Below are 72,089 nucleotides of genomic sequence, written 5' to 3'. Positions count from 1 at the left end.
CTGGGTGCTTTGAATGTGTGCATGGCATCACGAAATCAGGAGATTACCAAGGCATTTTGGAGCGCAATGTTCAACCCAGTGTCAGAAAGCTGGGTCTCCGTCGAAGGTCATGGGTCTTGAAGCAGGACAATGACCCTAAACACACTTCAAAAAGCATCCAGGAATGGTTCAAGACAAAATGCTGGACTGTTCTGAAGTGGCCAGCAATGAGTCCAGATCTAAATCCCATTGAACACCTGTGGGGAGATCTGAAAACAGCAGTTGGGAGAAGGCTCCCTTCAAATCTGGGAGAACTGGAGCAGTTTACTTTTTTTGTATACTGAATCGAGGCTCGTGAAAGAGCTAACATTTATTTCACAAACAAATCAACCAGACAAACAAAATATACAAAAAGAGGGAGCGGAAGACAAGATGGGGAGGGAAGGGGAAGCACACAACCACAACATTTGAGAGCAGGGAGAAGTGTGGGAGGGTGAGGGATTCCTTTGGAAGAATTCCCAGCAAGAGTTGATGTCAGAGGCAGTAGAGATGGGAGACCAGTCCAGATGATTGATGGCTGCTTGCAGACCATGCCAGTCAGCCTGAGTGAAATGCCAGACTCGTCGGCGCTGAGGAGGCTCTGAGAATGGCCAGAAAGATGTCCACTTTAACAAGGAAATGGTCAGAAGAACCGATTGGAGCAGAAGAAGAGCAGCAAACATTTGCAGGGAAGTTAGTCATAACCAAATCTAGAAGAGAAGATACTCCATTGGCTGAGATCCGGGTCGGGAAATTAACAGATTGTGTCAATCCCAGTGAGTCACAGAAGTCCTTTGCTGAGGTGCCATGGCTGGTGTGAGAGGTACCCACACCCAGCCAGCTGGCATGATGACAGTTGAAGTCGCCACATATGAGGAAGAGAGAGTTGGGATGATGGGTTGGAGTTGGTCCATGTTATCAGACAGGGAGATGTAAATGGAGTCATCACTGTTTGGAGGATGGTACAGAACACACATGACCAAAAGGTGGGAGGGGAGAGGAAGCCATAGCCAGAAGTACTTCTGGGGGTGGGGTGGAGAGAGGGCAGTGCAAGGAGAGTGCGGAAGAGAGTTTTTGATAAAGATAGCAACCCCACCACCAGGACGAGGAGCAGGTCTATCATACTGGAGGAGGAAGTAACCAGGAAGAGATATTAAGGAATCAGAAAGGAAAGTTTCTGTTAAGCAGATTACGTCTGGTTTGTCAGAAGCAACCTGTATGGAGAGATCAATCAGGTTTGAGCGAAGGTCCCGGATGTTTGAGGTCCATACCGGTAAGGAAGATTAGCAGAGGAGGTAGGGAAGGAGGAGAGGAGGAGGTAGGGTTGTATGGAGAAGCGGAGGAGGTAGGGAGAGCTGTTGATAGTGTGTCGGAGATTGCAGAAGAGTTAGGAGAAAGGGAAGGATGAGGAGGACAAAAGGTTTGATGGTGATGGGAAGAAGCACAGTGAGGTGTTGTTTGAGGAGGGGCAGAGCAAAGTCGAAGGTTGGAGGAGGTGGAGGTATGTGATGGAAGGGAGAGGAAGTGGGGAGGAGGCAGCTTTGAGTAGGAGGGGGGAGGGGTAGAATTGGAGAAAAATAGTAGGGGCGGGGGAGAGATTAGAAGGGGAGGGTTGAGGGGGAGTTTTGAAGGGGAGGGGTGAGGAGGGAATTTTGAAGGGGGAGGGTGAGGGGGAGTTTTGAAGGGGAGGAGCGAGGGGGAGATTTAGAGGGGAGGGGCAAGGGGGGAGTTTTGGAGGGGAGGGGTGAAGGGGAGTTTAGGAGGGGAGGGGTGAGGAGGGAGTTTAGAAAGTGGATGATTAAACGATAGAGGGGTGGAATGAAGGTAAGTTTAGAGAATGTAGAAAGGAATGATTGTAAGAGATTAAAAAAAAAAATTGAAATGGAATGAATTGATGAGGAAATTGAGAAAAGCCTTTTAAATAGGAAGAAAAACAGTGCGTTGTAAAGTTGTAATAAACCACTGAATAAAACACTGCAGGGAAAAGTTTAAACATATTTAAACAAAACCGTGAAAAATAATCTGGGAAAAATCGCTGAAGTGAGGGCGTGGATCAGAGAAAGGAGAAAGGGTTAAATGAGATGGAGGAAACGTGAATTGGAAAGGCGAGTATCGGCTGGAGATGGAAGGAAGAGGTGGAAGAAAAGGAGATAAAGGGGGCGGGGCGAGACAAGAAGCACGTGTCCGCGAGGAGAGAAGGAAATATTTTTTTGTGTGTGTGTGTTTAAAACGTTAGACAAAGGGTAGATGTTCGGGGACGTCAGGGGGAGAAGAGAAAATCTAAGAAATAAGCAATACAGCGAAGGAAAGAACTTAAATTCACAAATCACTGACGGGGGGAGGGAGGCCTCAAGTTACCAGGCCGCACACGCTGCGCGAACAGTAAACGATTAATTATACACAAGTTTGCACGTATTGCAAACCAACACTAACTAGAAACACTCTGCGACTTGTTAGCTCTCGCTCCGCGGCACCAGTCAGTTTGTTTCCACAGCAGCTTGCTCTCGCAATGACTTGCTTCTCTCTCGGATATTCCCTGGACACATACCAACCCCGGTCATGGAATTCTATGGCCTTATAAAGTTCCTTGTAGAGGCGTGGTCTGGGGAGTGGCAGCTCTTCATGCAGCTTCCTGATTGGTGTGCTCTCGTTGCTATATGGTTCTTATTGGTCGAGCCCATGGTTCTGCAGTGGGGTCGACGGCCAATTCCACCCATATCTGATGCTTTGTTCAGGTGCTTCTCCCATTGATGAGGTTCACACCACTTTATGCCAATGGCTATTGGATTTGTAATGATATGGCTTTTGCAAAATGTGATGTTGCACATTACAAAGTGTGTGGATGTGTTGCAAAGAAGAGCAGAGAGAGATTGAGAGATAAGAGCAGATTAAAAAACAAAAAAAGGTTACAAAGAGGGTAGGGGTGGAGGGGGTGGGGGAGTCGAATCTTGCTCCACAAACACAACACATTTCCCTGTCCATGGATAAGGAGAGAGGTAATCTAACGAAACAAAATACTACAGCTATATCTAAACTCCAGGGTTCCTTTATGTGTTGTACCAAATAATATGTACCAAATATCAGACAACTATATTTCAACTCCTCCAAATAAACTTTCCCCACATCATTTGCTCCAAGGTGCATCACAGAAAACATTTTCCTGCCATGATCAGACATGATGTCAATTAACACCTCCCTTCAACATCCCTGACTCCTCATCCTTTGAAACAACACACCTCTATGTCTCGGATCCTTCCTGCAGAATAAAGAATCCACATCTTCAATAGTTCCACCATCAACCAAAAACATCTCCATGTAATCATTCCAAAGTCTCGACCCGCGCCTGCACTCGCTCCAGCCTCTCCCCTGGTTGGACTCGCTCCAGCCTCACCCAAAGCCTGCATTTGCTCCAGCCTGCATTTGCTCCAGCCTGCACTAGCTCCAGCCTCACACACCGCCTGCACTACCTCCAGCCTCTCCCCCAGGTTGGACTCGCTCCAGCCTCATCCAAAGCCTGCACTTGCTTCAGCCTGCACTTGCTCCAGCCTGCACTTGCTCCAGCCTGCACTCACTCCAGCTTCACCCCCAGCCTGCACTAGCTCCAGCCTCACACACCACCTGCACTACCTCCAGCCTCACACACCGCCTGCACTACCTCCAGCCTCACACACCGCCTGCACTAACTCCAGCCTCACAAAGCTTTATCTACTCGTAGATTTCCGAGCTGTTCCTTTATTTCCTCCAATCCGACCTGGATCTCCTGTAAGATCCCTTCCTCACCTCCAACATAGATACTCAAGAGTGGTTGTGAGTGGGAGGATGTCCTGCTGGGAGGATGTAAGTAGTGGGGAACCTCAGGGGTCAGTACTAGGACGATTATTATCCATAATTTATATCAACGATTTGGATGGTGGGGTGAAGAGTAGACTTTCCAAATTTGCAAATGACACGAAGCTTGGAAGTAAGGTAGATAACAGAGGGGTTCGTGATCAGATTCGGGAAAGTATTGATGCTTGCAAAGATTGGGGAAAGTCTTGGCAGATGTTAACATAAACAAGTGTAAGGTGCTCTGGATGGGTAAGAATAATAAAAATAGAGATCACATGATGCAAGGTGTCACACAGGGGATCTGGGGGTGGTGATAGATGCAGCTATCGGTAAAGCAAACAGGGTTCTCGGCTGTATTCGCAGGAGATCACGAGGTGATACGATAGAGACGTTTTAGATAATGAAGGGTATAGATAAGGTAAGTGCAGAAGAGCTTTTCAGCAAAATGAAGAGTGATTGGACCAGGACCATAGCATAGAGAGGAAGCAAGAGGAGAGTTAAGACGGTAGTAATGCAGGGGTCTTTCACACCAAGTGTAGTTCTCGGATGTAATGGTCTCCTTGGAAAGGTAGGGGAAGCAGAAAGAGTAGATAAGTTGAAGTTGGAATTAGATATAGGTAGCTGGTGTAGTAAGGCCAGGACATAGCTTGAATCAAGTTGTTTATGAGAGACGATGCAGAGCTATCATAGGACAGCCATCATAGCATCAAGAAACTGACACTGCCAATCACAACACTGAGAAACATTGGAGATAGAGGGGTACAACCCCGCATGAGCGTCGACCGCTACTTAAAAGTAGGGGTTGGAGTCTAGCCCAGTAGCTCCTGCAAATTGTTCATTCAAGACACTGGCGGTGCATTCTGATCATTTAATCCAACCGCCCTGCCTACATTCCTTTGAAATAATTTTACTGTAGCGGCTACCGCTGGGTTTTCACAATCGCCTTGCACCTATCAAGGACGCGGAGCGATCACCATGCCGGGCTCGTCCAGGACGCCCGGGCAGGCTCGCCCTCAACTTGCCAGGCCGCAGCCAGGACGCTGGGCCACGCCCCCTCTCGTCTTTCCTGGGCAAACGCTCCGGGATAATATGTATATATATTGCTGCCCGATAAACGGGCTTTTCAGAGTGCCTGAGTGTTTGGTTTGATTAAAGCAACTCGGATGAATTCCAGCTTTTTGTCGCGTCCATTCTTCCGATCGACGTGGGAGCCCCAGCTCCTTCATTGGTGACCTACCGACATGGACACGGCAGTCGCCCTTAAACTGCTTACCTTCTGGGAGGCTCACACGGCGGTTTGGTTCGCACAGGCGGATTCCCTGTTCGCCCTGCGAGGCATCACGGCCGACGACACCCGCTTCCACCATGTGGTAGCAGCGCTCGGTTCGGCCACTGCGGCCCGCGCCCTGAGCCTCCTCGAGAGCCCGCCAGCCGCTGACAAATACGGCGCGATTAAGAAGCTTCTCCTCGACGCTTTCGCCCTCCCATCGGCGGAACGCGCACGGCGCCTGCTCGACCTGCCCGAGCTCGGCGACACGCGACCTTCCGAGCGAATGGACTACATGCTTTCACTGCTCGGCGAGCACTCTCCGGCATTCCTGTTCCGGGAGCTGTTCCTCCGTCAGCTGCCTAACCCGGTACGCCTCGCCCTGGCAAGCACGACGATCACAGATCCCCGGGCCCTTGCCAGAGAAGCCGACAAGATCTCCGCCGCAGGACAGCGCATCGCAGCGGCGACATGGGACCCACCGCCGTCCGACGCAACACCCATGGCGCCCGAGCACCCGGCACGGTCGACGACCGAACTGCCGACGCAATTGGCGGCCGCTACACCGAGCCGACCACCTCCAGCACGACGACCGGGGCCTCCACCTGACCAAGCGTGGTGTTACTATCATGCCAGGTTCGGACAGAAGGCCCGGACATGCCGACCCCCGTGCACCTTCGGCAGGCCGGGAAACGGCTGGGCCGGCGTTCATTACCAGCCATGAGCGCCGGCCACACGGGCAACTTACTGTTCATCACGGATAAAGCGTCCGGACGGCGCTTCCTGTGCAACACCGGTGCCCAACTGAGCGTCATACCCGCCTCTGACCAGGACAGGCAATCCGCGGTTTGCGGCCCCTCCTTGGTTGCGGCCAACGGATCGACCATCCGCACCTTCGGCCCGCGCAACGTCACCCTCTGCTTCGGCGGCCAACGCTTTGCTTGGACGTTTGTAACCGCAAACGTGCCCATGGCTCTGCTAGGCGCCGACTTCCTCTGCGCACACGGACTGCTGGTGGACGTCCAACGGCGTCGTTTAATCAACGCCGAAACCTTCAGCTCCCTGGTATGCACATTGAGCAGCTTCGCGCCGACCGAGCTGGCATGCGCCGTCCCGGCGGCGAACGAGTTTGCTCGCCTGCTCACGGAGTTCCCGGCCCTCACGCGGCCGACGTTTTCGGCCGTCGCAGTACGGCATGGGATCGAGCACCACATACCAACCACGGGCCCGCCGGTCTACGCCAGGGCCCGCCGCCTCGACCCAGCCAAGCTCGCCGTGGCGAAGGCCGAATTCGACGCGTTGGAGCACCTCGGCATCGTGCAGCGCTCCGATAGCGCGTGGGCCTCGCCACTGCACATCGTGCCAAAGCCGGGGGGTGGATGGCGCCCGTGTGGCGACTACCGCCGTCTCAATGACGCTACCACCCCCGACAGGTACCTGATCCCGCATATCCAAGACTTCTCCGCCCGTCTGGCGGGACGGGTCATTTTTTCGAAAATTGATCTCATACGGGGATATCACCAGGTACCTGTCAGGGCGGCCGACGTCCCTAAAACGGCAGTCATCATGCCGTTCGGCTTATTCGAATTCTTGCGGATGCCGTTTGGTCTCAAGAACGCGGCTCAGGCGTTCCAGCGCTTGATGGACGGCGTGCTGCGTGACCTGCCGTTCCTTTTCGTTTACCTGGACGACATCCTCGTCGCCAGCACGTCCCGGGCCGAGCACCTCCTCCACCTCCGAACACTGTTCGGGCGCCTCAGCGAGCATGGCCTCATCGTCAACCCGGACAATTGCCACTTCGGCACGACGGCCGTTGATTTTTTGGGCCACCACATCACCAAGAACGGGGCCGTGCCGCTGCCAACCAAGGTCGAGGCCATCACCACGTTCCCGCGTCCCCGCACCATAAAGGCCCGGCAGGAATTCCTGGGAATGGTGAATTTTTATCACCGCTTCGTGCCCCGCGCTGCTCAACTCATGCGGCCCCTCTACGAAGCCCTCCGGGGCAAGCCGGCCAAGCACGACATCGCCTGGTCCGCAGCAATGGATGCGGCCTTCCAAAGCTCAAAGCGGGCCCTCGCCGACGCAACACTGCTCGCTCACCCGGTGCTCAACGCTCCCATCGCCCTCACCACGGATGCCTCCGACTACGCGGTGGGCGCCGTACATGAGCAATGGGTGAACGGGGTTTGGCAGCCACTCGCTTTTTTCAGCCGGCAGCTCCGGCCGAACGAGCTCAAATACAGCACGTTTGACCGGGAGCTCCTCGGTCTACACCTGGCCGTCCGCCATTTCCGCCACCTCCTGGAGGGCCGACCTTTCACGGCGTTCGTCGACCACAAGCCGTTGGTTTACGCCATGGCCATGGTCACGGAGCCGTGGTCGGCCCGCCAACAGCGCCACCTCTCCGCCGTGTCGGAGTTTACCACGGACATCCGGCACGTCGCCGGCAAAAACAACGCCGTGGCCGACTGTCTTTCCCGGGCCAGCGCGAACGCGGTCCACCTGGGCGTGGACTTTGCGCTTACGGCGGCGGACCAAACCACCGACACCACGGTGCAAGCCCTCCGGGCGGCGGACACGGGCCTCCGCCTGGCCGACATCCCCTTCGCGGACACTGTCCTGCTCTGCGACGACTCCCAAGGCCAGCCTCGCCCCATCGTGCCCGTCACCTGGCAACGCCGCATCTTCGCCTCCCTCCACGGCCTTTCCCACCCGGGCCGGAAAGCTTCCCAGAAGCTGGTGTCGGCGCGATTCGTCTGGCACGGCCTTCGTCGGGACGTCCGCGATTGGACCAGCACCTGCACGGCCTGCCAACGGGCCAAGGTCCACCGACACATCCAGGCCCCGCTGGCACCTTTCACCGTGCCCGAACGACGTTTCGACCACGTCAACGTGGATCTGGTGGGCCCCCTCCCCCCATCACGGGGGTTCACACACCTGCTCACCATGGTGGACAGGACCACCAGGTGGCCGGAGGCCGTTCCCCTCGTCTCCACCACCACCGCCGACGTGGCGCAGGCTTTCATCGCCACCTGGGTCGCCCGCTTCGGCGCACCGGCGGACATCTTGTCAGACCGCGGACCACAGTTCACCTCCGAGCTGTGGGGCACGGTCGCCCGCAACCTGGGGGTCAAGCTCCACCGTACTACGGCCTACCACCCCCAAGCAAACGGGTTGTGCGAGCGATTCCACCGCTCCATGAAGGCCGCGCTCATGGCCGGCCTTCAAGACGGCGGTTGGGCCGACCGGCTGCCGTGGGTCCTTTTGGGCCTCCGCACGGCCCCCAAGGAGGACCTCCAGGCATCCACCGCCGAGCTTGTCTATGGCCAGGCGCTACGCGTCCCGGGCGAATTCGTGCCCGACGCTACCAGTCCCTGGTCCGCAGCTCACCAGCGCTCGGACCTCCAGGAGGCCGCCCGACGGTTTGCCCCCGTGCCAACATCCCACCATGGTGACCCCCAGTCCTACGTCCCCCCAGCACTTCGCACAGCGGAGTATGTTTTTGTGCGTCACGACGCACATCGGGGACCACTCCGGCCGCCGTACGACGGGCCCTTCCGGGTGCTGCGATGGGATGACAAGTCGTTCGTCATCGACATCGGCGGCAGGTCGGACCGGATTGCGGTGGACCGCCTCAAGCCGGCGCACGTGGACGTCGACCACCCACCACGGGTGGCCCTTCCGCCGCGGCGAGGCCGCCCCCCGTCCACGGTGCCCCCCACTCGACCGCCCACCACCACACCAGACCCCCTCCCACGACCCGCCAGGGGTCGCTTCGGCCGGGTCATCAGGACCCCCCTCAAATTGACCCTGCCGGTGCAAGTCGATTCTGGGGGGACGTGTGTAGCGGCTACCGCTGGGTTTTCACAATCGCCTTGCACCTATCAAGGACGCGGAGCGATCACCATGCCGGGCTCGTCCAGGACGCCCGGGCAGGCCCGCGCTCAACTTGCCAGGCCTCGGTCGGGACGCCCGGGCATGCCCCCTCTCGCCTTTCCTGGGCAAACGCTCCGGGATAATATGTATATATATTGCTGCCCGGTAAACGGGCTTTTCAGAGTGCCTGAGTGTTTGGTTTGATTAAAGCAACTCGGATGAATTCCAGCTTTTTGTCGCGTCCATTCTTCCGATCGACGTGGGAGCCCCAGCTCCTTCATTACGATAATTCACCAAATGTCTGTCTGTCTGTCTGTCTGTCTGTCCGTCCGTTCCCAGGTACCGCAAAAACGGCTGAACCGATCGCAACAAAATTTTGGGTGGGTAATCCTGGGACCCCTGGAGTAAAATAGGCTATATTGTTTTCCCCAATTTTCCAATTTCCAATTTTCCAGTTTTTCCAAACACGATGGAATAATATTTACCGATATGAACAGTGATGTGGCTTTTATTGAAATTCTACAAATACTGTTTAGATTTTGATGATTTGCGTGTGATATGATTTAACGGATGTTTATATAAATCGTTAAAAATAAAAAAAAGCCTTCAATTTCTGATATTTTGCCTTTTCATTTGGGCCTCCCAATTGAAGCCCCGCCCATAGGGTGGGTACGGTTCTTCGTTTAACTAATAAAAGGGAAAGCCTTCAATTTTGTGGTTGCTTTTTGGTGCCAGACAAGATGTAAGCTCGGATTTCATACTTTTATTGTTGATCCTACTTTTATTTCATCCTAACTCTTCAAAATCTATAAACATGCTACCCCTCCTCCCCCCTTCCAGATATACACAATGGTAGGGTCCATAAATAAGCTTGGCAGGGGCTCCTCATTCTTATTCCACAATTATTTATCTTTCTCTCCCTCTTCCTCATACTCTGTTAGTCTGTAGCAGCTGCTAACACAATTAATTCGTTTGGGGGAGTTGTCACAAGAAGATTGAGCAAAACTGAAAATGACATCCCGGAAGTACCAGGACATCGTTGTTCCCATGGAAACCGCCATGTTGTTAAGTGCTGCTGAGCCCTTCGTTCCGTTGGAATGATTGTTTGAGTGTTTTTAATCAAGCAGCCGCTTGGTGAGCGAAAGCAAGCCGCTTGGTGAGCGAAAGCAAGCCTCGCCACTTGGTGAGCGAAAGCAAGCCTCGTGGTGAGCGAAAGCAAGCCTCTTGGTGAGCGAAAGCATGCCGCTTGGTGAGCGATTACAAGCCGCCTGGTGAGCGAAAGCAAGCCGCTTGGTGAGCGATAGCAAGCCGCTTGGTGAGCGAAAGCAAGCCTCGCCGCTTGGTGAGCGAAAGCAAGCCTCTTGATGAGCGAAAGCATGCCGCTTGGTGAGCGATGGCAAGCCGCTTGGTGAGCGAAAGCATGCCGCTTGGTAAGCGAAAGCAAGCCTCTTGGTGAGTGAAAGCAAGCCTCTTGGTGAGCGATAGCAAGCTGCTTGGTGAGCGATAGCCAGCCACTTGGTGAGCGAAAGCTAGCCGCTTGGTGAGCGAAAGCAAGCCGCTTGGTGAGCGAAAGCAAGCCTCTTGGTGAGCGATAGCAAGCCGCTTGGTGAGCGATAGCAAGCCGCTTGGTGAGCGAAGGAAAGCCGCTTGGTGAGCGAAAGCAAGCCGCTTGGTGAGCAATGGCAAGCTGCTTGGTAATGAAACACATCCCTGGTGTCGGTATAGAGCAGACATGATGGGCCGAATGGCCTTCTGGGTCGGATTTCCTTACTCAATATATAGATAAAAATATAAACGTCAATCACCTGAATTCATCCCTTCCAGTGTTTATTATTTATCAAGTTGGTCTGAATGGATAAACACCAGAGGCCTTTTCACAGGGGATTAGGATTAGCTCGCGGCCCGCCATTTTGAGGACCCTTGGCACTCTAATTACACATTCATCTCCCATGAACAATGACTCAATAAACTTTTCTTACCTGACATTTCCGCTATAGGCGAGAAAAGATGATCCTTTGGTCGTTTGGAAGAGAAGTTGAAACAACACAGAACTGCAGAACAAACATCTATCCGTATCCGGAACTGACGCGCACATTGTCTGCGCATGCGCACCGTGCATGACGCGCTTGCGCCGGATAATGAAACCGGAAATGATGGACCGAATGGCCTCTTCCCGAGGTGGTTCACTCAGCATGTGTACATTTTTTGAGGATAAAAAAAAACTTTTTGAGATATCTTGTTCACAAACAGATAAATACATAGGGGTGAAAACAACCTCAATGCACCTTCGGTGGCGGAGGTAAAGATCATGTGGTTGGCTGATGGGCTTCGTGTGCCATTTTGGTTCCTGGGATTTCCCAAATCACCAAATCATGTGCCATATTCAATTATCACTTTTAAAGAGATCGAGCTTGATGGAAAAGCTCATCACAAACAGGTGACAGGTTAACATCACCAATTGAGCAGATAAAAACCAGACAGGAGATGCGAGAGACAAAAATGAAGACGAGCAACAAAATAAAGACACTTGGACCTGAAATGGGTACAGGAGAGATAAGTGTACAAAGGGGAGCAGACAACAGTTTAAATGTAGAAAGGTGAGGGTGAAATGGACAGGAAAGTGAGCTATTGAGAGAACAGATCAGGAATAGGAGGAATAGGTGAAGTCACGAGGTGCCGATTACTTGTTGAGGGAAGAACACGCCCGGACAGACTTTGGGAGCCGATTCCACAATTGGGAGAAGAGAGGAGGTGAGTGGTTAGCATAGATTTATGGAAGGCAACAAGTTGTGTATTGCTTAGGTTAGTGAGCTGATGCGGCTCAAGGAACAAATGGCTGAAAAGGTGGTGGTGAGAAGCAGACCCTGTGCAATCATCCTGAGGAGCCAATTGGATTCCACCGCTTCCAGTGGTACAAAGCGATATCCGTCAATATCAGTCCACATAGGGCAGCCATTCTCAATGTTGCTGTGGATGAAGGTTGTTGGGAGCTGAGATAGGTCAAGGATGCATGCGGAGGTAGCAAACTTACCTTTGAGTGGTCTAGTGTGGGTTTGAATGTCAGCGTGACATTCAAATGTTGGATTGGTGCTCGCAGGGAGCAATTTGGATGTTACGCCGGATGTCCCATCTGCTAGGATTAGGTGGTAGACATTACAAGATCCCACGTTATCTTTCGTGGAGAGTAGCTTTGTTATCACCAGCATCCTGGCCAAATTTCAAATTTCTGCCACATTCAGTCAAATGTCAGGCCTGGGCAGCCACATGATGAATGATTAGAGCCAACAGCTTTCCGTGGCCAACGTAAGGTAGTAGTAGTATCAACCAAGGAATGACTTATCCCTGCAGAGAATTCCAAGAAGTTTTCCTGCCCTGGATCCCAGCTTAGATGTACGACCAGCCCAGAGAAATTTCATGGCAGATTGTTAGTCGAAGGAGCTCCAAAGACTGCACCTTTGCCATAGGTTGATGGCAGATACAATGTACATTAGCCATGCAGTCTTTATGTCGAGACAAAGTGAGTGAGTGTGTGGGATTCAGAGGAATTGAACATTTGTATTTTCTCAAGATTGTCAAGGATCCAGCCGCAGCTTGCCGGTCATTTGCGTTGGGGAATGCACGGCACAGAGCGGAGACATCTGCAAAGTTATCGATGGTTTTGCAGAGCCTGAGAGGTCGTCGATATAAAATCGTAACATGGTAGGCCCCAGGACACCACCTTAAGGGACACCAGCCTCCGAGGTGACCAGATAAGAATCCCAATTCCCCTGACGTCATATCAAATGATCTCGGAAATGAGAGATGAAGATTCCTCCAAATAGGTAATTGTGAGCAGGTTAGCATTTCCTTTAATCTGCTTGAAATGTTTATGGACAATCAGGGGCCACCATTAAACTACATAAACAGGTGCAGGGAATTGGCAAATTTAAAGAGAAAAAGAAAAAAGGGAAGGGGTGTAAAGAAAAAGAAAAAAAAGAGGAAAAGTTGGCAGTGGGAGAGGAAGAGGTTGGTATATGATAGATAGATACAGGAGGACAGAGACCAAAATATGGGACATGCTTTGGGGTGGCCAAAGTTTCTATCCTGGATTCACGCCTCGTACTCACCCCTTAATTATTTGACTATTTGATTGGATAGTTAAAGGCCTACTTGTTTCTTCCTCCACTGACCGGTGTGGTTTCAAGACAGATGGCTGCTCACTTTAGCTAACGCATAGTTCGAGCCACTTTAAAGTCAGAGCCAGTTGTAATCCTGAATAAATTTAACAGCAAAGATTTAAAGGGCAAGATGGTTTAAAAGGCTGAGCCTAAAGGTTTAGTCAATTTAAAGGCCGATCCGGTACATGTGGCTGGTGGGTGTTGTGCAGGCGCAAGGGTTGGTTCGCATTAAGACGCGCGGAGTGGTGAGCTGGGGAGTGCTGAAGGAGATGGCACCAAGACTGGTACCTACGTTACGCCTCCCGGATATGGCCATACATGCCGAAGCCGGGAGAGCCGGGTCAGTGGGAGCAATGTGTGGTCCACAGAGAAAAGCAACCGGAAGCGTGTGGAAAAGTAACGAGAAGCATTTATATTCTCAAAACCTTTTCATGTGGATAAAAAGCAACACGAGCCAAAGTAAGAGAATGAAATGCATGAACAAAATGCCAAGTGGAAACAAGTTCAAAAGGACCAATGCCATGTTAAATCAACTAGGCAACAATCTGAAATCTCGGGAATGCACCGCATGGACGATACTTGAAAAAGAGAGTGACAAACAAGAATATTTCGGGACAACGAGTAAACAGGAAGCTTGGAAAACATCACAGAAAGCAATTACCGCTTGAAGTTCTCCTTGTGTATCAGACAAATGAAACATGTGACTTTGCTAAACATTCATAGTTCTCAATGTTGCAAAAAGTATGATCAAGAATGAGATCAAAATGTTAAAGTTAAGTCTCTGGTGTTGTGAGTTTTTACAATATGGAGACAGTGATGAAATGCACATGTTGGTGTCTGAACAAATGCGAACCATTAGGCCTTCAACAAAGTCAGCACTGGACAGCATCTGGTGAACAAACCGGTGGCAGCAAGAAACTCTAAACCACAGCATGAGATTTGAATCAGTTCTATTTCCATTTTTAAATAAAGAATCAATCACAGATGAAGACGGCTCAATGTGAAACGGACACGTGCATGGACCTAGGACCCCTTGGTTTTCCGGATGAGGTTGCTGATCGTTTCCCATTGCTCCTTCGTGACCTGCAAAGGAGATAAGAGACGGGTGGTTCGGTGTTACGCGGTCTCTCCGATGTCTTGATCTCAACCCGGACTTTAAACCTGAGAATTCACTATGATACGATGCGTTCCAGGGAGAGAAACCGAACAACCGGAGGAAGATATTGCATTGAAAATTTCCAGAAATTAAACGTGCCAGATGTATTTACACTTCAGAACGCCGAATCCTTTCGAAGGCATTTTGTAGCAACTTGAAATTTTTGGTCGTTTTTCTTTTCAATAGCATTGACAAGCATTTAGCAAGGAAAAATAAATATATTAATAGGCATGGCAAACAACAAATGGAAAACAACAGATACACACACACAGAGAGACACACAGAGACACACACAGAGACACACACAGAGACACACACAGAGACACACACAGAGACACACACACACACACACACACACACACAGACACACACAGAGACACACACACAGAGACACACACACAGACACACAGGGACACACACAGAGACGCAGACTCACACACGCAGAGACTCACACACACAGAGACTCACACACACACAGAGACTCACATACAGAGACTCACACACACAGAGACTCACACACACAGAGACTCACACACACAGAGACACACACACAAACCCGATTATACACCACCCTATTTAACTCGTCCACGTACGCTGCTAAACGGAAGGGTTTTGAAAGGGCAAAGGTGATTTGTGTTCTCCAGTGTTCAAGTATATAATAAAATTTAAATAAAATAAAGCTTTTAAAAGTCGTATGAGTAAATTCATTCTGGGGTTTATCTCTGTTTTACGCAGTGTCTATTACACACCGTTACTTAACATGTGACATTAGTTATTCATGCCTGTTTGTGTCTTTTACAATGTCCTTAAAAACACTAGGTTTCCTGTTTGGAATCAATTTCAGATTTGTTTGTCTGCCAGGCAGGTATGCGGAGAAAAAAAAGATTGCACCCTTGTCCGAAGGAAGCGGTTAAGTTTGGCATTTTAATATGAAATCAATTTAATTTCAACAGCTCAACATTCTTTTCTTCAAGACTTTGCTTTACTCTTCTCTCCTCTTCTTCTACATCTATCTATAATTCCAGCAATCTCTGTGTGTGTGTCTGTGTGTGTGTGTGTGTGTCTGTGTGTGTGTTTGTTTGTCTGTGACCGCTGTTTCTCGACAACCACGGGTCCGATATACTTTAAACTTGCCAGGTATATTGCTGGGGACCCGAGGATGTGCCTTTTCAAGGTTTTAAATTAATCGCAGAAGTAGTTACCGAGCTATGTCCAAAAAACGATTCAACCAATCAGAGAGCAGCGAGCTATCACGTGTGCCGAACGTGGCGAACAGACTCTGCCTCGGATGGCACATTTGAGAGCGTATTCATTTATTTCCCGTCGGCAAACTATGTTGGCGCTATGTTGGCGTTAAACGATGTTTTAAAACTAATTAAAACTAATTTGCGATTCTTTCGCTTTGCGATGCGATATGCGACCTTCCGGAGCTCCTGTGAGAGCATGCGCCATTACGGATAGTACGGGTACGGGCATGCCATATGTTGGCGTTAAACTATGTTTTAAAACTAATTAAAACCATTTCATGTAAATAGAGGGGGTGGGATTGTCACTGTACTCGCAAGCCGTTCGCCGTTCGCTTTGGCGTTGCGAATGGACCAAAACATTTCATGGACCAAACCATTTCATGTAAAGCGTTCGCCGTTCGCTTTGGCGTTGCGAATGAACCAAAACATTTCATGGACCAAACCATTTCATGTAAATAGAGGGGGGGGATATAATTTTAGATATATATATAGTACGGGCATGCCCTAGTAACCCTCAATAATGATAAAAAAAGGTAATTGTTCCCGCCGTACCTACCAAATGCTTATATACACCACATCTTACCCTGATGGTCTTATATGGTACCATTTAAAATGTTCCTTTTTCTCCCATGTTGAATTCTCTATTCTGTTATAATTCGCTCTTCTTTTTCCTCTTCAAAAGTCCAATAAATCCTCAACCATACCAACACCTACAGCTCTTCCTTTCTTCATTCTCTAAACTCACCTTTATATCAACCCTCTAACGTTTTCAAACGTTTATCTGACTTGAAAATTTCAAGAACCCCACCTTGCAATGGATGTTTGTATTTCATTAATCGTTCCTTTTGTACATAGTCATTGTCAAATCCTCCCCTGTCTGTTCGCTCCCCGCCTTCAACTTGCCCCTATCATACAAACCCTACCCCATACCTGCGTCCCACTCCATGTCCCCACCCCCTCTACTCCTTCTTACCCCCATTCCATCACTACCTTCCCTCTACCATCACCCTTCAAAACTTCCACATCTCCCCTCTGCTATTCTTCTTCTGCTCCAACTGGTTCTTCTGATCATTTCCTTGTTAAAGTGGACATCTCTCTGGCCGTTCTCAGAAAGCCTCCTCAGCGTTGACGAGTCTGGCATTTCACTCAGGCCGACTGACACAGTCTTCAAGCAGCCATCAATCATCTGGACTGGTCTCCCTTCTCTACTGTCTCTGACATCAACTCATCCTGGGAATTCTTACAAAGGAAATTATATACATATAAATGTGAGCTTACGCTGGATCAGCACGTCACTGCATCCTTGGACGACTCCTCAGAACCATCCCGACACACCACTGTGTGCGACGGAATGAGGTGTTTTTACAGTGGCCGGAGTGCAAATCCTGCCACCAACCTCCTTGAGAGAGGACCCAGTATCCTGGTACTCATTTCGCTGACCTCCGAAGGATGACAGGCTGAGTCAACCCTACCTGGTATTGATTCAACAGCTGAACGGGATTCAAACTCAGGACCTTAGGATTCCAAGCACACCGCCCTATCTATTAGGCCAAAAGAAAATTGCTCGCCGTCTCTCATGCACAGATTTATCCCATCTAGTCTTCAGTTGTCATAGCCTTCTTCGCGTCCATGATACACCGAATCTTGTGGTGAGGCAGTTGCCCAGAAACAACTTGCCTTTGCCTCATGGAAGGCTAATCCAACTGAAGGCAATCTCAGTTCCTTCCACAAAGCTCGGAACAAGTGTGTGTCCACCCTCATGAGAGCCAGGAAACAATATTTCTCTACTCTCAAGACTGAACTCTCAAACCTGTCTCCCCCTTCCAAATCCTGGTGGCATCTGGTCAAATCTCTTTCTGGTGTTTGTTCCCCCTTCATCCCCTCCCTCACCTCAAACGGCTACATGGCTGACTCCGCAAGTGAAAAAGCTGAATGCCTCAACTCTGTGTTTGCCTCAAAATCTTGTGTCCCAAACCTGTCCCTCTCTGTACCCACCTTACCCAGTCAAACCCAGCTGCTCCTGGACTCTGTGTCCTTCTCTCCTGACAAGGTGGAGAAGTTTCTGTCAAACCTCGACTCTGATTCTGCAACTGGACCAGACGGCATCAGCCCACGGGTCCTAAAATCGTGCTCTGCCACTCTATTTCTGTTGTTTTCACCCTCTCTTTTGCTCAAGGTCATCTGCCAGCATCTTGTAAATCAGCAAACATTACCACTTTACACAAAAAGGTGCAAAAACAGATCCTTACAACCACAGGCCAATCAGCCTGCTCCCAATAATTAATCAACAAGGTCATGGAATGCATCATTGCTTCGAATATCAAATCCTTCTTCTTCTCCAATGGCTTGATCTTTGATCTTCAATTTGGTTTCAGACCAGGTCATTCTACTCTGGACATGCTGCTTCTGCTGTCTCAACAATGGATGGAGGTCCTCAATGCCAACAGGAAATCAGAGCTGTCTTACTTGACATATCACATGCCTTCGATACGGTCTGGCACGCAGCTCTGCACACCAAACTCTCCTCTTATATCTATGGAAATCTCCACGCATGGCTCGCAGACTTCCTCTCCTGTCATAGTCAACGTGTGGCCCTGAATGGATTTCTCTCATCTCCCCTTCCTGTTCAGGCTGGAGTTCCTCAAGGCAGTGTTCTGGGCCCTGTGCTTTTTCTGGTCTTCATTAATGATCTCTCCGACTCTCTGGAAAATCCTCTCTATCTCTTTGCTGATGACTCCACTCTCTGCCGCTCCATATCTCAACCCTCAGATCGGCAGACTGCTTCACTCTCTGCAGACCCGGACAAAATCACAAACTGGTCGAACAAGTGGAACATGTCTTTCAATCCTGACAAATCTCACACTCTCACTATTTTCTCTCCGAAAAGACCGTCTGGAAAACCCTTCCATCTACTTTCTCAACAAACACGCAAGATGAACATTACCAGAGCCACATTGTATAATCCATAGTAGTACAAGCATCTCTGCATCTACATCCCACGTGCCCATCACAAACTGTTCAGAAAATACCTTGCGCAGGTCGTTGAACTCCCCGGCCAATGACACAAGTTCACCACCGTCAAATCGAAGAATCTGAGCAGCACAGAAATAAAAGGCGTCAAAAACAAACTAGAGTTGCCAACAACTATCAATTGCTTTGAAGAAGAAACACCAAAATTTTAAGTAAGGAACCATGAGATGCATCAAAATTTAGGATTAAAAAAAAAAACTAGCCAAATTGCAAACACGTACAAGTTATGGTGTCTCGGTTGCTATTGACGCCATTTTGGTTTAAAAGGAAGCATTCGAATGTGGTCAAGCTGTTCAATTCGTAATCATCATTTGCTACAAACTATATGAACAAGTATGCACCAGTTCTCTCTGTGAACGTCCATCAACTCCCAGATGTCAAAAAGGGTCAAATTTGATTGGCCTATGTCGGCCATTGTATATTACAGATACTTATCCTTCACATCTTGAAGCTTCCTGGGTTCCATGTTGATGTACAGTCGGTGAAGTTTCAGATAAATTGGTGCAATAGTTCTAGGGAAAATCTTTGGAAGAAAAATTCGTAAACCTAAGGTTGGCCATTGAGTCTTTGTACCTGCATTCAGCTTCATTGGAGGATATGTACAAGATCTCATTACTTGTAACAACCATGTAGAGTTAACCTTATTGGTGCAGCAGTCGACGAGAAAAGTGTCAAAATATGGCAGAACTAGAATGGCAATCGGTAGAGTGCATACCTCCGCCAGGTTGAAGAGTTTACGTTTTGTATCCGATTGACAGGCTGGATCTGCATCCAGACCTTTACCAAAATATAATCAGCTTGTTCTCGTCAGCTACCCAACTCACCCAGCATGGTTTGTCATAATCCATCCATAACTTTTGGGAAAATCGTGCGAGTGCTATATGTTGTTATTGGCCCTATCTCTCAATGGTGAAGAAGCACTTGTAAAATTCCAGTATATGGATCCAGATCTTTACCAAAATTGACTAAGTTATTTCGTGTGACACACTCAACTTGCCCACCAAGTTTCATTCGAATCCATCCACAACTTTGGGATATCCTGTTCACCGTCAGACAGACAGACAGACAGACAGACAAACAGACAGGGGTGAAAACATAACTCCACCCACCTTAGGAGGCGGAGGTAATTAAAATCACATAATCCGTTATGTTCAGGTTCTAAGCATGTACTATAAACATGCAAAGATTGGCATTATTTCTTTTTTTAAATTCCCTTTTTAAGGCCATTTTCCCTGCTAGAGCGGGGGTTAGCCTTGCGGGCTCCATGACAATCATCATGGTTCTCTTTTTGAGGCAATGTTTATATGACCGGACGCCCTTCCTGACGCCAACCCTTTAGTCGCCTCTTATGACACGTGTATCTATTACGGTGTACCTATTCCAAACCGGAAGCCTGGTGTTGGCATTGCGGTTAGAGTGCTGGCTCGGGATCCTAGGATCCTGGGTTCGGATCCCGGTTGATCGCTGAAATAACACCAGGGGGGTTGACTCAGCCTGTCATCCTTCCGAGGTCGGCAAATTGAGTACCAGTTCACTGGTAATTCCCTGCATGTCACAAGAGGCCCCTAACAGGGTTGGCGGCAGGAAGGGCACCCGACCATAAAACATTGCTTCAAAAAGGGGACCACGGTGCCCAAAAAAATCCGACCCCCCGCCCAGCGGGGAAAAATGGCCTCTAAAGGGGGTTCTATTCAAAGCCGGGGCACACACCGGCACATTCATCCCAGCAAGCTGGTACTCAATTTGCCGACCTCGGAAGGATGTCAGGCTGAGTCAACACCCCGGCGTTAATTCAACGATCGACCAGGATGCAAACTCAGGATCCTAGGGTCCCAAGCTGGCACCCTAACCGCTAAGCCAACACCAGGTTCTGGAGATTGGCATAGCCAACTGTAATAGTTTTTTTCAAAAGTCGTTTCACAAGAATCGGCAGAACTATAATAGTACTCCTAAAAAGAACAATAGGCTTCCTACCTGTGAGCTTGGAAGCTTCATAATAATAATAATAATAATCTATCTATAATTCCAGTAATCTCTGTATGTGTGTTTGTTTGTTTGTTTGTTTGTTTGTCTGTGACCGCTGTTTCTCGACAACCACGGGTCCGATATACTTTAAACTTGCCAGGTATATTGCTGGGGACCCGAGGATGTGCCTTTTCAAGGTTTCATATTAATCGGACAATTACTTACCGAGCTATGTCCAAAAAACGATTCAACCAATCAGAGAGCAGCGAGCTATCGCGTGTGCCGAACGTGGCGAACACACTCTGCCTCGGACGGCACATTTGAGAGCGTATTCATTTATTTCACGTTGGCAAACTATGTTGCCGCTATGTTGGCGTTAAACTATGTTTTAAAACTAATTAAAACCATTTCATGTAAATAGAGGGGGGGGGGGGATTGTCACTGTACTCGCAAGCCGTTCGCCGTTCGCTTTGGCGTTGCGAATGGACCAAAACATTTCATGAACCAAACCATTTCATGTAAAGCGTTCGCCGTTCGCTTTGGCGTTGCGAATGGACCAAAACATTTCATGAACCAAACCATTTCATGTAAATAGAGGGGGGGGATATAATTTTAGATATATATATAGTACGGGCATGCCCTAGTAATAATAATAGTAATAACTATCATAATCTTAGCAAGAGCAATAGGCTTCCCCCTTGTCAGATTGGAAGTCTAATAACGCTGGCAAAAACAATCGGCTTCCAGCCATATTAGCTTAGAAGCCTAAAAAATTATCAAAGCCCTTACGAGGATACCATGTTACCCTAGCTCATCGGCAATCCTTTCGTGCTTCATCCATAAACAGGCCTTGCACAACATCTCTTCATAAACCATGCGCACAGGCATACCGAGCCAGTCATCCAGTTGGCATAAGGGCTGCAGACGTATGCCGCAAGGTTGGCCAGCTCTTCCGGCTGTCCCAATCTTCCTGTAGGCATACGAGCCAGCATCGTTGCCTCAAACTGTCCAGTGGGATCCAAACGGCTGAATGCACCCTGTCAAGAATAATAAGTGAGTGATTATCATGTGTCAAAACCGACATGAAATAGAAAAATAGGACCACGGGTCCTGAAACTCATCTGGGTCAGGAGCAACCGTCACTCAAACCCCAGACAGACCCCCACAGACCCTAATATTTTTAATGCCATGAACAAACTTTGGTACATCATGGGCGATGAAATTTGTGATCAAGTTTCATTGAAATCATGTGTGTAGTGTCGGAGAAGAGAGCAAATACCTATTTTGGGGGGGTCAAAGCCCCCTCCCCGCCCCAATATACTCTTTTAATGAATGCAGATTCGGATGCGGTCAATACACCTTCATTAGGCATCAGATTGAAGCATGTGGCCACGTTTCATCAAAATCGGGTGTTTGATTCAAGCGATAAGGACTGAAGTGTTTACAGACTCACTGACTGACTGACTTACCTACGGACACTGCTCGATCGCATAAGCTCACCGGACTAAAGTCCAGTTGAGCTAAAAACGTGTGATTACATATAGCGCAGACATATGAACGAGCTTAAACTCCTTGAAAGGAATGGCATCTATTGGCTAATTTTGATTGTTAATTTGCATCGCAATACAAATTACAGTTCCGATGGAGCAATGACGGAAGGCATCATACCTTGGTCAATATTCATTTAAAATGACTTATGAGGAACGTTCATTATGGTGCCGCCTATTATGGAATAGGCTGAGCACAGACCAAACGATGCCTTTGGAAAATGACATAACACACTGAAAACAGAGCGCTTGAAAGGCCTGTGAAGGTGAAAATAAGCTACAAACATTCAATAAAGATGGATTGACGAAGGTGAAGGCCACCGAAAAGATCGGCGACTTATTGGATTGCTTTGTGAAAATTTAACCACAGCAATTCTAGAACCAGTGATTTTCCGTTTCAAAAAAACCGTTTCATGTTATCAATGGAAAAAGAAGCATTTATTTGTGCACTTGCTTTGGTAAAATACTGTTTTCCTCGGTCTCCACTGCACCTCCAGCCATTGAATTTCCCATCAGAGCAACATAAATGTCAGATGGGTAAAATCTGGAATGTGGATCCATGAGAAGTGGAACTTTAAATGGAATTGATCTTGATTAGGACATCCACGTATGCTCACCGACAAAGGAAGTATGCAGACGTGGCATTATGTACATCCACATGAAGTCATAAACACACCAGGGGCTTTTTACCCTCACCAGAGGAGAGAGTATTGCATTTGGGTCCGTTTGTCCATCTGTGCAGAATGTGCTAACCTCGGCCACAAACGCCACCTAGTGGTAGCCAGTAGTACACGTTTTTTTTATTTTTTTTTGTTGTATACAGGATCGAGGCTCGTGAAAGAGCTAACATTTATCACACAAAAAAAAAATCAAACAGACACACAAAACATATAATAAGGGTAGCGACAGACAAGATGGGGAGAGAGATCTTGCCGGGGAGGTCACGTTATCTTTTTCCAACCGAGTACCTCTATACAATATGTACAATTAGAATGTGAGTACATCTATAAAATAGGTACCATGAAACCACACAAACCAAGTCCTGGCATGGGTATGCAATCATTGATCAAATATTGAAAAAATTGCTGCCAAACATTTCCCTAATCGTATGTACAGAAATGGCCTTGTTTCAGACTGTCAACATGGTTTACTCCCAAAACGTTATTTCATCACCAAACTTACTACAATATATCACCACTGCGCCAAAACTTTTGGATTCCCTCAAACCCCCTTGTATTGATGCCATATTCGTCGATTGGTCCAAGACTTTTTATCGTGTGAGCGACAGTATTCTTCCTGACAAACTGCATAGATATGGAATCTGTGGTTCAGTCCTGAAGTGGTCTCAATCCCACTGAACGGGCCGTCAACAACGGGCACAATTCCTAGGGGACATTCAGCCTGGACCCCTGTTCCCTCAGGTGTTCCCCAGGGATCAGTTCTTGGGCCCCTGCTTTTTAATGTTTTTACCTTTGATTTGCCATTGTGTGTCGGTTTAACCTGTGACAGTATGCTGATGACACTGTGATTTACAGAGTTATCTCTGGTCAAGATGATGAGCTCACTCTGTGGAATGATTTACGTCAGATCGACATTTGGTGTTCTCTTAATTAGATGAAACTCAATGTTGATAAATGTAAATTCATGACCCTCACTCTTTCTAGAAACCCACCCAAACCAGCTTTACGATAGGTTCACAAACTCTTTAAATGACTGACCATTACCAATACCTGGGCTTGTCCATTTCCAGTGATCTTACCTGGAAGCTGCATGTTAACACAGTTGTCTCAAAAGCAACACAGTTGTCTTTATCAGAAGATTTGGTAATTATAAAGATGTTCACACACTCGTTAAACTTTACTCTTGTTAGACCCATCCTCGAGTACGCTGCCCCCGTTTGGTACCCGAGTACTCTTTCCCAGCAATCTTCTCTGAAGGGAGTCCAGAGGAGATGTACCTGATCCTGTCTCGGTCTCCCAAGGAGTATATTTTATGACTGTCTGTAATGAGAAGTTTTCTCCTTTTTCAATATACTTGTGCAATTTAACTTTTTTTTCCTTACATTCAATGTGTAATTTTTTTTTGGTGTTTCGCACCAGGAGAGCTACTCAACAGTGATTTGGTTCACTTTTTAGCAATCCTGCAGGGGTGCAATGTATGTTGTTATATACCTGCAAAATAATAAATAAATAAAAAACACGTTGAGTGTGTGACAAGAACGAATTGATTATATTTTGCTGAAGATCCGAATCTGATTAGAGAATTTTTAAAGTGATTCTTCACCATTGTTTGATGGGACAAAAATGATATGTAGCATGATAATTTAAAAAGTAGTGGATGAGTTATGACAAAACATGGTGGATGAGTTAGGTGAAAAGTGCAAGCGGATTCAACTTGGTTCAGGTCCAAATCCAAATCCGGATCCAAATGCGGCCCATCAGTGGGATACAAAACGTAAACTGTTCGGCCTGGCGGAGGTATGATCTCTACAGAATATCGTTCTAGTTTGGAATTTGTTCATGATACTGGCGATAGCTCACCTACTCTGTTTGAAGGACACCACAGGATTTTTAACGTCCACCACCAAATTCTGGCAGACGGGACGTTCACTTAACGTCCATCCTAAGGATGGTACACATCATGATGAATCACCCTGTCTGTGAAACACCAGGATGAGAGTTTATAGCTGGGTTGGGATTCGAACCCAGGCTGGACAGTTTAAAATCGAGCGTGCATACCTCGAGAGATTTAACATTGTATATTCATTTTTCCTGGTGATTCATTGTTCAGGCAAGTTGAAAAACCGCTCCATATTCACTGCTCTGTTATAATAGCAATGCATTGAGTTATGTCCAAGCCATTTTTCTCCAGTACTTTATTCAAAAGTTCAAGGAACCCTTTCTCTATGGAATCTGTGCAGTTGACTAAAGATAGCATCTTTTCCTGGACCCTCGCCAGACTAATTAGGGGTAATTATAAAACATCTAATCTTGAAAATGCACATGAGGATACATCTGGTTGTCCTAATTAATTCCCCATTATCTGCTCAGGAAATTTTCATAACAACACATTATTACAATAAACACCATAAGAAAATATTTAGATTTAATCTACATGTAGATAAACTATAAAAAAAGAAGGGACATTCTTGGGTAAAATTCCAGGTGCATAGAAAAGGTCCCTTTATATAAGGGTATGTGCCAATGTGCCATGTGGCAAAGTATAGAAAAGAAGGGACATTCCATAGCTTATAGAAAATGCCAAACAACACAAAATAAGGCGCATTCAAAAAATCTCGTGTGCATGCTGGACTACCCTTGTGTTCTTGTTCATATAATGTTCATATAAAGGGGCGCCAATTTGATTCATACCGCTGCATGAAGAAGTAAATCTATTTTAACCAATATATGTAGGACGCCCCTTTATTTGAACTTTTCTAGAGCATTACTTGGTTCCTCCTAAGAACACAAGGGCAGTTCAACATGCACACGAGATTTTTTGGAATGTCCCTTATTTTGTATTGTTTGGCATTTTCTACAAGCTATGGAATGTCCCTTCTTTTCTCTACTTTGCCACATGGCACATACCATATAAAGGGGCCTTTTCTATGCCCCTGGCATTTTCCCCAAGAATCCATTAGGCCATTGGGCCAGCACGTTAGATTTTTTTGTAATAAGAGGTATAAAGTGTGTATATATCTATAGTTATATATATAATATATATACAGTATATATGTATATATATATATATATATATATAATTATATATAATTTTATATATATATATATATATATATATATATATATATATATATATATATATATATATATATATATATTTAACTTTAAAGCAAAAACTAAAAGGTGGAATTTGTTTTGAAAGCCATTAATTAGACGAATTGGCCGATGTATATTCCATGTTTTCAATGTATAGCCTTTGAGATATGAGCGCCAACACATTTTGGGCGGACGGACAGACTGACACCAACGTGAATTTGAGGGTTTTCTAAATAAAACTCAAGAATGCGGAAACGGACGTTGCTGAAATTTGGAACACATTACCTCGATGTACAAAGTATTTACTTCTGAAATGTGCAGTCAATTTCGTCCAGTAGAAACCGAGAAACGCATTTTCAGTCTCTATGTTAAAGTTGCATACAGAGAAACTATCCCAAATAAAGGGAGGGGCGCTTTGCCCCTACCTTGATATAATGGAGGGAAAGTACTCCATGTAAGTATGTATGGATCATCTACTCCTCAGAAGATTTGACCGAGGAAGCTGAACCTTTCAGGAATTAATGAGGTCACCCTGAAAACTTTCAGGAATCAATTAGGTCACCCTGAAATAATGCATGTGCAAGATTCGTTTGATTCCATCAAGGTTTTGAAAAAAAAAAATTCACCCATCCCGGCATTTTTTCCCTTTTGGGGGAGGTGGGGAGGTTGCGAATTTTCAAAAATCTGATAAGGCCTAATTCGAGAAAATGTCACGCACTAAGAGTTGCAGGAAATGGAGGATTTTGTGGGGGCTTGATTCAGATCTTGAAAAATTAGAATACTTTTCCGGAATTCCTGGAAAAAAAATATGGAGAAATTTTATTTTGAGAAAATGCATTGTTTGCAGCAATATTTAAATTGTGATTCAAATAAGAGCATCACAATGACAAACACAATAAGAAAACCAAAAGGAACACAATAAGAAAAAAATCAGTCCAGCAACGTCTGGAACGATTGGATTCACTTTATCAGGATGCAAGACAGAGGCATTGGAACTAGGAAATATTCTGCCCGTAGGGCGGGTATTTGATAATCATACTAAAGTTTGGTGTGTGTATGTATGTTTGCATGTATGTATGAGTCTTGCATAATTGGAAACAGCTTGGCCGATCACCAAATTTTGCAGACATGCTGGGGTTACCCAGGGTCAGGTCACAGGCACAAAAATAATCCTTCTTTCTCCCCAACCGTTCCCCATGAAGATGGGGAGACGACTTGTGATTTTCGCCTGTATACATAGAATAGCACAACTAGTTTAACCACTGACCCCTGCCGGAGGGAGTATGAATGGAAACCATATTTCTTTCCTGGAGGGAGCAAGCATTACTACTAAAACTGGAATGGCACATGGTGGAGCTCATATCTCTGCCAGGCTGAACATTTTACATTTTCTATCCCACTGTTGGGCCGGATCTGCATTTGTACCTCAATCAAAATCAAATCATCTTGTTCTTGTCACCTACCCAACTCCTTCAAAAGGTTTAGTCCGAATCCTTCCATAATTTGTTGAGATAAAGTGCTACATAAAGTTTTTGGCCCCATCGATCAATGGTGAAGAATCACTTAAAATTCTTGTATCCAGATCGAAATCCTCACCAAAATCTTACTATAATTCACCAAATGTCCATCTGTCCGTTGCCAGGTACCGCAAAAACGGCTGAACCGATCGCAACGATATTTTGGGTGGGTAAATCTGGGACCCGCTGGAGTAAAATAGGCTATATTGTTTTTCCAATTTTCCAATTTTTCCAAACACGATGGAATAATATTTAATGATATGAATGGTGATGTGGCTTTTATTGAAATTCTACAAATACTGTTTATATTTGAATGAGAATTATGAACCTGCCGCAAATGCGGAAGTGGACAGATTACGGCAATGAGCTGGTTTGATAATATCCCAATACAACCGTCATTTAAAACAGTATTTTGATAAAGTATCAATTTATGATTGGAATTGAGTGAATACAACTACGATTTTGAATTCGTAATTGTGTTCACTCAACCGTACGGAAACTTCACATCAGGATTTAAATTTTGTTTATGTCACGAATGCTGTTAACAGTTTATTTTTTATATTAATGCTATTTAATTTGTGATTGGAGTTATGCTGTTTGGAATGAAAAAAAGAGATATTGAGTTCAAGTGAATGACGAAATGCCGTGACGGTTTCTACTTTCTAAATGTGAATTCGCGGATCGCCAAATGCAGATTCGCCATTGACTGGGTATGGAACAAACGTACCTGTTTGTTTGCAAACGGGTACGTATTTCATGGAAGTCCTTCACGAACTTGCTGTCCATGTTTGATGTACGACTGAAGGTGCTACAGGAATGTGGAATTTATTGGTTTCATGCTTTAGCATTCGCCGTTTCTGCATTGTCTGTTTGCTTCTGGCCTCCCACCTGTGCGCAGCACGGGTACCTCACTAGTATAATTAATTCATCCTTGACACACACCCAACATGTCCACTAAGTTTCGTCCGAATCCATCCATAACTTTTTGAGATATCCTGCTCATAAACAATCAAACAAACATGGGTGAATACATAACATCCGTCCACCTTTCATGGCACAGGTAACAAAAGTCAAACTTACTTGGATAATTTTCAACCACAACAACTGCATGTCAGGTCAAGTGGAGAGTTGGGCTAGCTACTTGTTTTTTTTTAAAACACGTAGCTCCTACCGGGCGATAATTTACCCAAAGTCCAGATGGCTGAATCTGCCCCTGCCTGCATGTAATCATGACCCGACAATAACTAAAACTAGTTGAGCTACATTCAAAGAACACTGCCCCCATCCTCCAGAACGCGACATTGCCAGGGCACCTTCATCGCCAGGCAATGTCGCCGTGCAGCATAAGGAGTTGGAATTGTGAGGGAGCAATAATTGATTTATTAATTGATTAATCGCGTAATTCAAATAAATAAATAATAATAGTAAAATAAGTCAATCGGATGAAACTTGAGGATTTTAGAAATCTGACCTATGTTGACCTCAAAAATACTGTGTGGTTGAATTCAGTGTCCAGATATGCAAATCCTCTTAAAATTCCAAGGCAATCGGATGAAAATTGAGGATTTTAGAAATTCGGCCTATGTTGACCTTTTGGCCTATGTTGACCTAAAATATAATTGGAGATTAAATTCAATGACCAGATATGCAAATTCCCTTAAAACAAGTCAATCGGATGAAAATTGAGGATTTTAGAAATTCGGCAAAGTTGGTGACCTATTGACCTTTTGACCCCAACAACAATAGGCTTCTTGCTTATAACCAACTCCGCCATTTGGTGAAGTTTTGTGAAGATCGGTTGAAAATGGTGACCTGTAGGCGACTGACATACAGACAGACAGACAGACAGACAAACAGACAGAATAACGCACAAGACAAACCAATATACCAGAAAAATCTTCGATTTTCGCAAATAACAAACAAGAAAGAAAGAAACCAGAGTGAAAACTGAGTACTGCCTTTCAGTGCGCGTCATCGCCGGGCCCCCTTCGGCGACCGGCAATGACGTCATGCAACACCTGGAGATGGAATAGGAAAGAAGCGGTATACAACAATCAGAGTGAAAATTGAGTACGCTCTTTCGGCGAGAGTCATCGCTGAAGACCTCAGGCGCCCGGCGATGACGTTTCGCAGCGCCTTGCGATGGAATAGGGAGGGGCATAGTACAAAAGATCAGAGTAACATCAATTACCTTTTTCGACATTTTGAAAAACATTTTGAGCTAAAATACCTAAAATTTTACTTATGTTTACTTGTGTTTGACCACACATTTCCAGTCTGGAGCGACCATCTCTGGCCGGACGGCTCGCCACATCATGGATAGGTTAATGGCCTGTTCATATTCAGCTTAAGCACAAATAATGAATAAAAGGTCCAGGACCAACTGGCACTTTCATTCAGGATGTGATGGGACATCCCTAAGAGTCAAAGGTGACATCAGGAAATGCCACTTGTGTCCAATTACAGAGGTACCAGGTGAGCAAAGGCCGCCTTAAAAGCTTCGGCAAGATAGGTGAGACTCTTGAGCCTCCGTTGGCAGTCCACTCGGATCTCAAATCCTCGAGCTATTGTTTAATAGTAATCAATGGAGACAGAGTGGGTTCCTTAATTTGTTTTAGCAACCTTTCTGGGGATGGGTAGGGGGAGGGGGCGGGGCGGGACTCAAATAAAAAACTGGTCCTCCAGTCTTGGGGTTTGGTAATGGGAAAGAAAACATTCTGCTAAAATATTTTAAGCTACAAAAACTAAAATCGCAACAGATGTCAAAAGGATGGAAATCTCAGATGACAAATTTGTCATTGCCGTCTTACCCGATGGGGCCGAGTAAGCGAATCAGATTTTTCTTTCTTTCTAGGAGAAACAACCATAACTAAAGGGTTAATTTCAATAATACACGGTTCACAAAGGATTGGAAGACCAAACTTCCAGTTTTCCAGGACAAAAAAGTGGTTTTCCAGGTCTTTTAATACACGTGCTTCATGTACAAGTGAAATTGGATTTTCCAATGTCATTTGTATGTAAATAAAAAAAAATCAATCGTTCAAGCTACTGCGTTTTTTGAGAGAACGAATCAATATTAGATGAATGTTTGCATTCGATTCGGGAAGACGGAAAAGAAATACAAGTGAATTATTTTCCCCATCGCAAACAAGACGTTGGTCTTCTACCACCTCCTTTCTGGTCCTGCACCCTCTGCTCTTTCCGTGCTCCCCCCAAAGTTTTTCCAGGGCACATGCGGTCCACCATTAACCCCTTCTGGTGAAACTCCCAAAATTCAGTCACTACTCACCTCCACTCATTCGTTCTTCTTTTTTCCCGCCTTTGGAATCAACTTCCGCATCCTTTTGAATCTCATTCTTCCCTTCAGGTCTTCAAAACAACTGTTCACCATCATCTCATATCATTTGCCATCCAAAACCTTGTTCTTTACTAACCCCATTAACCCCCTCCCCACTCTAAGTCTACCTCCTTCCAAATGTTCTGTTTTTGCTGCTTGAGAGTTTCCTTCTGTATCCATCTTGTCCTCCCTATGCATCCTCCTCTACCCCACATCCCTTATTACCCTGCGCCCGCGAAGTGAAAAGCGGGGTTAAGCATTCAGTTACGTACGTGTGCCGTACGTGCCTGTATTTTAAAAATTCATTTTCTCGGCAACCGTTGGTCCGATTGACACGAAATTTTACCATAGGTGCGCCTCCGCCTGCAGAATTTTTTTATTCATAATTATGATGTCATAGGTCATGTGGTATGGACGCCATCTTGGAAAAACGCTACACTATATCTCCCAAACCACTCAATGGAAAAAATTGAAACATTGAAACATGGCTCATGTCAAGCACTCACCATGGGGAATAAGATATGTTGATGGTGATGTCATCGGTGCCTTAATTATGACGTCATAATTCGACGAGTACAACGCTTGATCTGATCAGTATGAATAAAACCAAAATTTCCTCTGCAACTGTTAGTCCGATGAACACAAATTTTTCAGAATATGTGCGGCTCCTCCTGTAGAATTGTTTTATTGATAATTATAATGTCACAGGTCACATGGTACAGACGCCATCTTGGAAAAAATCGAAAAATGTTGCACCTCTATAATCTCCGAAACCACTCTATGGAAAACCTTCAAACATGGCTCATTGTCAAGTACTCCCCTTGGGGAATAAGACATCTATCTATAATTCCAGTAATCTCTGTGTGTATGTATGTATGTATGTATGTATGTATGTATGTCTGTTTGTCTGTGACCGCTGTTTCTCGACAACTACCGGTCCGATATACTTTAAACTTGCCAGGTATATTGCTGGGGACCCGAGGATGTGCCTTTTCAAGGTTTCATATTAATCGGAGAAGTAGTTACCGAGCTATGTCCAAAAAACGATTCAACCAATCAGAGAGCAGCGAGCTATCACGTGTGCCAAACGTGGCGAACAGACTCTGCCTCGGACGGCACATTTGAGAGCGTATTCATTTATTTCACGTCGGCAAACTATGTTGGCGTTCAACTATGTTTTAAAACTAATTAAAACTAATTTGCGATTCATCGTAACTGCGATATGCGACCTTCCGGACAGTGAAGACTGCACTTCCGGCAGCCAATCACAGAACGCGTTGTTGCGTAGGCGTGGCCGATGTGAGAGCGAGCCGAGCCGAGCGCGTGCGCCATTACGGTTCGTAATTCGATTTCTTCCGGAGAAAATAATAATTTCTCGATTTCTTATGCGCATTATTTCTCCCAATTCAGTCAGAGCGAAGGGCGGAAGCGAAGAGCGTTGTTTTTTTTGTTTACGGGCGTACGGGCGTACGGGCGGGGTAGAGCGTACGGGTAGCGTTTTTGTTTTTTTTTGGCAAGGAACGGGCACCCACGTACGGGCATGCCCTAGTGTTAATGATGATGTCATTTGTGCCTTCGTTATGTCGTCATAATTCGACAAGTACAACACTGATCTGATCATTGTGAATTTTTTTTTTCTCAGCAACTGTTGGTCTGATGAGCACAAAATTTTCACCATAGGAGCACCTCCTCCTGTAGAATATTTTAATGATAATCATGACGTCATAGGTCATGTGGTACAGGTGCCATCTTTGAAAAACCGAAAAATGGTGCACCTCTATATCTCCAAAACCGCTGCATGGAAACATGGCTCATTGTAAAGAACTCCATCTGGGGAACAGGTGTTGTTAAGGATGACGTCATTGGTGCCATAATTATGATGTCATAATTCGACAGGGACAACGCTTAGTCTGATCACTTTGAAATGTATTGAGCGTGATCTATGCAACAATTATATTGGAGAATATAAATTTATGATGTCTTCGCTCACGTGGTCTGGCAGCCATATTGGATCAAAGAAAAAAAATGTTAAAAAACAGAAGAGTTGGCTCAAACAAGTTGACTGCGCAGGGTAAGTATTCTATTAATACCATCTCGTTTGTACATGTCTTCCTTTATTTTTTCTTTCAACCCTGCCATTGGTGTTTCCTTCTTCTTTCCACTGTTCCTTTTGTTCTGTTGCGTCCTGATCTGTTCAGTGTTCTCGATCTTCCATGAGCCTGGACCTTGTAGACAACAAAAAATTACAAATAACTGTCCTGTAGCCAAAAAAATCCTTAACACAAGAGTTGGACCAGTCATTTGCAATCACATGTGACACCATGCTTTGGTGCTTGGTGCCTCTCACGTGACTCCTCATTGCGCTTTTCCACACATTCCCAATATTGAATGTCCTCTCACAGACCCTGCATCTGCCTTTGTGAACGGACTCCTTCATGAGCCAATCCCGGTAGTAGTGGACGTCGCTCAGCCACGAGGAAATAAAATGGCAAAGCTTCCAATTCGACATTCTTCCAACTCTCTTCCTTTCCCTTTAAAATCGACATTGCACATGCCAAGTAGCTACTTCCTGCTTGATAGGGACTTCTGTAAACATTTGCATAATTTATGCATGACACGTGAGAAATCATTTTGCTCGGTTTTGGTAAATATCTGGGGGGAGTTAAAATTAGTAAGTTCTCTCTAACAATTCCAACCAGGGGCATTGCAGATTATTTTTTATATTTGTGCAATTTTCTCGATTTTCCAGGAGTTTCAAGGACTTGGATAAGTTTTCCAGGACTTTCCAGTGCTATAAAATGCATTCTCATTTTTTCCAGGACGTTCAAGGAGTTTCAAGGACTGTGCAAACCATGTAATATTGCAGTTGGTTAGATGATATCCTAATGGGTAAAAACACAGCAAGATATATGAAATGTACGTTCCAACTTTACAGCACAACTTAGTCGAACATCAAGCTGGGCCAGCCGGTTCGTGAAAGGCTTGGGGAAAACTTTCCCCGCTGAACGCATAAGAACAGGGGAGTAATTGTGGCCATGAAAGAACAATTTTTTTTAAACCGAAATAAAAGGTGATATTCTACTTGCACCTTGGTGTCAGGAAGGGTATCCGGCCATAAAAAAAAAAATTGCCTCAAACAGGGAACCATGATTGTCATGGGGCCCGCAAGGCTAACCCCCGCTCTAGCGGGGGGAAATGGCCTTAAAACGATCATTCATTCATTCACTTCACTCTACTTGCACCTCTGAATGATTGAACATGCCAGGACTTGATTGACTATTTTAATAGATGGGGATTGAATTGGGGCGATGTAAAAAGGCGATTGAAAGCACTTCCTACGTTAACAGGGTGATGGTGAAATGTTAAGACCCTTTGGTTTTGTTTTGCAAAATGGTAGTGTAATGAAACCAATCAACCCAGGGTGTCAATTCATCGTGTGACATAAATTGAGAGTTTGGGGTACTGATTTTAAACAGGGAGATGAAAGTGGCCTGCTAGTCTACACTCCAGAGAACACTTTATTCCATCATGTCCGCAGCACATTTCTGAGCAAAGCCTCCAAGAGCATAGATTCCTTCACGGTCATGGGCATAGGTTCCACACCTGTCCGAGAGAACGGACTGCGTAACATTCAGAATCGTATGAAGCGTACGTGTTAACCAACACATATGGATCCAGGATACAAACGTTGTCATTGAGGGGCAGCATGGTGCGTTAGTAAGTATTGACCGACCTTAGTTTTGATTGGTCCCAGTTGGATGGCGTTGAAGCGCAAACCGTAACGGCCCCATTCAGAAGCCAGAGACCTATGGGACATAACAATGTCAAAATTCGTCCATCACAAGGCTTCATATTTACCATCTCAAACCCTTACCTTATAGCATGCACACTCGGGGTATGAACAAAACAATGAGGTGGTGTAATTATAGATAGTGGAGGGGGAGGAGTGGTAGACAGGTTTCTCAGAATGAGGTGTGTTCACACAATTCCACCCACAATAAAACATAACTGGCCTAGTTAAGCTCCCAGTGAATGGTAACCCCATGGTGTTAATGCTTAAGGACTCTTCCAACACAAGAGTGCTGCAATGATGATGAAACGCGTTTATTTCATTCCGCGAAATGTTACAATGTGTTTGTTTTAAGAGGTGATTGTTCCAAGCATTCAGATTTCAGCAAAAGTTATTCTCTTTTTTAAAAGTCCAATCAAGTAAAGTTCAGAGCATGGCAAGCAGTTTATTTTCCTGCAGTGATCCAAGGCTTATACACACACGACATTTAAGGTGTTGATTTCCTTTCATATCCGAAGGCCATTCACATGGAACATGCAAACCACCTGGTCAATTTCTTTACAGCGCAAAAGCTCCTGCCCAGATATCAACCACAATTTAAGATAGGAAGGAGTGTAACCTGGTGTCAAAAAACTTCCAAGAGGATCAGACCACTTCCAGGTAGGAATCTGGAAGTCCAGGTAGGAATCTGGAATTAGTGTGCCGGAAAAAACTTACCTACACTTCACCAACTAACTCACGCGAAACACCGCGATGACAGTTTTGGGTTGAGATTTGCTCAGAGGTGATTGCCCAAATGTCGAGTAAGGACATAAAAAAAACACAAGTGCGCTTTTTATGTGAACCACAAGGACATTGGAAGACTATGTACAAATAAACGCAGTATATGGGATGTGAATCTGGGATTCCCACACTATAACTCTGTGTTCAGATGAAAATTGCCAAAAAGGCCAACCGATACCAATGATGATGTATGGTGAGGTAAGATACCAAGAGGTACCCTATAATTCAATAAAAGGTTTGATCGGTCACCCACAATATAAGAAAACTCTTACTTGTAAAGCGCCTCGACCCCAGCCTTGGCAGCAGCACTGGGTGCTACGAATCCAGAACCAAATTCTGAGTATATGGTGCTGATAGCAAGCACAGCAGCACCTGCATGGCTCACAGAAATACAGCTCTTTCACACACTTGGTAAACAAATCGAGGATCATCTATCTATATATATATATATATATATTATCACTATAATATTCTGCTCTAGTGTGTCTGACATCTGTCTGTTCAAGGGTGTGGCTTCCCCCGTTGAGGGAGGGTCTCCTCCGATTCTGGGAGGGGCTTTAAAAACAAATCTCCACCATTTTGTTTGAAACGCAACGCTCTGAAGCCTCTTTTGTTAGGCCCACGCTTTCTGACTCTTTCACGGTTTTATCTCTTCTCTAATTCGATATCTGATTTTACTTGTAATGGTCGCTGGGATGGTTTAAGTCCTTGTTTTAGCAGAAGTTGAGAAATGTATTCTAATAGCCATTTTGAATGTGTCTGGTCGGACACGATGTGGGGACGGGGAGGAGAGAGCGGAGGAGGATGGAGAGGAAGGAGGGTTAGGTCCCCTACTGGAGAATTATTTATTTATATTATTGCTTATTAAAAGTACAGTGAATAAATACTGAAGTTTGGGATCGAACCGTAGTCTAATTATATTTTCCCATATTTGTGGGGTGTATGTATATACAAAGTTTGTTTAAGGCGAGTCAACTCTTTTCCAACTATGGAATTAAACAATACCGTACTTCAAAAAATGTACATAATAATGCAGACCAACTATGGAATACAAGTACAGATACATTCAACGTACACCGCCCCCATGCCAAATCAATAAATAACATCCTGCACGCTGCACGGTCTTCAAGCCGTGAAGCTTGAGCTTCACGGTCTTCAAGCCGACCCCCCCACGGTCTTCAAGGCTGCACGGTCTTCAAGCAGCCATCAATCATCTGGACTGGTCTCCCATCTCTACTGCCTCTGACATAAATTCTTCCTGGGAATTCTTCCAAAGCAAACTGCCCTCTCTCATGCACAGATTTATCCCATCTCGTCTTCTGTTGTCATACCCTTCCTCCCGTCCATGGTACACGGAATCTTGTGGTGAGGCTATTGCCCAGAAACAACTTGCTTTCGTCTCCTGGAAAGCAAATCCAACGGAAGGAAATCTCATTTCCTTTCACAAAGCCCGAAACAAGTGTGTGTCCACCCTCAGGAGAGCCAGGAAACAATATCTCTCCGTTCTCAGGGCCGAACTCTCTTATCTGTCTCCCTCTTCCAAATCCTGGTGGCGTCTGGTCAAATCTGTTTCTGGTGTTTGTTCCCCCTCCATCCCCTCCCTCACCTCAAATGGCCACACGGCTGACTCCGCAGGTGAAAAAGCTGAATGCCTCAACTCTGTGTTTGCCTCTAAATCTTGTGTCCCAAACCCATCCCTCTCTGTACCCACCGTACCCAGTCGTACCCAGCTGCTCCTGGACTCTGTGTCCTTTCCTCCTGACAAGGTGGAAAAGTTTCTGTCAACCCTCGACTCGGATTCTGCAACTGGACCTGACGGCATCAGCCCACGGGTCCTAAAATCCTGTTCTTCCGCTCTTTCACTCCCTCTCTCTGTTCTCTTCACCCTCTCTTTTGCTCAAGGTCATCTTCCATCTGCTTGGAAATCTGCCAACATCACCGCTTTGCACAAAAAAGGTGCAAAAACAGATCCCAGCAACTACAGACCAATCAGCCTTCTCCCAATTATCAGCAAAGTCATGGAATCCATCATTGCTTCAGATATGAAATCTTTCCTCTTCTCCAATGGCTTGATCTCTGATCATCAATTTGGTTTCAGACCTGGACACTGTACTCTGGACATGCTGCTTCTGCTTTCTCAACAATGGATGGAGGTCCTCAATGCCAAACAGGAAATTAGAGCAGTCTCCCTTGACATATCACGTGCCTTCGATACGGTCTGGCACCCCGCTCTGCTCACCAAACTCTCCTCTTTTGGTATCCATGGAAATCTCCACGCATGGCTGGCGGACTTCCTCTCTAGTCATAGTCAACGTGTGGCCCTGAATGGGTTTCTCTCATCTCCTCTTCCTGTTCAGGCTGGAGTTCCACAAGGCAGTGTTCTAGGCCCTGTGCTTTTTCTGGTCTTCATCAATGATCTCTCTGACTCTCTTGAAAATCCTCTGTATCTCTTTGCTGATGACTCTACTCTCTGTCGCTCCATTCTTCATCCCTCAGATCAGCAGTCTGCTGCCTCCTCACTCTCTGCAGACCTGGACAAAAATCACAGACTGGGCAAACAAGTGGAACATGTCTTTCAATCCTGACAAATCTCACACTCTTACGATGTCTCTCCGAAAAGACCGACTGGACAACCCTCCCATCCACTTTCTGAATAATCCTCTCCAAGAAGTTCTGTCACTCAAGCTTTTGGGTCTCTCTATCTGCCATGATCTTTCCTGGGAAAACCACATTTCAAATCTGGCCTCCAAAGCCAGTCGCCGACTGGGCATCCTCCGTCGTGCGAAGTCCTTCCTTGGCACACCTGAGCTCCTCACCACATACAAGGCTTTCATCCGCAGCTCAATGGAATACTGCTCTCCCCTCTGGGCTGGTGCTCCTGCCTCACACCTAGCTCGTCTTCACGCTGTTGAAACCAAAGCATTCAGAATCATTGGAATCTCCCGCGATTAAGCTATCTCCAAGGGCCTCTCACTCACTCACCGCAGGCAGGTTGGTGGTCTTTCCATCTTCTACCGACTCCTCTCTGGCCTTGCCCCCCCAGCTCTCTCTGGGCTCTGTCCCGCAAATATTCCTACAGGTCGCACAAGATCTGCCTGCAACCCTCTTATGGTCAAACTGCCAAAATCAAGACTCTCTGCTCACCTTCACTCCTTCATTCCTCTTTTCTCCCACCTCTGGAACAAACTCCCTCACTCTCTTCAATCCCACTCCACCCTCCAGGTCTTTAAAACAGCTGTTCACCACCATCTCTTATCTTCCCCCATCCAAAACCTTGATCTTTTCTACCCCCGCTAATTTCACCCCAATTCCACTTTTTTGAAATACCAACTTCTCTCCTGGAAGTCATTGGTGTCTTTGTGTTTTATACTTCTCCCTCCACCCCCCCCCCCCCTTCCCATGCCTCCTCCCCCCAAGCCCTCTCCCTTCCACACATCTCCCTGCTCTCAAATGTTGTGTTTGTGTGCTTCACCTTCTCTCCCCATCTTGTTTTCCGCTCCCGCTTTTTGTGTGTTTTGTTTGTCTGGTTGATTTGTTTGTGAAGTAAATGTTAGCTCTTTCACGAGCCTCGATTCAGTATAAATAAATAAATAAATAAATAAAATAAAATAAAATCCTCCAGTGCGGCATTGCCGGGGTTGCCGTTGGTGCCCGGCAATACCGCCAGGCAGCACCAGCACCCGCCAGGCAGCACCAGGTGCCCGGCAATACCTGCATTGGGAGGGAGAGGGGTACAATAATTGATTGATTAATTGCATAATTAAAATAAATATATAATAATCGTAAAATAATTTCTTAATCAATTGGCTAATAGTGTTTCAACTGAAGTGTTTCATCTGAAGCTGTAACTTTTTGAAGATTAATTAAATAAGTCATTAATCTCAATAAAAAAAAAATTAATTGATTAATTGACCAATCAATTAATAATTAATCGATTAATTGATTAATCAAAAATATCCTTTATAGCCACATCACTTTGTCACTGTCGTGTCCGGATATCAGCTTCCTCGCTCAAAAGTTGCCTGAGATATTGCCCAGGTGAGAAAGAAAATAAATAAGTGACTAATAACGAAAAGAAATAAATAATAATCGTAAAATAATTAAATTATTAATCAAATGGCTAATATAATATTTAAACCACCACCGTTTCATTCGAATCTGTAACTTAAAAAAAATTATTAATCAAGTCATTAATCAAATAATTAAATAATAAATTGATGAATTGATCAATCAATAAATTAGAAATACCCTTCCCAGCCAAATCACTTGGTCATTGTCGTGTCGAACTATCAGCTTCCTAACTCAAAAGGCGCTTGAGATAATGCCCAGATGAGAAAGGAAATAAATAAGTACTGAATTAATCGATAAGTATTAATTAAATAATTAATTAATCAAAAAACAAAAATAATGTTTTTGTCAAAGTACTTTCTCACTATTGTGCTAAAATTTCAGCTTCCTATCTCAAAGGATGGCTGAGATATTGCCCGGACAAACAAACAAGAGAGAAAGAAAGAAAGAAAACAAGAAAACAAACAAACAACCAGAGTGAAAACTGAGTGCTCCCTTTCAGCGTGCGTCATTGCCGAGCCCCCTTCGGTGCCCGGCAATGACGTCATGCAGCCTGGGGATGGAATATGAAAGGAGCGGTGTACAACATTTGTACAATAACGTTTGGTTTTAAGCAATTTTTAATTTGTAAAGGGAGGTGTGTGTATTCGAGGCTTTCCAAACTGACTGATTGACTCTCATTGAGACAATCAGTGAATTTGTAAACACTTGGATCTTCTTATCTGAAACTACGCGCCCAACTTGGATGGAACTTGACCACAACCTTGATCACCTGTGATGCACCAAAGAATGTTCACGGCATTAAAAAAGAATCTGGGTCTAGGGGACTACTGGAGTACTGGGGGTCAAAGTGCGTCCGTATTTAACCCCCCAAAATAGATATTTGCTCTCTTCTCTGAAACTACACGCTCAATTTCAATGAAACTTGACCACAACCTTCATCACCTGTGACACTAAAACTAATAGTACTATATTAATAAAACCTTGTGGAACTACTGAGCACGAAGGCCTCCTGATGCCTTACATATCCCATAAGAAATTGCATATTAAGTCGGTCGATTTAAAGATCGAAGGTCATTACGATTCCGGGATCACCAATTTTGACTTATTAAAAAAGTATTCACCCGATTTAGATGCAACTTGGTAAGGAATAATCTCTGCATGGTGTTTTCACACGTTTGTTCAAACCATCGGCTAATTTACATATTTTGTGGGTCATTCACACCTACCAGTGGTTATTTTTCTATCGTGGTATTTTTACCACAGGCTTCCAGCTAGTGTAAGAATCAAATGACAGAATTAGTTTGTACTGACAACAAAGCAGTGGGGAGCTGGCAGTCCAGTGTTAATGTAGCCGGTCCTGCACTTCCTTCGTGGGTGATGCCAATATGCAGAGTTTTGGCCTCCGCAACATCCAGAAGTAAGAAGTGGCGGGAAAAATCCAGGTCCACAAATGGAAGCAATGCATTGATGCAGCGCACATATGGAAATATAGTCAGCCCAAGAGATATATGACCGTAGATGTTGAGGCCAAGAACGAAAGGTTCCATAGATCAATCGCAGCGCAGGTCGGATCATTGGTCAGTCAAACTTGCCAGGGTGACTCGGTAACAATGCGAGTCTACCTGAAAATTCTTCTTTCTGTGGAGATGTACCACTGGAAAAAAGTACATTCTCTCGGGTACTTGGCTTCACTATCTGACGTGACTCTCTGGGTAGAGCACATTGTGAAGGTGATGCCAAATGAGCATACTCATGAAAAACTATGAAATCCTTTGGCTCCATCGATCCCTTCCTGACATACCACTCACATGCAGTATATTGAAGTGTTGCTCTCTATTGTGTGCTGGGACTCCTGCATTCTGGAATCTAAAGCCGAGATCAAACAAATAATCAACATTTTCTAACTCTAAATAAAAGGCCTATGGTCACAACAGAAATGTATTTGGCATATTGATCACAGGCCTCATCTTGTCTTGCACGTTGTGCTCTCCTGTGTCTCCCAGCTCAACTTCTCTTTGCTCCAATAAATTATACATCAACGAATCATTCCACACTTTGTACATCTCAATCCCTTCGCTCTTCTCTCTCGTCTGCAAAATTGCTTCACCTTTTTGAATAGATCTCGCCTTTTCCTCCAGTCCTCCTAGGTAGAATGTCATTGCAAATTCACAAGGACATGTTAGTAAATTTAGTTGATGATATTTTGTTATATTTTTTTCTCAGGAATCACAGGATTTCCAAGCCACTTCCTGAGCAGTATTTATGGCAAAACTTCCCATTATGCTACATCACCATCTAGCTGTGATCTTCGATTCATGGCAAAAATAACAGTTGGACAGGCTCTCCCCCCACCCTCCCCCTTGAGACACAGTAACGATCTCCACACGGGGAAAGTCTTTTGGACGAGAAAAGGACACCAGTGTGAAGCTGCCTTGGGCACATTTAAAAAGCAGTCATAGTTCCCATTGTGGGATTAAATGACCACTTTCACAAATTAAACTTTACATTTAAACATCTCAGGCAATGAATGAATGAATGATCGTTTCTAAGACCATTTTCCCCGCTAGAGCGGGGGTTAGCCTTGCAGGCCCCATGACAATCATGGTTCCCTGTTTGAGGCAATGTTTTTATGGCCGGATGCCCTTCCTGACGCCAACCCTTAGTCGCCTCTTACGATGCGCAGGGATACGGTGTACCTATTCTAAGCTGGGGTACACACCGGGATCATTCATCCCAGCAAGCTGGTACTCAATTTGCCGACCTCGGAAGGATGACAGGCTGAGTCAACCCCCCTGGCGTTAATTCAGCGATCGACCGGGATTCGAACCCAGGATCCTGGGATCCCAAGCCGGCACCCTAACCGCTAAGCCAACACCAGGCAATGCAGAAGAAAAATTAAACAATTTCTGATTTCTAATGTCAACAGAATAAGGAATTATCCATCAGTGCAGAAAATCTGAAGCCGATTTTATGATACAGTATTCCGAATGTCACTTTTCAAAAGCGATTCCTTAAACCACCACTTTTGCAAATCAGACTTTTTGCAAACTAATGACCATCATATTTACTTTAAAAAAATTTTTTTTAATTAATAATTTTTAAAAAAAATAATTAAATATATATATATTATTAATTAGCAGGCTGAGAAAGCAGTGAATGCTCACCTTGCTTCGCTTGTATCAGTCTGCGCCCAACCTCCAACGTAAGGTAAGCTGTACCTGTAAGCACCGTATCAGTAATGGCTCGCCAGCCTCCTGGAGTCAGATTTTCACTTGGACACACAAAGTTTCCAGCCGCATTACTTATCAGCACCTGTATTGAGCAAGGTGAAGAGGGCAGCGTCGTGTGTGAACGTTATTATAGGACAAAAAAGGAATGAAAAAAACATTTTCTCATAATTAAACTAGAACAGACTTGGTCGGGTGCATACCTCTACTAGGATGAACAGTTTACATTTTGTATCCCACAGGTCGGCTGGATCTGAATGTATCTGGATCTGCATCTGGACCTGAACCAAAATCTAATTGGATTGTTCTTGTCACACACCCAACTCATCCACCAAGTTTTGTCAAAACCCATCCGTAACTTTTTGAAAATATCATGACGCTCTGGATATTGTTTACAGCCCCATCTAGTCTGTGGGCAGGACGGGGCTGCCGTGCTCCATCTGCTGAGGATCTCCTTGAGATCAATAAGATACTCTGAGACTGGGTCCTCAGCATTTTAGCTTATTTTGGTGCAGTTGTCTAAATAAGACGCAAAAAGGTTCTGAGAGAAATCCAAGCCGCTGCTCGGCGAGACAATAAATATTCAAAGTAAACTCTCGGGCACATGGCTTGGTAGTGTAAAACCACTGCTGGTTGCTTTGTTGTAGATTACAGATCATGGACGCAACCACTTACCTAATACATAGGTGGCCCCTTTTAAACTCTCCAAAAAATGCAACAGTGATGAACATTTAGAGTTTAACAATCATTTAGCAACAACAACTGATGACTGACAACTCGGTAACAACAACAACAACAACCGAGCAACATTTAGAGTTAGAAAACAACTGATGGGTGCACTTCATGAAACAGACCCAAAAATATTTTCCGAAGATGAGAATATGTCGAGGTTTTTCCCAAGATGAGCATATTTCGAGGTTTTTCCCAAGATGAGCATATTTCGAGGTTTTTCCCAAGATGAGCATATTTCGAGGTTTTTCCCAAGATTAGCATATTTCGAGGTTTTTCCCAAGGTTAGCATATTTCAATGTTTTTCCCAAGATGAGCATATTTCAAGGTCTACTGTGAGTATTTCAATACCAAGATCTAAGGCATGGTTTTGAATGAAGGTCCACCTCAAGGAAAAGCTACTCAATGGGTTATTTGGTGAATTTTAGTACTTTATAAGGTGAGGGTGTTTTGGGCACTGTGGTTAATTGCAACCGCATCTCCAATTAACGGGTTATGCCATTTAAATGTCACCGACCCTGTATATTTATATACGGCCATCGGCATCCAGAGGTATATCTGACTCGGCCTGAAGCGTCGACAGTATTTGTGTGAGTTGGCTTTATGTATCTGGTGAGAAATGGTCTTTTAACTCTGAGATGCAGGCGTCAAAATAAACGCAGTCATTGGGCCTCGGAGGCCCAACGGATGTATTCATGTAATTTTTTTTTTTATAGATTCTTTTTCTTTCATATCCTTTTTCAATCCAAGTCGATGCTCATGGATGTGTATTTGCTCAGAAAACGTGAATCATTGATCCTATTAGTTGGAAGAATCCCATACAAGTAATGAATCTTTTTTGGCCAAAAAAATTTTTGTATTTGGTTTTTTAACTTTTTTTTCTCTAAAAGGTTGAGGCTCGTGGAGGAGTATTTGCTCAAAAAATATGATTCACTGATCCTTTTATTTAGAATGTATATGTCTCCAACTGTCAAAAATCATACACCTATGCAGCCATTGGGCCTCGGAGGCCCCACAAATGTATTCGTGTAAAGTTTTTAATTTTCATATTTTTGTCACTGAATTATTTGCAACCAAGTTATAGGAGCATATAATGAGGCTCATATTAAGAAAATAATGATATAACATAGTAGTACAACAACATTTATGCGGGGCCTGCATTCGTGTCGGATTTTCGGGTTATAAGTGAAGAATGAAGATTTTCCCACAAGCCTGAATGAAATTTTTATTTATTTATGTCACTGAATTTTGTGTAACAACATGAAAGTCAGTGAAAATGAGGCTCATTCTAAAAAAATAAAAAAAAATAAAAAATAAAATGTACAGCATAGTTTTTGCAACAAAAAAAACCTTGTGGGCCTCCGAGGCCAAATCACTGCATCCAAGGGTTAAATAAGTCGTTGTGAACATCCAAACACGAGACACACGCCGCTCATGAAAAGCTACAAATACTTTTTACAAATGGTAAATTGCACATTTGCATCTGCACATGAAACACTATATGTCTTATTGGAAGATGTCTCCATGTTATATGTGGTTTATTTATAATTTAATTTATACAAGATCCGACCTTCAACATCAAGTCACTGTAGTGATCAAAGTTATTTCAAGAATACAGTTCAATGCTGTGGGGAAGAAGAAGAGGAATAAGAGGACAAAGCAGCTTTGGTAACTATGATTCCATATATCCACAAGAATTGCCAAAAGGACAAAACTGGGTTCTGGCATGGTTTATAGAGCAAGTGAAGATCTATTCCACTCAAATACTTTTCCAGATCTACACACTGTCATATGCGAAAAAGGTTACAGATTCAAGGTGTTCATTTGCAGAAATAAGGAGCTGAAAAGAGGAAGTGTTAACTTAGTCTTCTTAATCTCATTTTCCATTTTCATTTTTGAAAAAAAAGAAAAGAAAAACATCGCAATCACTCGGTAGAGCGCGTACCTCCGCCAGGCTGAATAGTTAATGTTCGGTATCCACTGATAGGTCAGATCCTGATTCAGGCCTAAACCAAAATCTGCTTGTTCTTGTCACTTACCCAACTCATCCACTTAGTTTTGTCATAACTTGTCCACAACTTTTTGAGATATCATGCCATATATCGTTTTTGCCCTTTCTCTCAATGGTGAAGAATCACTTTTAAAATTCTCAGATCCAGATCCAGATCTTCACCAAAATCTAATAATTTCATCCTTGTCACATACCCAACCTGTCCACCAAATTTCGTCCAAATCCATGCACAACTTTTTGAGAGGTCTTGTTCACAAACAGACAGGGGGGCAAACATAACCTCCATCCACCTTTGGTGGTGGAGGTAAATAGAACGACACTCGGTAGAGCGAATACCTCCGCCAGTCTGAACAGTTTACGTTTTGAATCCCAATGATAGGCTGGATCTGGATTCGGATCTTAACCAAAATCGAATCGGCTTGATCTTGTCACTTACCCAACTCATCCACCAAGTTTTGCCGAATCCCATCATAATCGTTTGAGATATCATGTTATATATCGTTTTTGCCTCATCTCTCAATGGTGAAGAATCACTTTAAAAATACTAGTATCTGGATAGAGATCTTCACCAAAACCTAATCAATTCGTCCTTGTCACACACCCAACCTGTCCATAACGTCTTGAGATGTCATGCTCACAGACAGACAACAGACAGACAGACAGGGGTGAAAACATAATCTCCATGCATTCACCGTCAGTGGCGGAGGTAATAAATAATTAAGGCACAAAATTTAACAATGTGGGGACTGGTTGGGATATATCGGAGAATGAACAATCTCAAGAAAGTAGATCTGCGTGCGGACTCACATACTCACCGTCACCTAGTAGACCGATTAAAATAGTCCTACCCTTTGGGAACGGGTGAGCCAAAGAAACATTCAATATTCATGAAATTGTGGGCAGTTATTGAGATTTGCAAAAAAGCAAAAAAAAAAATATATACATGTGGCTGTGGTTGGGTAGATGAATATTCAAACAAGAAAGCACCAAGGTGTGACGTTTCAACCACCAGATCGGTCTTCATCTGGGGTTGTGCCTGCATCATGCGTCAGGTGACAAGTATCCTCAGTAAGGATGCGAAGGCATCACATGACTAAATGTGGACAGTGAGACCAAACATCATTATGATCATCACTCCTACCTCCCCCAACTTGGTAAAACGGCTTCATACCAAATTCGACGACTAAGCCTTCTCGGTCCGGGCATGAATACGTCTACCCAACTAGTGAAAGTCCATAAAGCAAATCCAATGGGTTTCTTGAGGCAAATCTAATCTCTTTCAACATGGCGATGTATAATACATCTCGACTTTTTTAAATGCATAAAAATCAACAATTTTCCACGTCATTCACTTTTCTACGACACTTAAAGATCATTTTCAGACGTCAGCAGCACTTTAGGATAAAACTTTGGAACACCACATCCTCCACATCTTAGCTCTTACATGAGCCTCGATCTTGTATACAAAAAAAACCCAAAAAAAAACCTCTATTTGTCCAAGTCGTCCTCTATTTTTACCCTCAACCCTGCTGTCGGTTTGTTCTCACCTCCTCTCTTTCTGTTGGTCCTTTTGTTTGATTACGTCCTGATCCGTTCTACTTTCTAGCTCCTCCATGAGCCACGACTTTGTTTTAAAAAAACAACAAAAACTGCTTTGGGGCATGTGCATCCCTACTATAGTTCACAGACCGGTGTGTGTTTTTGTTTGTCATGTTACTACTCCTACAGTTCTGGCCCAATTACATCCAGACTTATTACATCGGAACACCATGACCCCAATTTGTGTATGGGGGTGTTTGTTGTTGTTGTCGTTGATGTATAGACCCGGACAGTTCTCTCGAACAAGCCCGCGGCACAGAAACAGCTGATCGATCTCCCAGGAGCAACCCAGGGATGCCCCACATCCCCCACCTTTATGAAGTCAGAGTAACCACAGAGTTAGAGGTGGAGGGAGAGAGGGAGGGAGAGAGAGAGAGAGGGAGAGAGAGGGAGAGAGAGGGAGAGAGAGGGAGAGAGTGGGAGAGAGAGGGAGAGAGAGGGAGAGAGAGGGAGGGAGAGGGAGAGGGAGAGGGAGAGGGAGAGGGAGAGGGAGAGAGAGAGAGAGAGTAGAGAGAGAGAGGAGAGAGAAAGAAAGAAAGAAAGAAAGAAAGAAAGAAAGAAAGAAAGAAAAAAGAAAGAAAGAGAGAGAAGAGACAGATACAAGAGGGAAAGGGACGGTCCATGTGGACCAATCGGCTCTCTGACCGTGACTGCACTGCCCTGACGAATCTAGGTAGCAGGGAAGAATGGGAAAGATTTGGCCATTTTTGGAATGGGAAAGAAAAGGGATGCTAATTCTCTATGTAAAGGTGTATTGTGCAGCGCCACCTCTAGGTGGGTGAAGGTATTGCAAGTCCCACCCTTTACAGTATAGTGTTCTTGTCTGCATGCTTTCCAGTGCAGTTTGGTGTATTGAATTACATAAGCAGCAAGCATGCTTTTGCTACATGCACGTAACCTGGGTTATTTGTTTTATTTTTTGGAGCGATTGAGGCAGTTGTCAATTGCCTATACACTGCCCAAATAAAGGTACATGTGTCAGTAGAACACATGTACCTTTATTTGTACCTTTATTTGAAGAACACATGTATTGCATGCTTGGAATAAGATCGCCCATAGGGCGGGTACTCTGTTAGTATATCACAATTCCATTAACTACTCAAAATGCTAGCCTATTGTTGTGATACACAATATAGGAGAAAAAGAAGATGTTCATTATAAATAAGAATTTGGTCCGAATGTGATACCCACAAAGTACAGTGCAATGTCCCACATACAATTTGTATGTCTATGTCATAAAGGACTGCTTTTTGTGAGACATCCTTTGTTATAGCCTACAAATTGCCCCATTTGCCTCCGAGATATTCTTTCCCCACCACCATCCCCACTTCCCATACCCCTCCGCCACCCTACTCCACCAACCTCTTACCCACAATTACAAGCAGAGTAGAGCGACGCATTGCACAGAAATAGAACCTTAAACAATGTTTATCATTATTAACCATCGACTACTTTGACAAAGAACAGTCCACCAGACCGCACGTCTCATAACCAGAACGGGTCACCTATGCTGCCAACGATGGCGTTTCTTAATCTTGGACAAAAGTGTGTGTGTGTGTGTGCATGACTTTCACACAGCTTTGGAGGAAAGAAACAATGTGCATGGAATACTTATATCCAATTAAAACATTAAATGAACCGACTGACATCTTCACTCAATGGAAATGCACATGCCAGCGATTAAACACGCCACGTGTTCTCATCTTCTCATTCAGAATTCTGACATCTGCACACTTCCACCTAAAAGGAGAAAATTTGTTTGCATTTAAATAAATAAAATTATACAAATGTGAGCATTTTGGTGGAATTTTGTTGGAAAGGACGATGTGAAATAACAGTGTGATTACATCGTCGAACATGTTACAACAGGGAACGGAAAATATACGTTCATCACCTCCTCTACGCGACAGTCACTGCGAGATGTTTAACGTCCACCAACGAATGCTGGCAGATGGGACACCCGGCTTAATGTCCATCCGAGGGACGGCACACGCATTGAGGAATCACCCTGCCTGTGAAACACCAGGATGGCAGTTTACCGCTGGGTCGGGATTCAAACCCAGGCTGGACAGCTTATAGGCGAGTTTGCGTACCTCTAGGTCTAGGCCATCCTGCACAAGCTGTTTATAAATATGGAAACAGAAACCCGTTTAGTGCTTTGTGTTTTTGTTTTGTTAATATTGTCATTTACATTTCTACTGATACAGATGGAACATTTCAAAATGAAAAACCTCATTGGGGTATTTTATTGAGAGGACCCTTTTCACACACCAGAGTGCCATATTAAAGTAGGCCACCAGGTGGCACTATATTACAGTTGATCTGCAAACACTACACTACACGACAACAGCTTCCCCCGTCCCTTCGGGAACTGGTGAGGCTAACACTGACGAGCAATAAATAATTAATTAATTAATGGAGTATTGTCAATTAATTATATTAAAATATTTAATTCTAATTATATGCAAGTACTTTTTATTAGTAATTAATTAATTATTATAATTATATGTAAGTATTGTTATGTTTGTGGGGGTAGTGATACGTAGAGCCAGGTAGATTTGTATAGGTCGGTGCTCCGGATGTCGGGTAAGAACCATCCACATGTAATAAGTTCTGTTTAGCCGAATGTCGAAGGTGTATCTTCATCCCTGTCATGAGGGGGCGGGGCTTGTTAACTAGATTAAGGTATAAGGATAAATTATCCCTTGTAAGTCAAACCTCAGTGATTTATCCTTTGGCTCTTTTGGCACTGCACCATATACACCAAGGAGAAAGGCCCATTAATTGCACTAAATAATGACCATAAAACCAACCGGAAGCCAGTTCTGAACACTGCCATTTGGATGCACCAGCTACATCGCCACGGAAGACAAGCAGGCCGAAGACACGCCCCGGGGACTCGCGACTGATTGGCCGGGGCAGAGCAAGAAGCGACTCGCAATTGGGTGGGAGTCGACCAACTGGAAGGCCAGGTTAAGGAAGGACTCATGATTGGCAAGGACCACCGAGGACGTCAGAGACGAGCAAGAAGCAGTGCGCTGATTGGTGGAGAAGCGCTGATGACGTCACGAGCCCACGTTAAAAGAGCTGGAGGACAGACATTTTCACCCTTGCTCTTGCCTTCGCTTTTCTCTTGCTCGCTGACACTGGACTCTTGCTTTCTGACCCTCCAATCTTGCCCTGTTCTTGCTCTCTTCTGGTTCCCTTGTTCTTCTCCTTCACACGTTTGTGCTTGGACCGGCCGTGTTCAGAGACGCCACCGGGAGATGTGCAGAGTTCTGCAGGCGGAAACGACGTGCGACTTGCCGCTGCGGCTTGATGAGGCCTGGTGCAAGCGCTGCAGCACGAACGGGCGCAACGAGGCCTAGTTCCCGCCAACGCACGCTTTTCGTGCGCGCATGCCGGCCGGACCCATTCACAGACACTGGCGAGACCCCCCCCCCCCGCCCTCCTCCCACCAAGTTGATCAGAGCTAAGTGCACGATAAATCGCACCATTATTTTCCAACGTTGTTTAATCCATCGTCTGTGTATAAGTCTGGTGTGGAGGATCCTATAGGAATTTAGTTTTACCGTCGCGTTTTTCTTGTTATCGCCATCCGTAAAAATAAACCTGTTTATTTTTGTACATTTTAAATCCGCCTCGGTTTGAGTTACTTTTTGCAGGGTGAAGACTGCCCGCCGGGATCGCTCAGGTAAGTGCTTCAGCCTCCTCTTCTTCTTTTTTCCTCCCGCGCATATATTGTGAAATCCACATTTAGGCATCGCCTTAGGAGTTTAAAAGCTCACCATTGGCTATCCGTGATTTCCCCGGTATTAACCAAGGGGAGTCACACGACAGTATTTATATATAATTAATAAAATAATCGACTTACATGTGGAAGTCCTGTGAGGTTTTGGACTTCATCCACTGCACTTTTCACTGTGTCGGGGTCACGGATGTCACAGCGGATGGCATGCACCTGGATGGGAGGAGAGCTCTTCATTAACCCTCAGAGAGACAGTACTGTATCACATTGTTTGGACCAAAAACAAAGTCAAGGCCTTCAGATCAATGTAAGACCAAATGGGAAACAAGTAATGCCATCGGATGTGAAATTGAAATAAAAAATATTGTTGCAGCAGTTGGTCTGTTCCGGTTGACCGGTTCGAATATGGCGAATCGCATCACAGCGACCGGACCAAAATCTAATCGGCTTGTTCTTTTCACTTACCCAACTCATCCACCAAGTTTTGTCATAAGTCATGCCAGGTTTTTGAAATATCTTGCTATGCACAGGACATCGTTTTTGGCCATATGACTCAATAGTGAAGAATCACTTAAGAGATTTTTTAAATCTCATATCCGGATCCATATTTGGATGTTCCACAAAATCGATTCGTCCTTGTCACACACCCAACCTGTCCACTAAATTTCGTCAGCCACGTAAGCCACATCCACTTTTGGTGTCGGAGGTAAAAACAATCCCTTGGCCCACTCCAAATCATACGGGCACATGGTGTCAACAAACGAATTGGATGCCTCAATTGTTTATGTCCTAACTGGGCCAACATTCATACCATGTGACATAGACAGAGTTGGGGACAGACAGGACAGAATAATCGTTCTTCAAGCCGGCAAAGTCTGGTGGAAAGTTGGTCTTCCCTATTCGATGTCTGGGCCACCGGTGAAGAGAGCAGGGGAGGCGTGATGCCAGCATGATGTTGGCGCAGCTTGGCTGGACAGGGTGTGGCTTCCACTGTGGGATCTTTGTGGCAGCATAGCCCCCAGATCCTCCTCCCCAATCATTCCCGGACCCGCCTTTCATAAGGTCTACCGCACAGGTCACTGGTTACGCTTTAAGTACCCCCCTTCTCATTCACCATTGGCCACCGTTCGGCCAGGTGGGTTCAGCAAACCCTCTGTGACCTCTCACACTGGGCTCTGAACCATGATGACCCTGTAACGACAGCGAGGTTCATTTTGCTGCCTAAACTTGCGGTTAAGCCGATGCAGGCACAAAACCAAGCCACAAATTACAGATAACAGAGGTATAAGCATTGAAAAGGAGGTGAAACAGGTTGATAATTTTAGACACACACATTCGGATAGGTTGGTGGTGTCTAACAATTACATAAGTGACGCATATTTAATATCACAATTAATTACTTTACGCTTATGCTTGCGGACTTCCTCTCTGGTCATAGTCAACGTGTGTCCCTGAATGGATTTCTTTCATCTCCCCTTCCTGTTCAGGCTGGAGTTCCTCAAGGCAGTGTTCTGGGCCCTGTGCTTTTTCTGGTCTTCATCAATGATCTCTCCGACTCTCTGGAAAATCCTCTCTATCTCTTTGCTAATGACTCCACTCTCTGCCGCTCCATATCTCATCCCTCAGATCGGCAGTCTGCAGCCTCCTCAATCTCTGCAGACCGGGACAAATCACAGACTGGTCAAACAAGTGGAACATGTCTTTCAATCCTGACAAATCTCACACTCTTACTATGTCTCTCCGAAAAGACCGACTGGACAACCCTCCCATCGACATTTTTTTTTTTTGTATACAAGATTGAGGCTCATGCAAGAGCCATCATTAATGACAAAAAAAACAACCAGACAAACAAAACACACAAAAAGCGGGAGCGGAAAACAAGATGGGGAGAGAAGGTGAAGCACACAAACACAACATTTGAGAGCAGGGAGATGTGTGGAAGGAAGAGGGCTTGGGGGGAGGAGGCATGGGAAGGGGGGGGGGGGGGGGGTGGAGGGAGAAGTATAAAACACAAGGACACCAATGACTTCCAGGACAGAAGTTGGTATTTCAAAAAAGTGGAATTGGGGTGAAATTAGCGGGGGTAGAAAAGATCAAGGTTTTGGATGGGGGAAGATAAGAGATGGTGGTGAACAGCTGTTTTAAAGACCTGGAGGGAGGAGTGGGACTGAAGAGAGTGAAGGAGTTTGTTCCAGAGGCAGGAGAAAAGAGGAATGAAAGAGTGAAGGTGAGCAGAGAGTCTTGATTTTGGCAGTTTCACCAGAAGAGGGTGCTGGCAGATCTTGTGTGACCTATGCCAATTTTTGGGGGGGTTTTTGGGGGTAGGGATGAAATACCGTAGTGGATATAGGAATGTATAGATTAGCATGGACCATGTGACACGTAGAAGGCCCATTTCGATGTACATAAGCAGGGTAAATGTTGAGCTTAATAGTGTTTGCATGTCGCCATAAGGGGCGTGGCTTTATGTTATTTAATTCTCGGGCTTAATATTAATAACCCCCAGTGTGTAATTGGCCTCCTGTGATTTTCCCTACGTTTTCATTTAATCTAAAAAGGGCCGCCATTACAACAACAATTACAACAACAGCCATTAATCCGACATTGCCGACAGTACCTGGACATTACGACCGGCAAGTAAACCCCGCCCAGCCGAACATTCTCGAAGGACGGCTAGGCTCCGCCTCGAAGGATCGTAACTGATAGGCCACGCCCGGAGCTATGTCATTGGGCGCCAAGCAGGCCGTGAGGCCCCGCCCTGAAGGGGATGATTGGTCGTGAAGATGGGATGATGCACTGGGGTGCGGGGATTGGTCGAGTGTGACATCAGTGAGGGGAAAAAGGAGGGTGTGTCCAGTCTGTCCCGTCTGTCGTGTCTCTCTCTCTCTCTCTCTCTCTCTCTCTCTCTCTCTCTCTCTCTCTCTCTCTCTCTCTCTCTCTCTCTCTCTCGGCACGGGCAGTCGCATTCTTTGGCTCGTGTGCGCTTGTGGAATAAGGCTCTCTCTCTTGTTCTGGCATGGGTGGAGGACAGCTGCGCTTTGTGTCGTGTGCGCCATGAGAGATTCATTGGAGCTTTGTGGAGCTTGGAACGACCGGATGAGGAGGACGTTTTACCGCCGCTTCACGGCTCAGTGTGCCGTGTGCCGTGTGGCGATTTGCGCCATCTTGTGCGCTCCCGCGCGGAGACTCGGGGACCATTCACGCTTGTCCTCATTGGAGCAAATCTGAGTATCGGCCGACTCACCAAACCATTTTCTTTTCTTTTATCATTCTCTTGTCTGTAATTGTGTCTGAGTGGAGGATCCTCAAATTAGGAGTTATAGTTTTTACCTCACCATACATTTTATTTCCGTGCTTTATTGTCATTAAATCCTTTATTTTTGCATTTCATTCTTGTATTGTGAATTTTCCTTGTCGTGTGTGTATTTGTTTGTGGGTTCGAGGAATAAGCCCTGTGGTTCTGTCGTACAGGTAAGACCCTGGTTTTCTTCTCCCGCGTGCGCCAAAAATAATACCGCCAATAATTTGGCTTGTATGCCTCGGAGTTAACTGTTTGATTATCTGTCCAAGGCTGGTTTTCATCGGCCATGGACTCGACAATATTTATTTCTCAACATAATCGCCACTGTGGTCCGCACGTTTGTGCCAACATTCAAGTAGTTTGGTGATGATGTAACCATAGACATGTGCATCCTGCTGACTCCACCAGTACTTCAAAGCAGCCTTAACGTCATAATCGGAAGAAAAAATTTCTCCACAAATGTATTTTCCTCAAGTTTGGGGAAGAGATGAAAATTTGACAGAACCAAGTCACGGCTGCATAGTGGATGCTGTAAGGTGGTGAAACCAAGGTGACCATTTGCTTCAGATCCTGTACTCATGTAAGGCAAGGTGACCATTGTAATACTGGGGGGAAACCATCTGCATGTCAGGATGAACATTCTGAATCCGTGCATTCAGTTTCTTCAGAGTTTCAATGTAGCGCTCAGAGTTAATGGTGGTACCTTTGGCATTAATTCCAAATGGACGTCTCATAAAGCCGTAAGCATGACTTTCCTGGCAGACGCTTGCGTCTTCAATATTTCTTGGTGCTGGTGACCCTTTGTGTTGGTACCTCCATTGACCGTCTCTTACTCTCAGGATCGTAATGGAGCACCCAACTCTCATTTCCAGTTATTCATCCCACCTCTCATCTACAGTCACAATATTGAGCAGGAACTGGTCGTATTCACATTCATAAACCCAATAACTGCACGCTGTTTTAACCACACTGGCAATGTCATGCTGCCCTCTGCCACCTTGATTAACATAGCACTGAGACATCTCGTGTTGGAATCATGAAACTTCGCACACAGCGGCAGGAAGAACTAATGTGCGGAATCCACTTTGTTTCATTCGAATATCTTTATCTCATTGGAGAAAAAGAATAGGTGGCATTACATTTCAGCAGTTTCTCATAATTGGTGGAAATATAATATCTCTCTATACTCAAGCTGCAAACATTACCAAATCAACTACTGAAATTGAACACCGTCAATGGAATTCTGACTATAGGAGGGATGCGGGATCAAACTTTGGGGGATCGTTTCTCAAAAACTAAAAATGATTGTCCTCTCGGGTTCCACAGGGCTCAAAATAGTGAATCATTATGGGTTTATTGAGTCCCTGCCAAAGGGAGCGAGTGAGACACGGCTAACCTGGCTGTGTCTCAACCGCCTCAGGACTGGAGTTGGATGCCACAGAGCCCTTCTGCAAAAGTAGTGACATAAATAATCAAATTGTAACTGTGGAGAGACTCATCAAACAATGGAGCATCTCCGAGATCGTGCTCTCTTACCAGAGCCTTGGCGACAACTTAAGTCCGCAAGGACAATCTGAAGGCTCTCAACTCCTGTGCCGGAGCCTGTGTTTTGCAGTGGCTGGAAAAGTGTAGCGACATGAAAACGAAGATAATTCGTGCAGAGACAGAATCCCGACAGAATACATGGATGGAAAAACCAAAAATGCATCGAGAATGCGCAGACGTACTTTGTTGCCTGTTGCAGCCGAGATCTCCCTTGCCGTTTCTTCCAACACATCGAGTTTTCTGCAAATCAAAAAAAAACCATGTTCATGTTATGGAGATCATCATGATCATAGTCACCATTGAAGGAGCGGTGCTCCCACATCGATCGGAAGAATGGACGCGACAAAAAGCTGGAATTCGTCCGAGTTGCTTTATTCAAACAAAACCACTCAGGTACTCTCTCAAGCCCGTTTATCGGGCAGCAATATATATACACACATTATCCCGGAGCGTTTGCCCGGGAACGGCGAGAGGGGGCGTGGACGGGCGTCCTGGCCACGGCCTGGCAAGTCGAGGGCGGGCTTGCCCAGGCACGCCCGGGTGTCCCGGCCGAGGCCTGGCAAGTTGAGCGCGGGCCTGCCCGGGCGTCCTGGACGAGCCCGGCATGGTGATCGCTCCGCGTCCTTGGTAGGTGCAAGGCGATTGTGAAAACCCAGCGGTAGCCGCTACACCATCATCAATGCTGCCGGAGCAGTCTCTTGGGAACGGTTAGGGTTCGGCTTTGGTGATGGACTTTATTGCCTGTCCTATGTATTGTCATCTCATTATTGTTGCTTTTGTTACGTTAACAGTAGGCATGCCTATTAAATATTAATAAATAAAGGTATTCAGAAATCACAGTCCAAGGTGAATGGGGATAACATATGCACAAGGCACTAATTTTAGCGTTCCATGCAAATAAAGGCGATGAACCTCACTCTTGTATAAAAATTAAAATAAAACAAGAAGACGTCATGCAGAGCAGGATACTTGCAAAATCCACCCATCCCCACCAAAAAGGTTGCCATAGAAACATCAAATTGTCTATTTCATTAAGATTAAAATTGACGATCTTAATCAAAGCTCTGGTCAATCGGAGTAATATTGATGATTTTTCAGATGGAAATTGATGATACAGTATTACAAGTTTGACTTTGAGTTGACCTTAAAATATATTGTTTCCCAATTCAGTGATGCACTATCTATTGCTGTTTAACTTTCAAATCAATCGGATGAAAATTGATGAATTTTTAGATGAAAATTGATGATTTTGGAAGATAACCTTGAGTTGACCTTTGACCATTTTACCTCAAAAATAGTTGTTTTCCCAATTTAGCGACTCAATGTGAAAATTGCTGCTCAAGTTTCAAGTCAATCGGATGAAAATTGATGAATTTTTAGATGAAAATGGATGATTTTGGAAGTTGACCTTGAGTTGACCTTTGACCTTTTGGCCGTCAATTGCATCGTTCTCATTTCTTAACTCGAATAACCAAGCGGAACAGTTTGAAATTGCAGCATGGATGCTTCTTTACCAACCTGCTTGTGATAATACATTCCGCTCCCAGCGTAGACAGCATCATTGTCATGGCCCGTCCCAGTCCCGTCCCGCCACCGGTTATTAGTGCCACTTGCCCATCAAAGGTGTTTGTGGGAAGCATTGGCCGCGCGTCTGCTGGGAAGAATGCAGCCTGTCCACCTTCATGTGTGGAATTTGATCGTGTCTTCAAACACAAGGCCTACGGAGCACATCACAGACTGCACGTTGTTGGCATGTACTGCGATAAGAATTGCACACCGTTAATGATATACGCACAGACAAACCAAGGAAGGCATACAATAAGACCAGGATTAGTGCAGTTTTAACCCATCGTTTGAGTTGTTCAAAATGAGGCAACAAGACCGAGCAATTTTAATTTGATTATCTATCATTCAATGTACATTCCCCGTGTGTACATCAAATGTACATCAAATGTACAATGTACATCAAATTATCATTTCCCGGTGTGTACCCCGGTTTAGAATAGGTACACCGATCCCTGCGCATCGTAAGAGGCGACCAAGGGCTGGCGTCAGGAAGGGCATCCGGCCATAAGAACATTCCCTCAAAAAGGGAACCATGATCGTCATGGGGTACGCAAGGCCAACCCCCGCTCTAGCGGGGAAAATGGCCTTAAATAAACGATCATTCATTCATTCATTCATTCATTCATCTATCATTCAATGGTATGACCATCATTGTTATCATGTCAACGAACAAGCAAGTGGACAATAACATCGCTAACTAGAACGGCACTCAGTAGAGAGCAACCTCCGCCTGGTTGACCATATCACTCAATGGTGAAGAATCACTTAAAAAATTAAATAATTATCATAACGGAATCCATATTCAGATCTTCACCAAAATCGAATCGATTTGTCATTGTCACACACACAACCAGTCCACCAAGTTTCGTCCAAATCCGTCCATAACTTTTTGAGATATCCTGCTAAGTATCGCTTTTGGCCCCATCTCCCAAAGGTGAAGAATCACTTTAAAAATAAAATAATTCTCACATCCGAATCCATTTTCAGATCTCCACCAAAATCTAATCTATTTGTTCTTGTTAGACACCCAACCTGTCCACCAAGTTTCGTCCAAGTCCGTCCAAAACATTTCGAGATATCCTGCGATGTATCGTTTTTGGTCCTGTCTCCCAATGGTGAAGAATCACTTTTAAAATTCTAGTATTCGGATCCGAATCCGGATCCTCACCAAAATATAATAATTTCGCCTTGTGACATATGCTACATCTCTGCCAAATTTCGTCCGAATCCGTCGACAACTTTTTGAGATACCTTCTTCAAAGACAGACAGACAGACAAGCAATCAAACAGACAGACAGGGGTGAAAACATAACCTCCATCCACCTTCGGTAGTGGAGGTAAAAAATGTGGGCCTTTTGTGGGATAGCACAGGGAGAGTGGATCGTGATGAAAGTCAGATGTCAGGCTTATTAGGTTAGTATATCTTCACCAAAATCTGAAAATGGATTCGGATATTAGAATTATTTAATTTTTAAGTGATTATTCACCATTGGGAGATAGGGCCAAAAACGATACATAGCGGGATATCTCAAAATGTTTTGGACGGATTTGGACGAAACTTGGTGGACCGCTTGGGGGTGTGACATGGACGATTCCATTCAATTTTGGTGATGATCTGAATATGGATTCGGATATGAGAGTTATTTAAAATTTTAAATGATGCTTCACCATTGAGTGATCGGGATAAAACCAACATATAGCAGGATATCTCAAAAAGTTATGGACGGATTTGGACCAAACTTGTTGGACAGGTTGTGCGTTTGACACGGAAGGATCGACTCAATTTTGGTGAAGATCCGGATCTGGATAGTAGAATTTTAAAAGTGATTCTTCAACATTGGGAGATAGGGCCAAAAACAATATATAGCAGGATATCTCAAAAAGTTATGGATGGATTTGGACGAAACTTGGTGGACCGGTTGGGTGTCTGACAAGGACAATTGATTTTGGGGAAGATCTGAATATGGATTCGGATATGACAATTATTTAATTTTTTAAGTGATTCTTCACCATTGAGTGATATGGCCAACCAGGTGGAGGTATGCTCTCTACTGAGTGCCGTTCTAGTTAGGTTGGTTATGTTTTCAGGCTTTGTCAACAGTTATCTTGCTTCAATATCTACACAAGAATAGTGAGGGGAAACACCAATAGCTGAGGGTATCTATCTCAGAGCTGAGGAAGGGTCCCAGTAAGTAGGAGGGTAGGAGGAGGTTAGGAGGAGGGTAGGAGGAGGATAGTTTCAGTAAGAGTGAAGCATGTTAAGAAAAGGCTAGGAAAGCTAAGAGTAGATAAAGCTCTGGGGGCCAGATAATATGCATCCAATAGTATTGAGGGTGATGGCAAACCAGATAATCATGATGTTAACAGAGCAGATAATCATGATATTAACAGATCAGATAATCATGATATTGCTACGGTTCTGAGATTTGTACATATGACATCATTAAAGGTTAAAGGTTTGCCCCCCATAGTTAGTCCACAAGCAACACGTAGGCCCACTTAGAGTATTAGTTATGTCATAGTATGTGTAAGAGTAGGCCATTTCCCTCGTAATATCTGCGTTGTGTAAAGAAATGAGCTTAGGTCCTTTCATCCTTGCGCCCCCCCCCCCCACCCCCCACCCCCCCCCAATTACATCAGTGGGCATAATCGATCCCGCGCCCCATTTGGCATCCCTTAAGTTTGTTACGCTTTGGCTACCCACAATTTGTTACGCTTTGGCAGCCAGCAGCGTTCGCTGCCCTTTGTTGGCTCAAAACTAGCCAAGTGACACGAGGTAGGCCTGAAAAGAGGGAGGAGCGCGAGGTCGGGGTGTGGCAGAGTCGAGGAGCATATCAGAGACGATGACGGTAAGGGCTCCCAGCCAACCAGGGCTCGGAGGGCATGGCGTGATGAACAACGTCTGGTGAGTTCCAGAGGGTTCCAAGGGCGTGGCAATAAAACCCTTTGTGCGAGGCCACCACCTCAGTTATGAGAAGGGAGAGGCAGGCGCTCGAGTCGAGGACTGTATCGAAAGGACTGACCCGGAGTTGTGAGGAGGACTTGGAAGCGCATTGTTAGCGCCGATTGAACTGCTACACACGCAGCCACGCGAGTGATTAACCGCCAAAGCCCAACCCTACCGTTCGCCCCGTAATTATCCCGTGCGCGCCAACGACACGTGGAGAGCTCCTGCCGTCTACTGTTTCATCTACTTCACGGTGCGAGCTGGGGACCGGAGGGAGAGCTGCCCGGACGCCATCCCTGGACCATCGACCTGTTCGTCTGCAAACCCTGTGTGAGTGTGTCGAGTGTGAACGGGCCCGTTTGTCCAGGGAATAAGTTAAGACTGTACTTAAGGACTGCACTGTGTCTTCTTCTGCTGAACCATTGTACATTGTGTAAATAAATTCTGTTCTTCCTTTCTTCCAAATTCGACCGTTTCTGTGATTTCCATCATTGGGTAAGCGTGGCACGATTAAGAACCGCTTGGATCGGGTTTAGTCATTGATAACGGCTCGGGTCACGGGTTTGCTCCCGCTCGGCGTATCCACCAACACCCGTGATTCGGGCGGGGCTTATTTCCTCGTTTCTGGGCAGCGTGAGTAATTAGGTAATAGCGAATTCCTAGTTCTAAAACCCTATTTCGCGCTGTCCGGGGAGGACGTCATAGGTCCCGGATCCCGTCGGCTAGTCAAAGACAAGGGGACTAATCCCCCCTTGGTAAGGGGAAAAGGCCAGCGCTGAGATCCGCAACAATATTAATAGAGTAGATAAGTGTGATGTTAACAGAGCAGATAATCGTGATATTAACAGAGCAGATAAGTGTGATGTTAACAGAGCAGATAATCATGATGTTAACAGAGCAGATAATCATGATGTTAACAGAACAGATAAGCGTGATGTTAGTAGATCAGATAATCGTGATGTTAACAGAGCAGATAAGTGTGATGTTAACAGAGCAGATAATCATGATGTTAACAGAGCAGATAATCATGATGTTAACAGAGCAGATAATTGTAATACTAACAGAGCAGATAAGTATGATGTTAACAGAGCAGATAAGTGTGATGTTAACAGAACAGATAAGTGTGATGTTAATACATCAGATAAGCGTGATGGTAACAGAGTAGATAAGTGTGATGTTAACAGAACAGATAAGCGTGATGTTAATAGATCAGATAATCGTGATGGTAACAGAGTAGAAAAGTGTGATATTAACAGAGCAGATAAGTGTAATGTTCACAGAGCAGATAAGTGTGATGTTAACAGAGCAGATAATCATGATGTTAAAAGAGCAGATAATCATGATATTAACAGATCAGATAATCATGATATTAACAGAGTAGATAAGTGTGATGTTAACAGAGTAGATAAGTGTGATGTTAACAGAGCAGATAAGTGTGATGTTAACAGAGCAGTTAAGCATGATGTTAACAGAGGAGATAATCATGATGTTAACAGAGCAGATAATCGTGATATTAACAGAGCAGATAATCGTGATGTTAACAGAGCAGATAAGTGTGATGTTAACAGAGCAGTTAAGCATGATGTTAACAGAGGAGATAATCATGATGTTAACAGAGCATATACTCGTGATATTAACAGAGCAGATAATTGTGATATTAACAGAGCAGATAAGCGTGATGTTAACAGAACAGATAAGCATGATGTTAACAGAACAGATAAGTGTGATGTTAATACATCAGATAACCGTGATGGTAACAGAGTAGATAAGTGTGATGTTAACAGAACAGATAAGTGTGATGTTAACAGAACAGATAAGCGTGATGTTAATAGATCAGATAATCGTGATGTTCACAGAGCAGATAAGTGTGATGTTCACAGAGCAGATAAGTGTGATGTTAACAGAGCAGATAAGTGTAATGTTCACAGAGCAGATAAGTGTGATGTTAACAGAGCAGATAAGTGTAATGTTCACAGAGCAGATGTGTGATGTTAACAGAGCAGATAAGTGTGATGTTAACAGAGCAGATAAGTGTGATGTTAACAGAGCAGATAAGTGTGATGTTAACAGAGCAGATAAGTGTGATGTTAACAGAGCAGATAAGTGTGATGTTAACAGAGCAGATAAGTGTGATGTTAACAGAGCAGATAAGTGTGATGTTAACAGAGCAGATAAGTGTGATGTTAACAGAGCAGATAAGTGTGATGTTAACAGAGCAGATAAGTGTGATGTTAACAGAGCAGATAAGTGTGATGTTAACAGAGCAGATAAGTGTGATGTTAACAGAGCAGATAAGTGTGATGTTAACAGAGCAGATAAGTGTAATGTTCACAGAGCAGATGTGTGATGTTAACAGAGCAGATAAGTGTAATGTTCACAGAGCAGATGTGTGATGTTAACAGAGCAGATAAGTGTGATGTTAACAGAGCAGATAAGTGTGATGTTAACAGAGCAGATAAGTGTGATGTTAACAGAGCAGATAAGTGTGATGTTAACAGAGCAGATAAGTGTGATGTTAACAGAGCAGATAAGTGTGATGTTAACAGAGCAGATAAGTGTGATGCTCCCCTCGTCCCACACCTTACCCTCCCTCCTCCCACCCGTACCCTGTCTCCTCCCATTCTACCCCCTTCCTCTGGGCTCCCACCTCTTCCCCATGACAGGTGGTGGCTCTTGTGTTTGTTTATAAGTTATAAATTGTGAGAAAATGACTACTTAAAACCCGAAGGAGGGTGTATGGGGTTAAAAAACAAAAAGTGATCCTATAAGGTTTTGCCAGGATTAACCTTGGGAGCTCAGAGGAGTAGCGTCACCAACAAACAAACGTGTCATTCGTTTTTATATAGAAGATAACATCTGGGTGGCGTAATGACGTCATACGTGCACCAGGATCTGTTACTTTTTAACCGCGAAATCATCTTCGAAATAACACCGACCGATAGTCGTTAATGAATACATCGATTTCTCTCACTCCACCAATGCATTATCCAGACAAATACACAAGGACGGATGAGGATCTTGTACACCCGAGGAGGCCATTTGGCCCATCATGCCTGTGCTATATCAGCACCAAAACAATCCATCCATCAGTCACCCATTTGATTTCAACGGAAGGGGCAGTGGAGCAGCCATCGTGCCTGCGGGCAGTGGAGCAGCCATCGTGCCTGCCTAGGACATGTGTGTGTGTATATATACTATATATATATCCACCTCAGGATCCACCTCAGAATCGTCACGAATAAGATCCACCTCAGGTTTAATGGAGTTTTCACCACATTGATATAAACTTACACACGTTAGAGAACCTGAACTGTGGTGTAAAGTGACGTGGTGCTCCGAGATAGAACGACTTGTAACGGGAATACTAGAATACAACAACAACAACAACAACAACAACAACAACAACAACAACAACAACAACTGTGCTCGTGCTTGAGAGGACGTCACGAGACAAACCTTGCCAAGATCCGAAGCTGCACTTGGAAACCTTCGGACCACACGGACTAGAAGTGTTGCCGCCATCACAGGCAAACAACTAACCAGCGACCGAGTAAACTCAGGAATGTTGTTGTTGTTGTTGTTTTTGTTTGAAAGTTACCCCCTTTTCTCCCCGAGTACCTGTAATGACGTAGAGACGCACGCCACTCGCCAGTATAAAATAAGGTAAGATAAGAAATATTAAATCATGTAATTAAAATAAAATCTCGGATAACAACAACAAATCTCCAGTTTGCTGCGCATCCTCGGATCTGGAGGCGAAGAAATATCAACAGCGTCCGAGGATGGTGTTGGTACATTGATAAGTACGATACATGGGAAAGGGTGGATGATGGATGGTTGGTTGATAATGGTGGATGGATGATGGATGGTTGGTAATGGTGGGTAGTGGTTGGATGATGGATGGTTGGTAATGGTGGGTAGTGGTTGGATGATGGATGGTTGGTTGATAATGGTGGGTGGGTGGATGGATGATGGATGGTTGGTAGTGGTTGGATGATGGATGGTTGGTAATGGTGGGTAGTGGTTGGATGATGGATGGTTGGTAATGGTGGGTAGTGGTTGGATGATGGATGGTTGGTTGATAATGGTGGGTGGGTGGGTGGATGGATGATGGATGGTTGGTAATGGTGGGTAGTGGTTGGATGATGGATGGTTGGTAATGGTGGGTAGTGGTTGGATGATGGATGGTTGGTTGATAATGGTGGGTGGGTGGATGGATGATGGATGGTTGGTAATGGTGGGTAGTGGTTGGATGATGGATGGTTGGTAATGGTGGGTAGTGGTTGGATGATGGATGGTTGGTAATGGTGGGTAGTGGTTGCATGATGGTTGGTTGATAATGGTGGGTGGGTGGGTGGATGGATGATGGATGGTTGGTTGATAATGGTGGGTGGGTGGGTGGATGGTTGGTAATGGTGGGTAGTGGTTGGATGATGGATGGTTGGTAATGGTGGGTAGTGGTTGCATGATGGTTGGTTGATAATGGTGGGTGGGTGGATGGATGGATGATGGATGATGGATGGTTGGTAATGGTGGATAGTGGTTGGATGATGGATGGTTGGTAATGGTGGATAGTGGTTGATGGATGGTTGGTAATGGTGGATAGTGGTTGGATGATGGATGGTTGGTAATGGTGGATAGTGGTTAATGGATGGTTGGTAATGGTGGATAGTGGTTGATGGATGGATGGTAATGGTGGATAGTGGTTGATGGATGGATGGTTGGTAATGGTGGGTAGTGGTTGCTGGATGGTTGGTAATGATAGTTGGTAATGGTGTTTGGTTAATGACGGATGGTTGGTAATGGGGGATAGTGGTTGCATGATGTTGCATGGTTGCATGATGGTTGGTTGATGATGGATGGGTGGTCATGATGGATGGAGGGTAATGGTGGATGATTGTTGGATGATTGATGGTTGGTATTGGTGGATGTTTTGTCATGGTGATTGGTTATTGGTTGGTATTGGTGGATAGTTGTTGGTTGTTTTGTGGATGGTTATTGGTTGGTGGATAGTTGTTGATTGTTTTGTGGATGATTATTGGTTGGTGCATGGGTGTTGGTTGTTTTGTGGTTGGTTGTTGGTTCTTTTGTGGATGATTATATTGGTTGGTGGATAGTTGTTGAATGTTTTGTGGATGATTATTGGTTGTTTTGTGGATGATTATTGGTTGGTGGATAGTTGTTGATTGTTTTGTGGATGATTATTGGTTGGTGCATGGGTGTTGGTTGTTTTGTGGTTGGTTGTTGGTTCTTTTGTGGATGATTATTGGTTGGTGGATAGTTGTTGATTGTTTTGTGGATGGTTGTTGGTTGTTTTGTGGATGATTATTGGTTGGTGGATGGTTGTTGATTGGTTGGTGGATGGTTGTTGGTTGGTGGGTCATGGTTTGTTGGATAATGATAACAATGATAATGGATAATGATAATGATCCATGATAACAAGCAAGGCAGAATAGATGTAATTTAGGTCACAGTAACCCAACTGCATTTGGTTTAGCTTTAGACTTTCGATCATAGGAAGAGATAATAACATGTTTTGTGTACTCCTTATACATACTTCGATATACAGAGCCCTCCCTTATTGGAAAAATGAAGTCAAATTTGTTATTATTACTTTACAGTCAAGAAAAATCCCGGTGTGTACCCCGGTTTAGAATAGGTACACCGTATCCCTGCGTGTCGTAAGAGGCGACTAAAAGGGTTGGCGTCAGGAAGCGCATCCGGCCATAAAAACATTGCCTCAAAAAGAGAACCATGACAATTACAACTACATATGGGCAGGGTACAGCCCCAAGTACCCCGTGGGGGACCCCACTCCCTCTCGTCAAAACTCAAGGTGGGGAACCCGATCGAAGCAAGGGTGGAAATCACTCCATTTATGACGACGAAACGTCTGATGCCCGAAGTGGAGATTGGTTTCTGAGGTTTGGGACATGAAATGAAGGGACAATGACAGGGAGATCAGGAGAAGTGGTGGAAGTATTGGTCAGAAGAAGAGTGGACATATGTTGTGTGCAAGAGACGAGATGGAAGGGAAATGGTGTGAGAATGGTGAAGGGTAGGCAGGGACAGAAATACAAGTTTGTGTGGCAAGAGTGCCTGGAGGGCGTGCATGGTGTTGGTGTCCTGTTTTCTGAGGAGTTTGTAGACAGTGTGGTGAGTGTGACTAGCGTGAGTGATAGTTTGATGATGGTGAAAATGATGATTGGAAAGCTCTTGGTGAACGTCATCTCCGGATATGCTCCGCAGGTTGGTCAGAGCGATGAAGAGAAGGACAAGTTCTGGTGTGCAATAGAGAAGCTGATGGAAAACGTGACAGATGAGGAAGTTGTTGTGGTAGGAGGAGACCTAAATGGACATGTGGGAAGGAGTATGGATGGTTTTGAGGGAGTTCATGGGGGTTACGGATATGGTGTGAGAAATGGAGAAGGTGAAAGGATTTTGGAGTTTGCTGATGGAGCTGATTTGTTGATTTGTAATACTCAGTTCCAGAAAGGGGATAATAAGCTTGTTACATACACGTCAGGTGGGTCGACGAAAACCGTTGACTACCTGATGGTGCATAGGCGAGATAGGGGGCACCTCCGGGACACAAAGGTGATCCCGGGGGAGGAGGCTGTTTCACAGCACCACTTGGTTGTCTGCGACATAAGGGTGAAAGGTGCGAGGAGAGCTCGGCGGTGAAGTACCAACCGAGAATGAAGGTGTGGAGGTTGAAAGAGGTGACAGTAAGGGAGGCATTAAAAGAGAGGCTGAGTAGGGTAGAGGATTATGTGGTTGAGCTTGAAAGTGGTTGGATGTCAATGAAAGATAGTCTGTTGGGAGCCGTTGGTGAGGTATGTGGATGGACAAAAGGACCACCGAGGCACTCGGAAACATGGTGGCGGGATAATGAAGTTGGAAAGAGGATTGACGAGAAGAGGAAGAAGTTCAAGGAGTGGCAGAAGGCGAAGGGTACGGAGGCAGAAAAAGCAGAGCATGAAAGTTATAAGGCAGCCAAGAAGGCTGCAAAGAAAGAGGTAGCAAAGGCGCAGGAGGCATGTAGGAAAATGTTCGGAGAACGCTTTGATTCGGAAGAGGGTCAGAGAGCGGTATTCAGGATTGCAAAGCAGATAGCGAAAGAGAGGTGTGATGTGATGGGGGTGAGTTGCTTGAAGGATGAAGTGGGACAAATCGTTGTGGACCCAGATGGAATTAAAGGAAGATGGAAGAGATTTATGGAAATGCTGTTGAATGCAGAGAATGAATGGGATGGCAACATAGAGAGTAACCCAGTTTTAGGACCAGCAGACAAGATAACTGAGAAGGAAGTTGAGGAAGCGATAAAAGCAATGAAGAGTAGAAAAGCGGGAGGGCCGACGGGAGTTGTGGGAGATATGTTGAAGGCAGCGGGAAATTGGGGTGTGAAGAGAATGACAGAGATCTGCAATCTGGTTGTAAAAGAAGGCCGCATTCCAGTGGATTGGGAACTGAGTACCCTCGTCCCTCTATACAACGGGAAAGGTGACCCTCTGGACTGTGGCTCGTATCGAGCGCTAAAGTTATTGGAGCATGGAATGAAGGTATTGGAAAGGGTGTTGGAGAGGAGGATAAGGAAGAAAGTGAAGATCGACGAAATGCAGTTTGGATTTATGCCAGGAAGAGGAACGACAGATGTGCTTTTTATTGTTTTATTTTTGTTGTTTTTATTTGTTTTATTTGTTTACTTTTTATTGTTTCTATTTATGTTTTATTTATGTTTGTTTATGTGTTTATTGTTTATTTTATTGTTTTATTTTTATTTATTTTATTTATGCGAAAAGATGGTACAAACAGATGGTGGTTGTCATACAACAAGGACAATCATTCTCTTCACTGTTCAGTGTGCTTTGTGTTTTCCAGCACCTCAGATTGGTCCACGTTCATCGAGGGAATGACTAACTGGTGACATGTACATACACGTGTTGAAGAACATGAACGCTCTTCTTTTCATTTGAGATGCTCTACAGCATACCTGGTAGATCGACAACAGTCCAGCGTTTCGCACCTGCTCGCACGTAGCCATCATGATGAGGTTAGAAAGAGACGACAAGTGATGGAAAGAGTTGTGGATGTGGTCAAACTCATTGGTAAGAGGGGACTGAGCTACAGAGGAAGTAATGAAGAAGTAGCATACATACTTGACAATGAGGAGATCGACCATGGTACATTTCTGGAAGTTGTAAAACTACTTCGGAAGTATGTTTCCTGCACAGCCGATCATCTCTCTCACGTTGTCCAGAACAGCAAGAAGCAACATGAGAAGGCAAATAGTTAATGAGGTCGAGGCTCCTTGGTAACTTTGCTGTCTAAAACTACAGTGAATTATGTTATCACAGTTATCCGGGATAAGATACGTCAGTGGATTTCTGAAGAAGTAACAGACATGTTTGCTGTGGAAATTTGAACCACTCAAGACATCTCAACCCAAGACCAGTGCTCTGTTGTTCTTAGATATGTTGATAGCACTGGCACTATCCAAGAAAGATTAGTGAGTGTGGTGAAATGTGAGGAATCTACTGGTGAAGCTTTTCTGCAACTTGTTTTCGAAGTCTTGTTAGGACTGAATCTTGGCCTCAAGAACTGTGTTGGAAACTCAACTGATGGTGCAGCAAACATGCAGGGGCGCTACAAAGGCTTCAGTACTCTGCTATCAAAGGAAGCTCCAATGCAGATCGATGTTTGGTGCCATGCACATGTGTTAAATCTCGTGTGACCGAAGCTACAAGTGTTGTGGTGACTAGCGCATCACTGTTCTCACTACTGAATGGCATTACAGTATTCTTTCAGGAATCTTATCAGCGAATGAACATCTGGAGTCGACACTCCACTACTGTGAAACAAATGGGAACTATTGGAGAAACTAGATGGTGGTCAAAGGATGCCACCTTGAAGGTTTTTGGTTCATTCAACAACCCAACTGGAGCACTTGTCATGGAAGTTATCACCACTCTTAATGCCATACTAGTTGCTGACCAGATCCAAGCAGGTATTAAGGCCAAGGTGAAGGGATACATTGCCAGTCTCCTGCAGTTTGAAACAATTCTGACTGCACAAGTATACCTGCAAGTATTCTCCCGCACTACAGCGCTCTCTAAGTATCTACAAACTGTGCAACTGGATCTGCTGACTGTGCACCGGATGGTGGATGAATTGCTAGAGAATATGCAGATGCTACGGGATAACTTCCAAGCTTGTCATGATGCAGCTGCAAAGTTTGTTCAATGGGCTAATGACCAGCTGGATGAAATGGATGCAAATCTTGTTATGGAAGAGTCCCTTCCTATAAAACGGCAAAGACAGCACAAACGTATTGATGGCGAACTGTCCATAGATGAGGCTACATCAGCTTCTGACCCAGTAAAAAAGTATCGCATTGAAGTGTACAACCGAATAGTGGACACTATTGTGAGCAGCATTGAGCAGCGGTTTGACAGATCAGCAACATCAACATTGTATGCTGATCTCTCACTTCTTCACCCAAGGAACTTTGATCAAGTGCCATTGGGAGCTATGGAAGAGCTGCATAAACATTTGCTGCGATTTGATGATGGTGTCACTGCGGAACAACTACGAAAAGAACTGCGAAGCCTTGGAGAACAATGGTCACCACTGAAACAATCAGTAGCAGATGCTTATACAGTGCCGGAGGACAGTGAGTCTGAACAGGACAGGAAGACTCCGCCAAGTACATGCAAGTCATGTAAAGCCTGTCCTCTCTGCTGCTACAAGGTGCTCCTCAAGTTGAACCTCTTCACTGATGCCTACAAGAGCATTGGGCTTGCCTACAAGCTGCTGCTAACGCTGCCTGTGTCACAAGTGGCATGTGAACGGTCTTTCTTTGCTTTGAAGAGGATCAAAAGCCAACTGTGAAGTACAATGACACAAGAACATCTTAAGGTGTGCATGTTGACGTCTGTGGAAAAAGGGATCCTGGCCAAAGTTGAAACTAAGGATATCATTGATGGTGTGGCTGCCAGAAGCAGCAAACTGTGCAGGTTTAGGAGTTGTGGATGACGAGAAGACGAGGCCATTTCGTAGGTGTTCTAAGCTCGTTTATTCGAACAGAAATCCTCAGCACTGTAATCGCGAACGGAACTCGTACAGCTTTTATAAAGCCAAAACCCTCTTCGGAGGGCGTGGCTCCAGCAACCGCGTGCACGTCACGCCCACACAATCAAATGCCCCGCAGGCCCGTGCACGTGGATTATGTCCCAATAAGGTAACTGCTACATGCGCCCCCCCCCCCACCCCCAGAATGCACTTGCACGGGCATGCATGTAGTTCGCGGGCACGCTCGGCAGTGCCGAGCAGGCTCGAGCAGTGCTCGGCCTCGGTGCGCGCGAAGAAACGCCGCCGTGGGGTTGAGCCAATCAAGGCCTCGGGGGAGGCTGCTGAGGTTCCTCGCGGGCCTCCCGAGGTTGCCGAGTAGGAGTAGTAGTTGCGCGAGTTGCAGCTTTCTGCACGCGAGCTGTAGCTGTAGTTGTAGAATTTTCGCGAGTTGTAGTATGTAGTTGCGCGAAGGTGACGAGCAGTGCTCGTTGGAGAAGGCTCACCGCTCTGGTCGCAGAGGTGCTTGGCCGTAATGCGCACGAAAGCTACGAGCAGCAGCGCACGTTGGAGAAGGCTCACCACTCTGGTCGCAGAGGAGGAGTCCAGCGCAGTGCGCACGAAGTATACGAGCAGCAGTGCGCACGAAGGTGACGAAGCAGCCGTGCCGCCAACATCAGTGTGCGCGCAGGAGACGAGCAGCAGTGCCACCAACGTCTCGGAACTGCGTTCCTTCGGAGGATCCTGGAGCCGGCTCGCCCCTCTGGTTGCAGAGGAGAAGCCGAGCGCGGTGCGCGCGAACCAAATGGCCGCCCGTCGTTCACAAAACTCTGGCAGATCGATCGAAACTGCGTTTGCCATGTTCGTTTGAAGCCCCCGAATACGTTCGGGGGCAGCCGGGGTCACCAATGTAGGTGTCGCCATGCTCGGTGGAAGCCCCCGAAAACGTTTGCAAAACTCCGGCAGGTCGATCGAAACTGCGCTTTCTATGTTCGTTTGCAGCCCCAGAATCCGTTCGGGGGCAGCCGGGGTCACCAGTTTAGGTGGCTTCCTTGGCCAGGGCACGCTTGCCGTGCTCGTTTGCAGCCCCTGAAAATGTTCGGGCGCAGCCGGGGTCACCAGTTTAGGAGTTGCGGATGACAAGAAGACGAGGCCATTTCGTAGGTGTTCTAAGCTCGTTTATTCGAACAGAAATCCTCAGCACTGTAATCGCGAACGGAACTCGTACAGCTTTTATAAAGACAAAACCCTCTTCGGAGGGTGTGGCTCCAACAATGGCGCGCACGTCACGCCCACGCAATCAAAAGCCCCGCAGGCCCGTGCATGTGGATTATGTCCCAATAAGGTAACCGCTACACAGGCACCTACTCTCTTAGACATGACATGTGCTTGTGTTACTGAAAATAAATGTAATTTTTAGTGGATTTTATTTAGTTGTTTTTTTTTCTCAAGCATTTCGCCTATTTTCTCAGATAAACAACATATAAATGAATAATGGGCCGACCTAGGTGAAGGATGCCCGGGCCGATTTTAAGACCCAGTCCACTACTGGAGGTAGGCCTTTCCCCGTTCGCGATATGTGCGACATGGTTATCGCGATAAAATTTGGTTTGACTGGAGGTGACTGAGCCATCACAGTTGTCATCTGAGCAGTTACAAATACCCCCCGACGTTATTGTGACCTTTCTAAATGAGACATTGAGGCAGCGCAATGTCATCATTCAAAAACATTTTCCTGACCTGCTTTCCTTCATGCAGACTGCAAAGTGTATAGTTTAATAGAAATTCTAAAGATTTTGAAGCAACAAAAGTGCAAATTCATATTACCTTTTTTGACCTTGCACAGTCACCTGCCTGCATTTCTTTGATTTCCCTGGCGAACAACGCTTCCTAGCAATAAAGAGGAACAAAATCTCTCTCTCTCTCTCTCTCTCTCGCTCTCTCTCTCTCTCTCTCTCTCTCTCTCTCTCTCTCTCTCTC

The 72,089-nt window shown here is 45.1% G+C and overlaps 1 protein-coding gene across 2 annotated transcripts; it reads right to left on the bottom strand.

Moving 5' to 3' along the window:
- Positions 1 to 13,540: 13,540 nt before the first annotated feature.
- On the bottom strand, positions 13,541 to 63,635 carry DECR1 (2,4-dienoyl-CoA reductase 1). 2 transcript variants are annotated; one of them, XM_068126172.2, is made up of 10 exons: positions 63,498 to 63,635; positions 57,047 to 57,246; positions 55,711 to 55,768; positions 50,809 to 50,895; positions 42,533 to 42,680; positions 35,570 to 35,669; positions 34,458 to 34,530; positions 21,438 to 21,584; positions 18,582 to 18,644; positions 13,541 to 14,232 (listed from the first exon to the last, which is right to left on the bottom strand). In XM_068126172.2, the coding sequence occupies exons 1-10, from the start codon at positions 63,561 to 63,563 to the stop codon at positions 14,173 to 14,175; spliced, it is 1,002 nt and encodes a 333-aa protein (XP_067982273.1). In that variant the 5' UTR covers positions 63,564 to 63,635; the 3' UTR covers positions 13,541 to 14,172. The 2 variants fall into 2 exon arrangements, with proteins under 2 accessions (XP_067982273.1, XP_067982274.1); XM_068126173.2 differs by having other exon boundaries at positions 57,047 to 57,265; positions 63,498 to 63,608.
- Positions 63,636 to 72,089: the final 8,454 nt, after the last annotated feature.

The sequence above is a fragment of the Myxine glutinosa genome, chromosome 10, assembly GCF_964187855.1.
Source record: "Myxine glutinosa chromosome 10, kmMyxGlut1.1, whole genome shotgun sequence".
NCBI classification, from domain to species: domain Eukaryota; kingdom Metazoa; phylum Chordata; class Myxini; order Myxiniformes; family Myxinidae; genus Myxine; species Myxine glutinosa.
This window is presented reverse-complemented; position numbering and strand designations above follow the sequence as displayed.

What these genes read in the sequence shown, in the direction of transcription:
- DECR1 (XM_068126172.2), bottom strand. Translation starts at nt 63,563, where the DNA reads ATGGCGGCAACACTTCTAGTCCGTGTGGTCCGAAGGTTTCCAAGTGCA. An exon ending in ACCTCACAGGACTTCCACAT is followed by an intron (nt 42,681 to 50,808) that starts GTAAGTCGATTA and finishes TGCTCAATACAG; the next exon opens with GTGCTGATAAGTAATGCGGC. An exon ending in CCAACTGGATGACTGGCTCG is followed by an intron (nt 18,645 to 21,437) that starts GTATGCCTGTGC and finishes TGTGCTGCTCAG; the next exon opens with ATTCTTCGATTTGACGGTGG.